Source organism: Elgaria multicarinata, chromosome 3 (assembly GCF_023053635.1).
Source record: "Elgaria multicarinata webbii isolate HBS135686 ecotype San Diego chromosome 3, rElgMul1.1.pri, whole genome shotgun sequence".
In the NCBI taxonomy this organism is placed as follows: domain Eukaryota; kingdom Metazoa; phylum Chordata; class Lepidosauria; order Squamata; family Anguidae; genus Elgaria; species Elgaria multicarinata.
In genome coordinates, this window is record NC_086173.1 from 123,785,798 (window position 1) to 123,857,886 (window position 72,089).

The 72,089-nt window shown below is 41.9% G+C and overlaps 1 protein-coding gene across 1 annotated transcript; it reads left to right on the plus strand.

Annotated features, from left to right (window-relative positions):
* Positions 1-21,893: 21,893 nt before the first annotated feature.
* On the plus strand, positions 21,894-39,172 carry OXTR (oxytocin receptor). Its single transcript, XM_063123406.1, has 2 exons — positions 21,894-23,100; positions 38,755-39,172. The coding sequence occupies exons 1-2, from the start codon at positions 22,191-22,193 to the stop codon at positions 39,000-39,002; spliced, it is 1,158 nt and encodes a 385-aa protein (XP_062979476.1). The 5' UTR covers positions 21,894-22,190; the 3' UTR covers positions 39,003-39,172.
* Positions 39,173-72,089: the final 32,917 nt, after the last annotated feature.

The window sequence follows — 72,089 nt, forward strand, 5'->3', positions numbered from 1 at the left end:
AGTCATGCAAGCAGTATATGAACCATCTTTACTTTTTGCATTATCCTTTAAGAGCACATTTGAACAAGAAATCCAGAGAAATTCTTATTCTTCCCCCTCTCTTACATTCTTTGCTAAAAGGCAGAAGAATTGGCCATTAGAATAAGATACTCCGCACATCATTTTTGTGTGACTATCTGCTCTCTGTTCTTAATTTGAGAACACAGTGCACTCAGGGAATGAAAAAATCAAAATACATTTTCCTCTTTCAAGTTAAAAATAAGGGATGAGTGAAACTCCAATGTGTAGAATTCTATTTAAAAAAAGTCCTACAAAACTATCAACACTTTGACACTCTGAACAGCGAAACTCTGAACAGTGGAGTGTTCACACACACTGCTGGTGAGTTAGATACAATGTGGGCAAACTTTTCTCATAATACCCCAGTATTTTCGCTTCTAATGCTTGAATCCAAAAACACAGAGGGTGCTTCCAGAGACCTGCTAATGCTATCAGTCAAAAGGCATTGTGCAGCTTTTCCATCTTTTGCTCCTTAATGATTTTTTTTCTAGTGACAATAATGGGAAGAAATGGTGGGAAAACCTGGATGGTTTCAAATGGAAAGCAACAGTGTTTGGAGCTCACACAACACTCCCTGCTGTAAAATTTGGTGTTTATGGTAGGATGAATGATGGACAAAAACCTACATGAAAGCACCTCAATACTTTGTTGCAAAGTTCATCATGCAATGTGTATTAGCTAATGGGTGTTCTTCCACACTAAAGATGCTTTAATGCTATTTTACCTTGTGGAAAACCAGTGGTGTAGCTTTTATTTATTTATTTTAGAACATTCATATACCGATTCCCACTTTAAAACTCCCAGAGCAGTTCCCAACATATTACCAAACAAGACATCATTAAAAGCAGAACAGCATTTAGATAAGTTTATGGTTCGGGGAAATCCAAGGTAAACAAGTAAGTTTTTAACAATCGTTGAAAGCACATGATCATTGGTGCCTGATGCATCGTAGAGGAGAAGTCATTCCAGAGTGAGCCACCAGAGAGATGATCCTATATAGGGGTAGACAATCACTCAGGTAACCTGGTCCGAAATTGTTTTTCAGTGTAAGTGATCAGATATTCTTTAATCCGGTGACAAGACTATGGTGAGGATGTGTTTCATGTAAGACATGAAATGGTAAGTATAACAACATAAGAAGAATGATGCTGGATCAGGCCAAGGGTCCATCTAGTCCAGCACAGTGGCCAACCAGCTGTCGATGAGGGACCTGGAAGCAGGATATGGTTCAACAGTATCCTCCCATGCATGTTCCCCAACAACTGGTATATATAGCAAAGCATAGTGTTGCCAACTCCTGCAGTTCTTATGCTTGCATTGTAAACTGTTCATAGGTAGCCCAGGCTATACCAGTTTCTGAAATATCTCCAAGAATATGGATTTTTTGAGATTGGCGTCTTGCAAAATGGTGTGAGGTAAACATGTGAGAACACTTTGTTATAGGGCAGCATAAACGAACTAACCTAAATAAATAAGCATTATTGACCAAAGCTAACGTTTCAGGCTAATTTGGCAGCTGTGCAATCAAGTTTTCTGCACCTCTCCACAATACCTGGGAAAACAGCAAGGACTTTGGTAGTTCCTTAAAGACTATCAAATACATTATGCATTCACAGAAGTGGACTCTGGCCTATGAAAGCTGACGACATTATAAATGGGGAATAGTTGTGTTCTACTTCCAAGACCTCAGTAAATCTGATAAATACTTTTTATATATACCTTAATGTCAGGAAGACCATATTTTATTAGTTAACTATGTTTTAATGCTCTACACAGATTTGGAGAGAAGGAAGATGCCTTGAGTTCTCTACTCAGGGCACTCTGCCTGGGGGTGCTTGTGAAAACATGTTGTATATCCTCCTTGGGGTGCTGGAAATACAGAACATGTTGTCAACTCCAGCCACTTATGCTGTGGCGCCATCCAGTAGCTAATTAACTGAAAACCTTTTAGAAGTCTTAACGTTAATATCGCTTCACAGTTACCCACTTGCCTGGGCTGAATAAGAATACCTTCCCGAAGAGTAACTTGGCAGACCTACCATAGAACCCTCCCTCAAACATGTTCCTGGTCAGGCTGGCAGGCTAATATTCCTGTTCTTTCCTTCTTCTTTTAATGGGGCTGCTATTTTTTTGTACATATCTGCAAGGCAGGATTAATGATTAAGGGTGCAATGTGCTGGCTGGGGAGGCATGCAAGGAATTGTAGGACTATATTTTTGGTCTAAACATAGGATTGTGCCCTTAATGAATTAAATCACAGACAATAATGAATGAAAATGTTCAGTCCTGTTGATTTTACATCTGGTTGTAGGTTAAAGATATTGTTCTGGCTCTCAATGGCTTTTCCATTGGTCAAGTTTTGTTTTGGAGGTTTTGCACAACTGGCTGCATTGCAATAGAGATTGAACATGGGTATTGTGCTTTGAGTCCTTGAAGTGTTTGGCCTAGTTTTGAACAAGGCCTGTTAAAACAATTTGGGCTTCCTTCTGCCACTGGAGAACTTCCTTCACGTCATCGCTTGTACAACCGAGCGAGTTGTCAAAAAGAAATATTGTTGTCTTTTACATTTGAGAGCTGGCTCTTAAAAATGGCAAAAGAAAGAAAGAAAAACCAAACAACACTCAGAGACATGTCATGACAGAACAGCTAAGTGGAATAACAGTCTGAGCAGCACTAAAGTCTTGGCTTGGGATCCAGGAAATATGACACATTGGTTTTAGCTATACAAAATGAAGCTTCTCTGATACCTTGTGCTTGGGAAGGATCTTGCCATTTCAACATCTCAGCTCAAGGCAAACCTTAGAGAAATGTCACTGGCTCATCCTCTGAAGTCCAAACTCCTCTTCCTCCTTTCAATGTGAAGAATGTTCATGCCTAGGAAAATAGGTAATAATTTGGTCAGCATGTGGAACAGAAATGTTGGGGTGGTTTTGGTGGGAGTATCTATGTGCCTGCTTCTGCATAGTTTATCACAAAGATCACAAACCTCAAGATATGTGCCCCTGAATCTGCCCCTAGATTAAAATCTTTTACACCATTTAGAAGGCATCCAAAGGCTTCAATTTAATTGCATATTTGTTGTGGAGGATCCTCCTCTGTGAACTATGTTGTAGATGTTGATCAAGATATATGTTGCCATGTCATGTCTTTCCCTTTGGCTCAGTGGGAGACCACTAACAACAACATTATTCAGAGATGCCTTAAGGAGGCTGTAACTATGGCTGTGTCTGCTGCTCATACTGTAGTCCAAAGCAATGGGAAAGAAGACTTTAGAGGTACATTGTACATCTGAACCACCAGAATTGTGTTGCTTGTTTCTTAATGAAACAGAGCCTGTCAACAGCCAATTTGTAATAAATAAATTCAACTGGTGCATAGCTGACAATCTGGAGATACAGCCAACAAGAATTTCCAAGAACCTGGTCTTGAAAATCCCAATCAAAAATCTCTGTCTAAAAGAGATGAGTTTATAAAGATGCTTATGAATGATGCTAGTCAGGGATAGTGTCACGGGTAGGCATGGTTGGGCACCTGCTGAGGGACCACAACCTAACAGAGGTCCACTGAAAAGAACTCCTTGGACTTCTCCTCCTCTGCACCACTGCAACCTGCTTCTTCACCTACTTCTTGTCTTGGCTCAGATAATATTGGTGGTAGGAAGGAGGAGCTGCCTACTTGCACCCTGGCTCTCTGCCTGGCAAGTGAGCAGATGATAGCAATGATGAGAAACAGGAAGAGGAGCAATGGCAGCTGGTGACAATGGTGATGAGAAGGTAGACATACTGACGGAGGGGGGCTACTGAGGGTGTCTTGCCAAAGGGCCCTCCAAAACCTGGAGCCGGCACTGATGCTAATGATGGTCATCACCCAGTTAGGGATATCCAGTAGCAGCATGGGAAAAGACTTTGACCTGAGGTTTTGGACAGCTAAGTCCAAATAGAGCACAGACTTTGGATAAATAAGGTCCCGGGTTCAAAGCAAGTCTGTTTAGAGGACCTCAAACAGCAGGATAGTGGCAGATGCACTGCAGAGCTGCTGACAGTCAGAGGAGATAATACAGTATGCAGTATAAAGCAATTTCCTACGTTCAAGGATATATATTTTATTTTCTGTTAGGGCTGCAAACAGACTTCAGCTACCCCAGGGATGCCAGATGCTATCACAGCATGAAAGTCATATTGCAGCAGGAAGGCCAGGCAGGACTTTTGTTTTGATGGCATGATTGCAACAGAGTGATACAGAGAGATGTCATACTGCTCTTCCCCAGTGAGGAAAAGCATTTTTGTCTTCCCCCCATGGTGAAATGGTAGCGGGATACAGCGCAGACACGACCTAAATAGGCAAGCTGTGTGAGAGGTAAGTAAGGATAAGACTTACAGGGAAACCTAGATTTGCCTGGCACAATGGATTTGAGAAGATGTTAACTGTATAGTAGGACCCCACTGGCATTAATTTAAAAATAAAAAGACCATCACAAGTCTATGAAATTATGAGCATAGTTTCCAAACAATTGATTGGTTTTCCAGGGAGAATTGCTAGCACATATACATGTGTCAATCTGAATCCATTTCTCCATGGCATGGCTTGGGGATGGGACAGCCACCTCTCGATGCTCCGTTCAAAGCCAAGCTCTCCCTTGCCGCTTCACTTTCCTTTCATATCTCTCTGACTTTTCTTCTTAGAGCCAGTTCAGGTGCAAATTTAATTAATTCATTAATTCAATTAATTTCTGTCCTGCCTTTCTCCCCAAAATGGAGCTCAACTCAGTCAACAATAAAAATCAGCATTAAAACCAAAATCTTAATTAAAATATAGCATAAAAGCAAATACATTAAAAACCACAATGATAAACAAAATAAATAGCATCAACCAATTCAACCCCCCTACCTTTAAGCAATAGGTCAGCTTATATGCCAAAGACCAGACCGGATAAAACTGTCTTTGCCTGCCAGCAGCTGGAACTCCCTGATGAGGGGGCCAACCTAGCCTCCCTCAGCAGGGAGTTCCAGAGCCTGAGAGTGGCTTCCTTACATGCATGCCACTTTGTCTAAAGTTATGCTGGTCCCTGGTTATGTACAGAAAGATGAAAAGGAATGTAGGCCTTAGCTAGACCTAAGATTTATCCCAGGATCGTCCCGGGGTCGTCCCTGCCTGCTCCCGGGATCCCCTGTATGTCATTTACATGAACAGGGTTGACCCCAGGATGATCCCGGAATAAACCTTAGGTCTAACTAAGGTCATATGCCGTAGCTAGACCTAAGGTTTATCCCAGGATCATCCTGGGTTTGTCCCTGCCTGATCCCTGGAAGCCCTGTGTGGCACTTAGATGAACAGGGTTGACCCCAGGATGATCCCGGGATAAACCTTAGGTCTAGCTATGGCCTAAGTCTGCATCTAGGCAGCTCTCAAATCTCTGTTATTCCAGAATACTTTTTTATTTTGAAGGCACTTCTGTTGGGTTGGACCCACATTAAATTAGTCATGTTTAGGTCTCATTGAAATCATTGTAAAACGGTAGTCACATTTGGTTTTAACAGAAACTAAATGCAACCAAGTTAATCTGGATCCAACCCAGTAGCTTTTAAGTCTTGGCTGGCTTTATGTAAGGATCAAATAATTTTATGAAGGATAGGTCTATCAATGCCCATGGGACATATTAATAACTAAATGCAGACTCCATGTTCAGTGGCCATATACTTCTGAACATCAGATATTGCTTTCATATCCTCCTTGTATGTTTCCTGGAGGCATCTGGCAGGGCAGAACTGCAAACAGAATGCTGGATGGGACAAGTGTTTGGTCTGATCCCGCAAGGAACTCTTCTGTTTTTTAACTTGATTGAGTTTGCGTGCTCCTAGAAGCTTGTTGGATGCAGCCCAAAATGCCTGGCTTTTTTCTCCCCTTTTGCATTCACCTCTACCCTTTGTGGAATCCTCTGTAATGCATTTGTTGAGGACATTCACATCTGGTTCCCTTTATATGTTTCCTTGTTTTTTTAGTTTCATCAAATTCCACTTAGTCAACTATTTGTGGTTTAGGTTTATATAACGTGTTTTCATCGTTTGCATGTACTGTGAGGACTTGGCCCACTGTCATGGCACTTTTAGCTTTAAATCATCTGCAGGTAACTTCAGACATTCGTCCTATTAATGGCTTTTAAATATTCTTTTCACTTTTTGAGATTTTACTTTCATGATTTAAAAGCAACGTGTGTGTCTTTGCAGGAAAGTTGAGTGGATCCTAAATAGAACATTAGCATAAATCTTGAGCAAGCCAATTATTTATATTTTCGCAGGTGTACTGGCAATCAGATACGAGACGCAGTGTTGTTGAAATTTGAGACAACCTGAAATTTGGGTTGAATATTGTCATTCCAGGGCTTCTAAATTCTGATCCCAAAAGCTCTTGTGGCCAAAAATCACCATGCATATGACGCATTTATGTCATGCTTATGAGAACATGCTGCATTTGTACAAAATTTAACCCCTTTGTGCTCTGTCCTGGGGGTTTCATAGGAAAAGAACCATCTGCAAACTATTAGCATACACAAGGAAGTGGAACCGGAAAAGTCCTAAGTAATATAAAGCTTGTCTTAGGCCTTAGCTAGACCTAAGGATTATCCCAGGCAAATGGAGAGGTCGTCCTTGCCTGCTCCCGGGATCCCCTGTGTGTCATTTGGATGCACAGGGATGATCCTGGGACAATCCCGGGACATACGCCTGGTCTAGCCATGGCCTTACATTATTCTTAATTCCCTCTTCTTAGAATGATCTGGGATATTTCAAAATGCTCAAATAATGAAATGTCAGCATTACTGAAAGTGCATACACTCATATCACCATACTTACTTGGTGGTTGTTAGATAATGACATTAAATCCTGCCAGTGATGTGTTCTCCAAAACACTCGTCTTTTTCTTTTCCTTTGTTGCCCTTTCAGCATCATAGCCATTTATGAACCATCATGTTGGTAAAACTGGGAAATAAATAATTAGGGTGAAGTGCACTGCAGTTGCACCATAGTGCATTTCACTGGCATTACTAGTCAATTGAGGTATGGCACTGAGGCAGCTTACATTTTCATTGCCACACCAGCAATACTGCAGTTGATATTGCAGAAAGCTGGGATGGTGTCAGGATAGGGAATGACCTATTCATGTAAGTCCTATAGGTGTTTTAGCCATCACAGAGCCAGATAAGTCAGGGCAACCCTATACCCCTAATATCTGGTGGAAGGTTTTAAGTAATATAGCTATAATTCAGCATAGAAACAAATGATGCCATTTTGAAAAATACGTAACTGAACAATTTCTATAGGTTCTTCACATTAAGTGGGGAGGAATGGCATGGTAACACTTGGTACACTATGTTAATGGAATCTACCGGTGACTGATGGCCCACACAGGGCTGGTTCCCCAACACAGTAAGTGAACCAAGGAAATGGAAAAGGATTTTTTAAATCCGTTTTCAACCTACTCTATGTATCACAGTGATTTGTCGGATGCTGCGCTGTGATCTTTTCTATAATAAGAAACTCTGAATAGTTTCTTATTATGGAATAAAGGATCATGCGAGGGGTCACACTTTTGATAGGTATCTACAGTATTTCATTGCCATGTAAAGTAAGGTCATCTTTTATGTTCCCTGTGGTGAGAGGTCTAAACTGCTTACAGTGAAAATGGGTGAGACCCTCCACTTCAAATATGAATAATATGTGTAAATACTGGAAGCCCGACTCTCTTTCTCTTCCTGAATTTACATACAGTCGTATGTACAATTCCTCTTGGAATTGTATGATTTTATATATCAGGACATAATAACAATCATCTGTTCCTTAGCAGGTCTAGAAATTAGGTAAATACAACCTCAGATGAACAACAACACATGACATATTACACCGTGTCATGATTTATTTAACAGAAATAAAGCCAAAATGGAGAAACCATGTGTGAAAAAGTAAGTACACCTTATGATTCAATAGCTTGTAGAACCACCTTTAGCAGCAATTACTTGAAGTAATCATTTTCTGTATGACTTTATCAGTCTCACATCGTTGTGGAGGAATTTTGGCCCACTCTTCTTTACAACATTGCTTCAGTTCATTGAGGTTTGAGGGCATTTGTTTATGCACAGCTCTCTTAAGGTGCAGCCACAGCATTTCAATCAGGTTGAGGTCTGGACTTTGACTGGGCCATTGCAACACCTTGATTCTGTTCTTTTTCAGCCATTCTGTTGTAGATTTGCTGGTGTGCTTGGGATCATTGTCCTGTTGCATGACCCAATTTCGGCCAAGCTTTAGCTGTCGGACAGATGGCCTCACATTTGACTCTAGAATACTTTGGTATACAGAGGAGTTCATGGTTGACTCAATGACTGCAAGGTTCCCAGGTTCTGTGGCTGCAAAACAAGCCCAAATCACCATCCCTCCACCACCGTGCTTGACAGTTGGTATGAGGTGTTTGTGCTGATATGCTGTGTTTGGTTTTCACCAAACGTGGCGCTGTGCATTATGGCCAAACTTCTCCACTTTGGTCTTGTCTGTCCAAAGGACATCGTTCCAGAAGTCTTGTGGTTTGTTCCCAGATGCAACTTTGCAAACCTAAGCCGTGCTGCCACGTTCTTTTTAGAGAGAAGAGGCTTTCTCCTGGCAACCCTTCCAAACAAACCATACTTGTTCAGTCTTTTTCTAATTGTACTGTCATAAACTTTAACATTTAACATGCTCACTGAGGCCTGTAGAGTCAGATGTAACTCTTGGGTTTTTTGCAATTTCTCTGAGCATTGCACGGTCTGCCCTTGGGGTGATTTTGCTGGGACGTCCTCTCCTGGGAAGATTGGCAACAGTCTTGAATGTTTTCCACTTTTGAATCATTTTTCTCACTGTAGAATGATGGACTTTAAATTGTTTGGAAATGGTCTTATAACCCTTCCCAGATTGATGGGCAGCAGCAATTGCTTCTCTAAGATCTTTGCTGATGTCTTTCCTCCTTGACATTGTGTTAACACACACCTGGATGCTCCAGACCAGCAAACTGAAGAAACTTTGGGTTTTATAGAGGTGGTCATACTTGCTGATGATCAATTAATCACGGGCATTTGATTAGCAGCACCTTTCACACATGGCTCCTCCATTTTGGCTTTATTTCTGTTAAATAAATCATGACATGGTGTAATATGTCATGTGTTGTTGTTCATCTGAGGTTGTATTTACCTAATTTTTAGACTTGCTAAGGAACAGATGATTGTTATTATGTCCTGATATGTAAAATCATACAATTCCAAGAGGGTGTACTTTCTTTTTCACATGACTGTATATAATTATGAGTGGTGTAGTAGAAATTCTGAGTGCAGACCCTCATCATGAATTCCCATAGCCACACCTTCCCAGGAGAATAAAAAAATGCAGGCAGCTGTGTTTATCCCTCTTCCCCTCCCCTGCCTGTGTGTGTGTGTGTGTGTAAGAGAGAGAGAGAGAGAGAGAGAGAGAGAGAGAGAATAATGTTGATCATTTGTAGGTCTTTTGTAAATCTAATGGGTCTTAATTTAAGGCATAGAGTAGAATCCAACTAAAGTCTTATTAAAATGAATGAGACTTCAATTAGTCATGTGTGGTGTAGCTAGAATGTTGGACTGAGATCCAGGAGATCCGGGTTCTATTCCCCACGTGGCCATGGAAGATCACTGGGTAACTTTGGGCCAGTCATAGAATCATAGAGTAGCAGAGTTGGAAGGGGCGTACAAGGCCATCGAGTCCAACCCCCTGCTCAATGCAGGAATCCACCCTAAAGCATCCTTGATAGATGGTTGTCCAGCTGCCTCTTGAATGCCTCTAGTGTGGGAGAGCCCACAACCTCCCTAGGTAACTGATTCCATTGTCGTACTGCTCTAACAGTCAGGAAGTTTTTCCTGATGTCCAGCTGGAATCTGGCTTCCTTTAACTTGAGCCCATTATTCCGTGTCCTGCACTCTGGGAAGATCGAGAAGAGATTCTGGCCCTCCTCTGTGTGACAACCTTTCAAGTATTTGAAGAGTGTTATCATGTCTCCCCTCAATCGTCTCTTCTCCAGGCTAAACATGCCCAGTTCTTTCAGTCTCTCTTCATAGGGCTTTGTTTCCAGACCCCTGATCATCCTGGTTGCCCTCCTCTGAACACGCTCCAGCTTGTTTGCGTCCTTCTTGAATTGTGGAGCTGAGAACTGGATGCAATACTCTAGATGAGGCCTAACCAGGGCAGAATAGAGAGGAACCAGTACCTCACGTGATTTGGAAGCTATACTTCTATTAATGCAGCCCAAAATAGCATTTGCCTTTCTTGCCGCCATATCACACAGTTGGCTCATATTCAGCTTGTGATCTACAACAAAAGATCCTTCTCATTTGAAGTATTGCTGAGCCAAGTATCCCCCATCTTGTAACTGTGCCTTTGGTTTCTATTTCCTAAATGTAGAACTTGGCATTTATCCCTATGAAATTTCATTCTGTTGTTTTCAGCCCAGCACTCCAGCCTATCAAGATCACTTTGAAGTTTGTTTCTGTCTTCCAGGGTATTAGCTATCCCACCCAATTTTGTGTCATCTGCAAATTTGATAAGCGTTCCCGGCACCACCTCGTCCAAATCATTAATAAAAATGTTGAAGAGCACTGGGTCCAGGACTGAGCCCTGTGGTACCCCACTCGTTGCCTCTCCCCAGTTTGAGAAGGTTCCATTGATAAGTACTCTTTGAGTCTGGTTCTGTAGCCAACTGTGAATCCACCTAATAGCTGTTCCATCTAGCCCACTTTTAGCTAGTTTGTTAATCAGAATGTCATGTGGTACTTCATCAAAAGCTTTGCTGAAGTGAAGATATATGACGTCCACAGCATTCCCACAGTCCACAAGGGAGGTTACCCTATCAAAAAATGAGATCAAATTAGTCTGAAAGGATTTGTTCCGTGGGGAATAGAACCCGGATCTCCTGACAAATCCATGTTGGCTTCTAGTAATCACTGCATTGATTTCAAGGTGTTTATAGGTTGACTTCCTTATAATCTGCTCTAGAATTTTCCCAGGGATGGATGTCAGACTGACTGGTCTGTAGTTCCCAGGTTCCTCCTTTTTGCCCTTTTTGAAGATAGGGGCAACGCTAGCCCTCCTTCAGTCATCCGGCACCTCACCAGTCTTCCATGATTTTGCAAAGATAATAGACAAAGGTTCTGAGAGTTCTTCCGCTAGCTCCTTCATTACTCTTGGATGCAGTTCATCGGGCCCTGGAGATTTGAACTCATTCAAGGAAATTAGGTGTTCTTTGACCATTTGTTTATCAATCTCAAACTGCAATCCTGTCCCCTCAACTTCTGCTTCACTTTTTCCAGAGGGGGGGGGTCATAGACCCGCTTTTGGTAGAAGACTGAGGCAAAGTAGGAATTGAGCACTTCAGCCTTTTCTTTGTCATCTGTTATCAATTTGCCATCCTCATTAAGCAGTTGAACCACCATTTCTTTCCTCTGACTTTTACTACTCACATATCTGAAGAAAGCCTTTTTATTTATTTTAGTGTCCCTCGCCAATCTCAGCTCATTCTCAGCTTTAGCCTTCCTGACGCCATTTTGGCACTTCTGTGCCACCTGTCTGTACTCTTCTTTTGTAGCCTGGCCTTCCTTCCACTTCCTATATGTATCTTTTTTTGTTTTCAGGTCATCTCTAAGCTTTTTGTGGAGCCACATTGGTTTCCTCTGTTGTCTTCTATCTTTTCTCCTTGTTGGAATTGTTTGTAACTGTGCCCTAAAAATTTCCTTTTTAAAATACTCCCACCCATCCTGCACTGCTTTTCTCATTAGGCTCACTTGCCATGGGACCTTACTTATCATAGTTCTGACTTTATTAAAATCAGCTTTCCTAAAATCCAGGGTACGTGTATGGCTACACTCAGCTTTTGCCTCCTTTATAATCAAGAATTCAAGTATGACATGGTCACTTTCCCCCAGAGTTCCCGTAACTGCCACTTTATCCACTAAGTCATCCCTATTGGTCAATATCAAGTCAAGGATTGCCGATTCTCTAGTTCCTTCCTCCACTTTCTGTAGGAGGAAGTTATCACCCACACATGTCAGGAATTTCTTGGAAGGGCCGCTTTTGGCAGTATTTGTCTCCCAACAGATATCAGGGTAATTGAAGTCCCCCATCACTACTATATCACACTTCCTTGAAACACTGGCAATTTGTTTCTCAAAAGTTTTGTCCTCGTCTTTTCCTTGATTGGGTGGTTGGTAGTAGACTCCGATTATCATGTTCTTTTTATTCCTTGCCCCATTTATTTTAATCCAGATGCTCTTGATGGGGCTCCCAGTCTGATCCGCCTGTATTTCTGTGCAGGGACAGGTATTTTTAACATATAGTGCAACTCCACTTCCCTTTCTATTTCTTCTGTTCTTTATGAACAAGTTATATCCTTCAATTGCTGTATTTCAGTCATGGGAGTCATCCCACCAAGTTTCAGTTATACCTATCAGGTCATATTTGCCTTCATGTAATAAAAGTTCAAGTTCATTCTGTTTGTTTCCCATACTCTGGGCATTAGTATATAGACATTGAAGACCATGTGTTTTATAGTCTGGCTTTGTTCCTACATTGTTGTGGACACTATTTTGGGGCACTATTGGAGCTGTTCTCTGTACTGTGGTGCATGGGCCTTCATCCATTGTTGCCTCAAAGTTTACGTCTCCCGCCCCCGTAAGATTCAGTTTAAAGCCCTCCTGATTAAGTTCTTCATGCTGTAGCCGAACACATTCTTTCCAGCCCATGTGAGGTGCAACCCATCCCTTGCCAGCAGTCCATGTTCCAAGTAGCGTAGGCCGTGGTCGCAGAATCCAAAACTCTCACGTCGGCACCATCTTTGTAGCCAGTCGTTCATCCAGAGTATTTTTCTTTTCCTTTCTAATCCTCTTCCAAGAACCTGGAGGATGGATGAGAAAACTACCTGGGCCCCAAAGTTCTTCAGTTTCCTTCCCAGAGCTTCATAGTCTGAAATGATTTTTTTGTAGCTCCGTTTGGCAACATCATTTGTTCCCACATGGATGAGAAGAAAGGGGTATGTGTCCGTGGGCTTTATGAGCTTCGGTAACCCTTCAGTCACATCTCTAATCTGTGCTCCAGGGAGACAGCACACCGGGCGAGTCCATGGGTCTTCACGACATACTTGGGTTTCAATCCCACGCAGCAGGGAGTCTCCCACAACGACTATTCTTCTCTTCTTCTTGGTTGACCTACCTTCTGCCTCTTGTTCACTGTTGCACGGTGTCTCCTGTACTTTTTCCTCTGCTAACTGTCCTTCAGTTTCATCATCCAGTAGCTGAAAGTGGTTGCTCAACTCTAATGGTTCCACCGGTGCAGAATGCCTTCTAGTTCTTCTGCTCCTAACTGTCACTCTTTTCCAAGGAGTTTCCTCTTCATTGGCTTTCCTCCCCTCAGCGTACTCCACTTCTGCTTCAGCTGGCTGTTGCTTCAATCTCATAAACTCTCAGCCCAACCTACCTCACAGGGTTGTTGTTGTGAGGATAAAATGGAGAGAAGGAGGATTACATATACCACCTTGGGTTCCTTAAGGAGGAAAAAAGGCAGGATATAAATAGAATAAAATAAATATAATAAAAATAAACAAAACCCATTAATTTAAATGGGTCTACTCTAAGTAGGACTTGAGTTGTATTCTACCCCAAGCTAGGCCCGAATTTGTTGCATTATAACAGGGTTAGCGCACAATAACCTATTATTGTTGGGAAAGTCAATTTGCCCCCAGCTACAGTGAGGATTTCAGCTAAGCTCAGATGGAACAGGGAAACCTGAGGGGAGCGGCTGGTGATGTCATAATTCCTACTAACCAATAAGGTCTGGGGCTTCGACCCTGTGAGTTCTGGCTCCATTGTACCACTGATAATTAGGAGCATAGGAAGCTCCTTTTACTGAGTCAGAACATTGGTCCATCTATCCTAGTATTGTCAACACCTCTCCAGGGTTTCAGGCAGGATTCCTTTCCTAGCCCTACTTGGAGCAGCCGGGGATCGAACCTGGGACCTTCTGCATGCCAAGCATGTGCTCTATCACACTGAGCTATGGCCCCTCCCCTTATATCAATGGAACATAATCTCTGGATTCAACCAAGTTCAGCATTCTGACTACTCACAGTCTAATAACGGGCCACAAGGAAGATGGCAAGGAGGAGCAGACCAGCAATATCCATTCCCATTGTGAATCCCTGGCTTGAATCTGGGGTAAACTCTTTATGAATTTGTCCTTAAAACTGAATGCTTCTTATTTCATCCCCTTATCCACAACTGAAACAGAGCACAAATACTTGCTCAGATATATATTTCATTACACTCCCCTTTCTTCATTTATTATTCCCCCACTGCTGATGTTTTGATTGCTCACTGATTTATTCAAAAAAGTGGGGTGAAGGACAGGTAGAAAGGAAAGGAACCTCTCGTGCAAGCATTGAGTCATTACTGACTCTTGGAGGGACGCCCTGGCCTGAAAGTAGATGATGCAGCAATTATGCTAAAACTAAGCAGGTTAGGTCTGGTCAGTGCCTGGAAGGGAAGCCACCTAGTAGAAACCATTGAACCCTTGACTTCAAGGCCTGAATACTGGGATATGTGCAATAAATGCTAAAATTAAAGATGCATGCTGTTCTTTCCCACCTTTCTTTTTCTTATCTTACTCTGTACAGCACCATGGGCATGGATGGTGCTTATAAAGAATTGATACTGTTGTAAAAACGGGTCACACGTTTTCCTGTTCTAGTTAGAGGCCATTGATGCACCTACCACTTAATCCATTATAATGTCTTTAGCTCTGCTGTTTATGTCTAATGTGAGCCCTTCCAAAAGGGCAGGCTATATTGGATTTTTTTAAATCCCCCCCCCCCCACCGCTCCGGTGCATACGGCCAAAGAAATTAAGCAAGCGTGTTGTGATGGAGGAGCGAAAGGCTTTCTGTTTGGGAAGCAGAGCACTCGCTGCAGATCTCCTGCAAAAAGCTATGCTGTGCCCTGCATGGGTAATTGAGCTGGACTCTGCTGACTTCATCTTGTGGGTGGCGTGTTATAAAGCTGGCAATGTTACGACTCCCGCTCCCTCAAGTGGAGGGAGGGGACAGGGTTGATTGGGGGGGGGGAGAGAAAGCCTTTTTTCTTTCGGTAGAAACCCATTTAAAATGAAGGAGGGGGGATCCAGCAAAGCCATCTAAGGGGAAAACAGAGCCAGCTCTTTGTCTTTGAACTGAGTGTGTTCTACCTCCATGAATGACAACCTAATGAGAGGCAGGTGAATCGCTTCACAAGAAAAAAAATGTGTTGGAATAAACTGGAGCGTTGCAAATCATAGAGTCACAGGGCTGGAGGCGATTTCTAGAGCCATCACCATCCAGTCTCTTGCTCTGAGTGTGCACTGCAGTATAATGTACTTGGAGGCTGAAGGAAGTAATGGCACATCCGTAGCAGAGGGCAGTCAGGCAAGGTCAAAGAGTCTTGTCGGCTTTGAACTCTTACACAATCCAGCATTTGGAACCAAGGGATTATGGGCTCATTTGCAGTTGGCATGTGCAAGCAATGAAGCATGTGATAATTGTGCTAAGAAATGCAAATGACATGTAAATAATGCTATGCGCATGCACCCCACCTCCGAGCAGTTACAGGGGGTCCAGTTACTCGAGGTTTAGTTCCCTTGGAAGGAAGTCACTGAAGATTTATGGCACTTCTGAGATATCAAGTTCATTTAAGCATATATACAAGCTAAGCATAAAATGGGAGTTCTCAGCATTAACACTTCAACAGATTCCTGCTCCCTCATCAGATTTCTAGGGGAATCCATGGTGCCACAGGATTTCCCACAGAGAGCAAAGACAGCCCTGTGGCTCCTTTCTGGGCTTCTCTAAATGAGCAATTTATAGCACATTGGTGCCTGGCCGTTCATGGAAGTGTGCATTTGGGAACAAAGAACTCGCAGGGCAGAAGATAACCAAGGAACTGCAGGGAAGGAATAGTTGTTTGCTCCTCCCAGCCTTTTTGTAAGTGGGAAGTTATGTTTGCAGAACAGTAACAGACACTTGCAGGGGGTCACTGCATTTCTTGGGCCCTGACAGCGCTGTGCATCTGGGGAATCCAGATTATTTCTGTAATAATCAGACCAAAAGACCAACAGAAGAAAGCTTCCCATGTTGATGGCTGAACCAGAAGTACAATCTGCCATTTATATTAAAGGGGTTTAGTAGATGATGGGATTATTTAGTAATGATGCTTCCTATTAGAAAGGTGACTAGCAGAGAAAAAGCAAGAAGGCCAAAGAGAATGAGCATTTACCAGTCCCGCAGGCACACAGGCTATTTTAGCACAATAAAGGAGACCACGTCCTTCTTCAGCGAAGGGAAGAAAACAGTTTTGCTCACAAGTATACTTGCCAAGTATACTGTATGCAGGTATAGCGTAGAGTTTCAAAAGAGTTTGTTCGGTTAATTTTGGGTGCCTTTAAACCCACAGGACCAAGAGAGCAAATACATGTGCTCCTAGCAATGGTGGAGGTCAGAGAGAGGGCCAGGGTGAAGAAAGAGAGGAGTAAAAGAAAGAAATCACAGGACATCTTATTGTAGGCTACAGAGAACCTAAGGTTAGTGCGGTCAAAACGCCCATGAACTAACTGCAACACTGCCCCCTTCCATCACTTGCAGATGAGGTTGCAATATTCCCAAGTGTAGGAGCTCCAGACCCAATGGCTGTGTGGCATGCAGAGGTGGAATGTTCACTCAGTATATTTGAGCCATTACAAAAATTAAAATAAAAGGCTTGGGTGCAGGATCTTCCTTCTGTGGATGGAAGGTCTTGGCTTATGGAAAGTGCCTCCACCCAATTTTTAGGGATCCCCCTCCCACCCACAGTTCAGCCCATTCAGCAGGGTCTCCCAAACCCCTGTGCAGTATTTTCAGGGAGCTGGATGGGCTGCCATGGTTGAGTCCTCTTCCTTCTGCCCTGTCGTACGCACCTAAATCTGGAACCAACCAAAATAAAATAAAACAAACATCCTGTGTGGACAAGATTTAATGTATCGGAATGTTTGCAAAGCAGGCCAGTGAAAAAGGCAATGTCCCTAAGGTGTAATCATATCTCATTCTCAATAATAACGTTAATAATAACCCTGACTTCATGACTTCGTATGGGAAAGGGGGAAGTAATAGGGGGAAGTATATTGTGTAACTAGGGATGAGAGGAAGTTCTCATTTGAGAATGCTTGCCTCCAAATAGTGCAGTGGGGCGGGGGGCAGAGGTGACACAGGCTGATCTCTCCACCAGTTTTCAAAGATGGGTGCAACTGAGGGCGCCAGTGCTCCTCCTAATCCCAGCTTCCCCTTTTAAAAAAGAACACCCAGAGATCACCTAGACTGATGCTGTGTGACGATTTCAGCAGCGCTCAAGGTCGCTCCTGGGTGACAAAACATACTGCCACTGCCAATAAGACTTTCCCCCTCCATTCAATTTCATCTATCCCCAAAAATCTCTGCTTAGCAATGTGGTGATGTGTGTGTGTGGGGGGAGCATTTTGGCTTAGCCATAATTGTAACAAAATGTGAGATCTACTCTGTAGCCCATACTTCCCCAACTGGAAGCCTCCCAGATGTGTTGAACTACAACTCCCATCATCCCCTGCTAGTGGCCATGCCTGATGTGGATTATGGGAGTTGTAACACAACACATCAGGAGAATGCTAGGTTGGTGAAGGCTGAACTAGCCTTTTATTTTGCTGATAACTGGGGATATGTCCTTAATGGTTGCGCTACCACCAGGTAGAGGGGGGAGATTATTAAATAAAGAGCCTTCATCATGAAAGACAAATCTTGCTGGACTCTAAATCCTCCCCAATCTTTCAGATTGTTTGTTTAAGGCCCACAGGACCAAATGCATTTGCTGTGTGTTTAATTAGAGCAGGCAGTCTGTGGAATGTGTGCTAGGTGTGAGGAACAATGCTTGGAACAGAAATAATAAATAAATCCAGTGACGACTTGCATCTAACTTATTTGTTTAAATCCAGAAAATGAGTACTACTTGATTTTTCTCAGTGTTTCATTATGGTGATCTAAGACACTAATATGCTGGGAAAGGAATTCTCTTTTCTGAGAAAAAATGCATATGTTGCTGCTGTCCAAATGTGGAAGCAACAGTATCAGCAGAAATGTGTTTTGACTGGGTTTGTGCTGGAGGCCATTTGTGACCCCCAAATGCCTTGTCAATATTATTATGAATCAGCAAATCTGGCTGCTCACAAGATAAGCTTTTATACTTTAAAAACAGGGGAATTTGTTCAACATTTTTATTAATAATAACATTTTTATTAGCGACAACATTTTTATTATTCAACATTTTATTAATGAACTGGATGATGGGATTGATGGGATTCTTATCAAATTTGCAGATGACACAAAACTTGGAGGCCTGGCCAACATCTGTGATGACCCATGATGACAGAATGAGACTGCAATCTGATTTGGACAGGTTGGAATACTGGGCTGAGATCTCCTTTAACAGGGAGAAATGTAAGGTATTACACTTAGGGAGGAAAAGTGTAGGGTACACATACAAGATGGGGGATTCATGGCTTGGAAGCACTATATCGGAGAAGGATTTGGATGTGGTTGTCAACAGCAAGCTGAACATGAGACAGCAACGCAAGATAGCTGCTAGAAGAGCTAACATAGTTCTGGACTGCATTAGAAGTAGTATTGTATCAAAGACACATGAAATCCTTATTCCTCTCTACTCAGCACTAGTGAGATCACAGCAGGAGTATTGTGTATGATTCTGGGCACCATATTTCCAGAAGAACATTGACAGGTTAGAACAGGTTCAGAGGAGGACAACAAAGATGATACTGGGACTTGAGGACATGCCTTATGAGGACAGGCTGAAAAAACTTGGGATGATCAGTCTGGAGAAAAGAAGACTGAGGGGAGAAATTATAGCAGTGTTCAGGTACATAAAAGGATGCCATGGGGAAGATGGTCAAGAACTATTTTTCTTTGCCACAGAAATTAGTGCCTGAAATAAAGGGTATATCTACCTAGATTTTAATTAAATATAAGGAAAAACTTCCTCATGGTCAGATCTGTACAACAGTGGAACAGTGGCCCTATGGAGGTTGTGGGTTCTCCATTTCTGGAGGTTTTTAAGAAGAGGCTGGACAGACACCTCTCATGGATGGTTTAACTGGTTTTCCTGCATATTGCAGAGTGTTGGACTAGATTATCCTTGCTGTCCCTTCCAACTCAACAATCCTATGATTCTGTGATTCTGTTCCTTATGATTCTCCTAAACTGCTTGGTCCAACATAGGTGGACTTTGGTCAGCTTACATGTCAGTAAAAAATAAATAAATGGATGTAAATAAAAGCATAGAGTTGGATCCAGGATCTGGCTTACAAAAGTGGAAGAGTTCCACTCCCAGAAGTTTCCTCCACCCGATTTTTGGGGATCCCTCTCCCCTACACCACAGCTCACCCCATTCATCAGGGTCTGCTGACTCTGTGTAGCCTTTTAGGGGGCTGGATGGGGTGCCATGGGAAGGATGGGATGGGGAAGGGGGTCTAGAATTCCCATTGAAAGTGCCCTCTCTCCCTGAAGATAAGGAAGAGAAGCCCACAGCTAGGATGTGAACTCTTCTAACAGCAAACCACTCCCCATGGCCTGAAACCTGCCCCTTGTCTCCCCCTCCTCAGTAAATACTGCAGATAGGAAAGCCGCTTTTCATTAGCGCCTGACATTATTTTATGTAGTCTGATTGTCAACACAAAAGGAGAGTAATTAAACTGCAGCTCCAATCCAGGCTACCAGATGGGTCTCTCCCTCGAAGCTTTTACCACACAACAAAATTGTTACTTCAAGAAATCAACATCTAATCTATTCACTTCAAAGAACACCCATATGCCTCCCACTTTTTAAGCTCTGCTGGGGATGTTTGGGGGATGAAACTATCCCCTCATTAACAAAGAAATCAGGAAAGGGCAGGCAATGCAACTGAACCAAGAGATTTGTGTGTTTTTATTTGAATGCTGGCGGGGGGGGTAGCTAAATTAAACAATTAAGAAGAAAAATTAGAGCAAATCAGATGCTAAACTGGGAAGAAGCAGAGGTAAATTGGAAAAAGTTGTAAACACTCTGATTTTTTTATTTTCTTTTTGAGATTTGGTATGAAATTGTTTAAACAAAGATTGTCACAGGGAATTGTTGGGAATAAAGGATTTGAAGTTGATAAAACAAGTTTCATGATCTCTGTGCAAGTCCAGAAAAGTGCCACTCAAAACATTCAGCCATTTGAGATGTCCACTGAAAAGCAGGCCTTTCCCCCACCTTACACAATATTCTATGTGTAAAGGACCTCATAAAAACACTCCCAGGCCTCTTGGCGTCCTTGAACATGTGAAGTATAGCTTCTATTTCTGTGAGAATATTAACTCAAAATAATTCGGAAGGGGCAGTTGCTTATCTTATCCTCTGATCTTCATTCACTGTTTCCACACAGTTGTCCAAACAGCTGCTTAGGCTGCTCCAAGGGGCTAGGCCTAGGACAATGGGGTTTTAAAATAGAAGGCCCAAGGTCGAGAACCCAAGGCTGGCCAATTTATTTTGGCACCTGAGGCAGAAAACCCCAGAAGCACCTCTCCTTGGGAGTAAAAATACCGTAATACTAAAAAGTAACAATTTGCTGACTAACATAACATGGCCGGAGACAGCCACCTCACTCGTCCTAATGATAGGGCCGGCCATTATGTCACATCACTTTTGTTTCCTTCACTTTTAAAAGCAGTTTGTCATGAAGGAATGGCATGGGGGAGAAGCAGGGTGCATTCTTGTTTGTTTGATAAAAACATGCCAAAACTCAATGCTGGGCATGTAGGACAAATGTTGCTGTTCTTTGGGTGCTGGACTATATCCTTTTCACACATCTTATGATACAGCTGTTTGTAAAACTAAAACTAAAGTGGAAAGCAGTGAGATCTCAATCCAGTCTCCTGATCTTTTTACTAGGAACGGGAGTGAAGGGACGGCCTGTTGTGCCACCTAATGGATAAAATAAACTCTGCCATACAGAGACAGTAGCGGTATATTTTCTCCATGAATGACTCTGAAGAGCTGACTGCAGCCTCCGCTCCTCCTACTCCCCCCTCCTTTCCCTCCTCTCTATCCTCCTGGATTCATTTCAGAGCAAACTTGTGGAGCAGCTAGATGTAACACAGGGGCAAAAAAACACCCTCCCAAAACCTTCACCTGGAATTCTTTGAAAAGATTCATACTTGGAGGTTACTCTTCAATCTTCTATTTCAAAAAGAGGAAAGCAGCCTTGAGCCAAGGAATTGGGATTCTTTTTAAAGAAAGAAATGAGTTAAAGGTAAGAAAAGGAATTTCTTTTCAACTGAGAAAGACATGTAGGAAAGGTGTTGGTGTGCATATATGTATCTGGTGTTTACGTTTAGTTTTGTTTTAGCCTTTGTCTATATGCATTGCTTGTTAATCTTTCTCTATTTATCTCTATTTATTTATACTTATATCTATCTGTTTATCTATGAAGAAGCTGGAATAAACACTGTAAGCTCAAAGGGACTCAGACAGTTAATAACCAACGTTCATTGTTGCTTTAAAGTAAAGTGGAACAACCCATTGAAATGACTGAAACGCTCCTGAGATTGAAAGAGTGCCCTGTGTGAGAGCTCAGTATGCTGAGGATGACAGGGTTCTCAATGTGGTATTGAATTCTGGTAAAACTCCTTGCCTTGTTTTTTCTTTCTTTCTTTCTTGCTGCGATTGCTGTAGGAGCCCAGGAGGAACGTGTGGGGTGATTTTGAAGGCATCAGCAATAAGGCTGCAGAGGAAAAAGAGAGCACTCTCAACTCTACAGCCGCTCCACGTGCAAATCCAAGTGAAGGATCCAAACCCAAAGGGAGCAAACAAGAAAGAAGGAGAGGCAAAAAAACCCAAATGGAAGTAAAGGGGCGTAAAGAAGAACGGAAAGGCCTGGTCCCAAGAAGGGGGAGGCTCTAAAGGGAACTGCAGTGGCCAGGAGGAAGCTCTCATCTCAGATCAAACTAGCTGAAGGCGCTGGATGGAAAGGAGCCTGCCATGGATCTTCTGTGCATATTGGGGAATGATCCGCAGGCTTACAACTGCTCCTTGAACACCACCACGGAGAACTGGACCAATGGAACCCTCCGCAGGACCAGGAATGAGAACATTGCCAAGGTGGAGGTAGCAGTCCTCTGCTTCATCTTCTTCCTCGCCCTGACGGGGAACCTGTGTGTGCTGTTGGCCATCTACACTACTCGTCACAAGCATTCCCGCATGTACTTCTTCATGAAGCACCTAAGCATTGCTGACCTGGTTGTGGCCATCTTCCAGGTCTTGCCTCAGCTCATTTGGGACATCACCTTCAGGTTTTATGGGCCAGATTACCTCTGCAGGCTGGTCAAATACTTTCAGGTGGTGGGCATGTTTGCTTCCACGTACATGCTCTTGTTGATGTCCCTGGATCGGTGCCTGGCTATCTGTCAACCCTTGAGGTCTTTACACAGGAGGTCTGACCGGCTGTCTGTCCTCCTCACTTGGATGGTATGCCTTCTGTTCAGCATCCCACAGCTCCAGATATTTTCCATGAAGGATGTGGATCATGGGGGCATTGATTGCTGGGCAACATTCATTGAGCCCTGGGGACCTAAAGCCTACATCACCTGGATAACCTTGACTATCTACATCATCCCCATGTTTGTGCTGAGTGTCTGCTATGGCCTCATCAGCTTCAAAATTTGGCAGAACGTGAGGCTGAAAACAATCCATGACACCAGCCTGAGTTTGACTTCCAGCAATTGCCATGGAGGAACACTCTCTAGGGTCAGCAGTATCAAACTCATTTCCAAAGCCAAGATCCGGACAGTCAAGATGACCTTCATCATTGTCTTAGCTTTCATTATGTGTTGGACTCCTTTTTTCATTGTACAGATGTGGATTGCATGGGACGAAAATGCTCCAAAGGAAGGTACAGTTTGCTCTCCTACTTTTCAAGCATCGTGCAATAATTGCAGGGAGTTAACACACAATAATTTCTATAAAATAAATTTCAGTTGAGCTTATTATCAGTATAATTGATCTGCAATGTAGCATCAAGTAAAGATTTAGCAGGTACTCTAGCTATTTCTTCTAATTAAAATGAAGCATTTTTAAGGTGGGGAGAGAACTAGAATGATAGGATAGGGAAAGGATGAGATGCGATACTTGAGCATTATTTATGTGACCTTGGAAAAGTTACCTTGTATTATCTCTGTCCTTAACTGTCCTGTCTGAAAATGGTTGTTGGATGCTTTGGAAATGGGGGAAGTAAGCAGAAATATGGTAGGAAGGGAAGTAAGGAGGTATAAGAAGAATGCAATATTATGGACTTAGCCACATCACTTCAGCAAAGTCAGTTTGGGTTAATGCTGAAATGAGCTCAAATGATAAGGAGATGTCATTGAGAAATTTCTGAATGTTAGGTCCACAGGAGTCTTGTGAATGGGTGTCCAGGTAGTCAGTGACTAAGATTGCTGGTAGGTCTTGAGCAAAGTATAAAAAAGCTTGTAAAAGCTTGTTTCCCATTTCCTCACAATGGGGATTTAACTAATCTTTTAGCAAATGGACCATATAAATAAGGTGTCACTTGTGGAGTGCCAGTGACCCTTCCACTTGGAGGAAGTGGACTCTAGTCCGTGAAAGCTTCTGTTGTAATAAATGCTAATCTTTCAAGTGCCACAAAACTTTCTGCTCTTGTTTGTTTGTCCGAAGACTGGAGGTTCAACTTGTCCCTCTGAAAACTAGTGCCAATGGCTAATGGACACATTATTAAAGGCTTTGGCTGATCTCATCCCTGTGATATCTGCTGTGCTCAGTTCACTATAAGGGCTATGAGGAGAGACAGTTTTTGTAGTATGAAGCAGTCTCCTTTATCTAAATGGGCTGAGGTCACCTTTCAGATCTCTTCTTAACCACAGAGCATTTATCCATCAACAGCCCCTCCCCCTTTCAACTGTGCAAAGAAGCTACTCAGGTCTGTCTGCTGATGCACATATGTTTATTCATCATTTGAAGACTGTGGCATCAAGTGGTGACTTAGATGTGTGAATGAACCATCCAAGAGGTTTTTCATATTGCCTCCCATTATCTCAAACACATACACACATATACCACATGGGTCTGGGGGGCTGCAAGTGTATTTTGCTGCAGAATCTGAAGGATCTGTCGTAAAATCAATGCGACTTAAGAACGAGGGCTTCAGAGTTATCTATGGCATAAAATCTGCTATCCCCAGGGCTCCGGCTATTGGGTGGTATAGAAATGTAATAAATAAATAAATAACAAGCAAACCCGAAAGACAAATGATATCAACATGTAGAAAATGTCTTTCTGACATGACTCTGGAAAATAATTAAATCTGCCTTACAAGTGAAATTTGGCAAGAATGCTGAAAGTAGATAAGAACTGGACACTAGTTAGCTTGCCTTCTCTGTATTGGGTACCATGAACAACAAAAGATACTTGCGGCACCTTAAAAACTAACACATGTATTATGGCATAATAATTTCATGGGGACAATGTTAGATGATGAAGTGGATAGTGCCCATGAATAATAAATGTATTAGTTTTTAAGGTGCCTCACATGCCTACCCCTCAGGAATGTGTGCCAGTTGAATTATTCGAAGGTTTAGTAACTGATGTCACTTTCCTAGCTGCAATTTTAAGAGGCACAAGCCAGGACCCCCGGAATACTCAGCTACTAAAATGCAACCTTGGTGTGATTTGCCCATTCAAAATCACCCTTCCCCAACTGGAAGACACTTATGTTCTCTTTCTGTGTTGGAACTTGTTGGAGCCAAGCTGCTGCAGTGGCTAGAACGTTGGGCATGGGGGAAAGAAATTCCTGTTTAGCCATGAAGCTCACTGAGCAGGGACACCTTTGTCGAGTGACTTTCTCTCCGTTTAACCTGGCTCAGTGCTGCTATGACCATAAAATCAGATATGCCTCTGACATCTATAGAGGAAGAGCGTGATACAAATGCAAAGAAAGAACGACCGATTCAGCCGCGCCCTCGGCTTTCTTTCCTGCTCTAGACTTCCATATATATACATATTTTGTTTGGTGTCCTGGGCTAGACCTTCATTAGTGCTTTTTATTGGTCATGAAGTGCACTATTGGGGCACATTACACTGTTAACTGATAACTGTTGGGGCATATTATTTATCCCATCTACTGTTTTTCTAGCATTATTTACTGCTTTTTATTCTGTATTATTCAAAATACAGATGTCATTGTGATTGCTACGATGTATAAACACACAAAAGGAATATAGCACCACCATGATGGGATTCTATCAATATGACATGAGGTATAGATCTGGCCCTACTGGCTTAAGCCAATGGCCACCCAGCCATAGGAAGCCCAGTAGCAGCAGCTGTTGCTCCAACCAAGCAACTGCATGAGGTGGGCTGAGTTTGCTGGGTGGGGTTGCCCTAATTGACAATGACAGCCCTTTCATTAGCAAACTCTGTTGCTGTGGTATGGCATACCATGGCCATTCAGACCTATGGCCCGACAGCTATAATTGCTACCTTAGTGCAAATTCTCAAGCATATAGCTAGTCCATATATGTCTTACACCAATTCAGACCATTGGTTCATCTAGCTCACTAGAGTCAACTTGTCTTGTTGGTCCAACTAGCCTTCCCAGCTTCCGCCCCATTTCCAGGCAGTGCTGAAAATCACTCCTGACTAAAATCCAAAATGGATTCACCCCTCCCCACCCCCGGCCACTGACATCAGAGCATAAGAACATAAGGAGAGCCATGCTGGCTCAGACCAATGGTCCATCTACTCTAGCATTCTGTTTACACAGTAGTCAACCAGCTATCAACGAGGAACCCACAAACAGGAGACTCCCGCCCATGTTGTCTGGTGTATATAGGCTTACTGTCTCTGATACTAGAGGTAACATATAACCATCAGGACTAGTAGCTATTGATAGCCTTCTCCTCCGGGAATTTATCCAACCCCCTTTTAAAGCCATTCAAATTGATGGCCGTCACCACATCTTCGTGAAGTGAATTCCTAAATTTAATTAGGTGTGGTGTGAAGAAATCCTTCCCTTTATCTGACCTGAATCTCCCACCAATCAGCTTCATGAGATGACACCAGGTTCTTGTATTATGAGAGAGGGAGAAAAATGTCTCCCTATCCACATTCTGCACCAGCCTCCACTGACTGATAAAGACTTCTGCCCGAAATCCTGGAGAGCTGTCAGTGCAGACAATACTGAACTATATGGACCAATGATCTGACTTAGGCCTTAGCTAGACCTAAGGTTTATCCCGGGGTCATCCCTGCCTGCTCCCGGGATATCCTGTGTGTCATTTACATGAACAGGGATGACCCCGGGACGATACCAGGATAAACCTTGGGTCTAGCTAAGGCCTGAGTATAAGGCAACCTTTATGCTATCGTATTTCTTCGATTGTAAGATGCCAACGATTGTAAGATGCACACTAATTTCAGTACCACCAACTGAAAAAAAAACCCTAAGTCACGCCTGCGATTCTAAGACGCACTCCATTTTTAGAGATGTTTATATGGGGAAAAAGTGTGTCTTAGAATCGAAGAAATAGGGTAACTTACCACATGTTTGATGAACACACATTTCATCAACTACAACCTACTAATTGCTTGAAACCTGCTAACTGCCTGTTTTCAGATGGTGAAATGCTTCAGGTTACTTGAAAATAGCAAGAAATATCTCCAATATCTAGACCTCTCCAAATTTTTTATCAAAAGTGCTAGGCTGTCTGAAATAACTATGTGCCTACATTGCTAAATTGACCAGAGAGACCTTTATCGTATTTACAAAGAATGTTGCAAAATTTGAAAACTATCACATGCCCTCTAACAAAAATAGATTTGACAATAGCGACTTTGCCTTGTCTGCAAAAGGTGATAGAAAATGAAAAGCACAGAGGACAGAAAACAGTAGGAGGAAAAGAAACATGAGATTGGGGAAGTGCAAAGAAGCTATCATATCTCTCAGCAGAGATAACAGCAGAATGAAAGGTGAGGAAGAAATTCAGTTTGGGAATAGGACTGATAAAAGGTATTAAGTGCTTCCTGGTATTATACGTCACAGCTTGAACAATGTGTTGTTTTGCTCTCAGCTCCTCAGGACACATTACCTCTGAAATGGGACTTTATTGGCCAAAAATTATAAGAGAGTTTCCAACCCAAATATTTCTTCGAAATGTTTGGCCTGCCAAGAGTTGACAAGGGTGGAAGGCAAGGAAAATGGATGGTTTTGAATGTGTGGCTGTACTTGAACTGGAAAAGGGGACATATTGAGGGCAAGGAACCCCTGATGATTGTCATCTTTAAGGAGAATGTTGGACCAAGATCCCTTTCAGAAGAGCTGTTCCCAAAACAAGTCTAAGAGCGTCATCATGTGCTTGCACAACGACATCCTAGATACTGAAATTGGCTCTGAGTTACAATCTGCTCCCTCAGTAGACTTGAAATTCAGGTTTACACATGTATTGACAACACTTTATTCACCACTGGATGGCTCACAGCTGTAGGTCAAGGCAAGAGTGTGCTCCCATGACTGTTCTATGAAAGATGCTAGTGTCCTAGCCTGGGAATAATCTGGTAACCACTGTTGTCTCTTAACAAAGTTTAGCAAAATCCTGAGGAACACGTGTGACCTAGGCCCTTTCTACACCTAAGGATTATCCCAGGAAAATGGAGGGATCGTCCCTGCCTGCTCCCAGGATCCCCTGTGTGTCATTTGGATGCACAGGGATGATCCCGAGACAATCCCGGGGGAAAAGGCAGGTGTAGAAATGGCCATAGAGGAAAGCCTAAAGGATGGATATGCAATTGGGAGACTTTATGCTTTGTGAATTGTCAATCCAGCTGTGATACAAGGGGAATAGTTATCAATGCTGCTCTCAGGGGCTTTTGAACTTCCATTAAACTTAATTGTGCTTTAAGCATTTCTGATGAGTGCTTCAGTTGACAACTGCTATCTATAAAGATATGTGAATAAAACTCACATTTGTGGTTCATCAACCTCAAAAATCATGAGTGGCCACATTGGTGCATTAGCATACCAACTCAAATTACCTGTGATTTGTCTGTGTTTCAAAGAATACTGAATTTAGCCATCCAGAAAATGTGTCCTGGAATTGGAGGATTATTTTCTACCACCTAAATATTGGACTTTGCTTTTAGAGGTGACATGCCTTGGCTGTAGCGCTAGATAATACAACCCAATTTGTATTTAATCTTTATCCAGAGAACCACCTAAAATTAGCTTTGCAAAATTGTTGTCTGGTGTTTGTTTGTTTTTTACTCTTCTGCTTTCTGCCTTACAAAAGGTCAGTGTGTTTTGGTTAACGCTGAAGGCAGATCTAAGTAACCTCTGACATTTATATTTTCAATCAGAAGTAGTAGAAGGAACAGTCATTGCCATTTCTTTGTACCAGTCACTTTGAGTGCAACTTGTAATCTATTTTTGCACCCATCTTGATCTAATAGTGCAATCCTATGCCTGTTTACTCAGAAGTCAGTCCTACTATGTTTGGTGAAACTACCCCCAGGTTTGTGTGAACAGAATTGCAGCCTAACCCTTGCAGTTAAAAGCTGCAAATGCTTGCGTCATGCCCAACTTTCCCCCTGCCTCTCACCCCCAAGAAGAGTTCAGGAAAACTCAATAACTTGCTCACGAATTTGTGATATTTTAGTTGTCCCTTAGCAAGCGAATACCCTATAGCTTTTGAATTTTTTTTCTTGTCCGAGGCCCTTTCTACACCTAAGGATTATCCCAGGCAAATGAAGGGATCGTCCCTGCCTGCTCCCGGGATCTCCTGTGTTAGGCTGACCATATGAAAAGGAGGACAGGGCTCCTGTATCTTTAACAGTTGTACTGAAAGGGAAATTTCAGCAGGTGTCATTTGTATATATGGGGAACCTGATGAAATTCCCTGTTCATCACAGCAGTTAAAGCTGCAGGTGCCCTGCCCTCTGGTCTCTCTAGTATAGCTCCTGCACCTTTAACTGTTGTGATGAAGAGGGAATTTCACCAGGTTCCCCATATATACAAATGACACCTGCTGAAATTTCCCTTTCAGTACAACTGTTAAAAATACAGGAGCCCTGTCCTCCTTTTCATATGGTTACCCCACCCTGTGTGTCATTTGGATGCACAGGGATGATCTTGGGACGATCCCGGGGAAAAAGGCAGGTGTAGAAACAGCCCAAGACAGCTCAGGAACTGTAGCCTAGCTTTCTGGTTTTTTTTTGGTTTGTGGTGTAGTGTGATATGATGTGGTGGCGGGAATTCTTTTTCAGTATATCAGTAAGAAAACCCAAAGGATCCAAATGACCTACATTGCGTGCAGGAATAGCTGAGGAAACATCATGGTGTTACTACCTCTTGCTAGTCCTTGTATGTATCTTTCTAACTGTTGGCTCTAATTAAAAGTTCACATTTCTATTTTTGGCAGGAGGAAGGATATTTCAGCAGTCACATTTCTGAGAATCTGGGGTTTTTTTTAACGTAGCCTTGTTTTTATTTGTTTTCTACTGGCCTTGTTTTGTTTTCTTTTGCAAAAAAAGTAAACGGATCCATAATAAATTACCTGTACTAAAGCCATGATGCAATAATATGAAAGAATGATTCAAGAAATTATTCCAGAGAGATGAAACAGTCAAGAAAAGAGATCCCTAAAAATGCAATCCTAACCATGGTGTAAGTCCCACATATAATGCAGAAAGTCCCGCAGACTTACAATGGAGTAAGCCCCATGACATATAGGCTGACATATTTACTTAACTGGAGGTAAGTCCTATTGAAAATGATGGAGCATACCTATGAGTAGATATGCATGGCATTTTAATTTTATTATTTATTATTGCATTTATATCCTGCCTTTTTTCCACCAAGGAACCCAAGGCAGCGTACATAATCCTCCTCCTCTCCATGTTATCCTCACCACAACAAATCTGTGAGGTAGGTTGGGCTGAGAGTCTGTGACTGTCCCAAAGTCACCCAGTGGGTTTCCATGGCTGAGTGGGGACTAGAACCCAGATCTCCCGACTCCCAGTCCAACACTTTAGCCACTATACCACACTGACATTTGAGTGCTCATGGAAGGGTACTATGCAACCAACTGGAAAGGTGCATATAAATTGCACATGCTAGCAACCCAGCAGGCAAAGCACTCTGATGACCAGCAGCATAGCTGAGCCAGATGTCTGGAATACAAAAACACATTTGAGAGAGCAGCCCACTGAAAAGTTTCCTAATGATCAAAATGTTTATCTTCTTTCACATGTGGAGCTGTAAAGAGCCTTTCTGGAAAGGGTTGTTGTGTTCCTATATGAATGAATGTGCGTCAGAAATGTTGAAACCTTTTCTCCTGCACTCTTCAAATATAAATTCTCTGCTTTAACATTTTTGTTAATGGAGTCTTGTTGGATTTGTTTTTGTCACCGTTTTGTTTTTTACTGTGACTAAGCTTTGTGAGCCAAAGGAAGCTGTAAGTAGACAGTAATATCTTTTTGACCCAACTACATAAATACATTTAGACATTAAAATCTATGGCTTGGATCCAAAGTTCCTGTAAGTGAACTCTGCTCAGGGAATGCTCCTTCCGGAGGAAGGGGAGTAGTTATTTCTGCTGCTTCCGACTTCCCCCTGTGGTTCCAGAAAAGCTGCTCCAGAGGATTGTGGGATGTTCTAGAACAGTGTGGGAGTTGGCGGGGAAGGCTGCCCCACCTCCCTTTATCTAGTAGGAATCTTTGGTGGATCTCAGTCCCATTCCCTTCTCGGAACAGAAAGAACCCTTCCTTTCATGGAAGGGAACCTTTGGATCCAACCCTATGTCTTAACATTGATTGCTTGATTTATGAGCGTTCCTATTAGCAGAAGTGCCAAATCTATTAGTTTCTATTATTAATGCCAATAAACGGGAAATTATCATCATAGTCATGGCAATCATGTTGCCCTTTTCATAATACTTAGCTTTCTTTACTAGTGGAAATTGTGAACAAGCCTGAGGTAAAAGTTCTACAAGCAGGAATCCAAGGGCAGTATCCAGCTGTGTCATTTCATTAGCGCAAATGACACTGCGCTGGTGAACACTAGGTTCCAAACTATGCACAAGACGAGAATTCAGCTAAAGTTATGTTCGTGCAAGTGTGGTTGTGCAAGCATTTGCACAGGCAGTTGTGCACACAACCCCATTGTACAACCAATTGCACAACTGCTTGCAGAACTGGTAATGCAATCATAATGGAAACTGCTTGCACAATGGGAAGATTCGGCAGAGCTCTGCTGCTGCTATTTGAGTTTGCAGAATGACACCATTAGATACTGCCTCAAGGAACACAACCACCAAGTGATTGTATGAGGGGGAAGATGGCCAAAATCATACTGTTATGCCACAATTCACTCAGGCTATTGGTTTAACTTAAGTGGTTATCCAGTTCAGTCTCACAACAAACTACGGGTTGGACCAATCAGTCGTATGAGCAGAGGTCTGCTTATGAAACAGGGCCTCTCTGACCAATCTCTCCATGTGTCCTCAGATCTGCTCCAGAGGGTTCCCCAATCCTCCAGAGCTGTTTGGATGATGTGGGGAAACTGCAGGGGGAGGGAAAATCCATTTAGCCAGCAGTTGGTTTTTCCCCTCCCTCCCCTGTCTGTTACTGTGATTTTAGATTGTAAGCCAAATTGATTGATTGATTGATTGATTGATTGCATTGCATTTTTATACCACCCAATAGCTGAAGCTCCCTGGCAAATGGCAGATTGTCTTCTTTTGTTTTATTCTGTACAGTGCCATGAACATTGATGGTGTTTTATAAATAAATAAATAAATAATAATAATAACAACAACAATAACAACAATAACAACAACAACGGTGGAATAACACCATGGGATATATCTCTTTGTGATCTGGGCTCTGTTTTCCTACCCTATGGATGCAGCATTTGGCACCAGATCACCACAAAATTCTGTGAGTTGACATGTATCCTAGCTTTCTACATCCAACTCCAGCTCTCTCACCAAAAGACCTCACTGGCTCTTTAGGATGGGTTGAAGGAAGTGACATTTGGCCAATAAAGGTCTTCCATTACGTGTCCAGCTTCTGAATTCCCTTTGGTCTTTTACCACCCACAAATTAGTGCACATTTTTGCTTTGTTTAGCAGCTTGGAAAGATATACCTATTGAATGGCAGGAATAGTCTTGTGTACTATTTAAAATGAGACCTAAATGGAATCTGAAATTGAAGAGAGACCACATTCTTAAATCCTTTCGAACTCCAAAGTGGAGATGAATTAATATTTTTCTTTTGCTGCAGGGCTTCTTCCCCCCCAGCAGAAACCCCACAAATTTAGACTTCTTGATGTCTTTTAAAGTACATTCTATTAATAAATGTTGGTATGTGTGGCAAGTTCATGGCCTTCCTTAAAACTTCAAAGGAAACAGCCAATTCTGCATTCATAGTCCCAGGTCTCTTTCATATATGAACTGCATCTATTGTAAGCTGCAAATGATGGATTACAACCAACCTATCACACCGCCCCCAAACACCTTAATAGATTTTCCTTCAGTCTTTTTGTTCTTGAGCTAATAATACATATGTGTACTATTAATCCAATTTGACAAAACATGTATGCAATGCCATTCACCTTAAAGAAATTTAAGAAGTGAAGAAATCCTCGGAATTAGCTCATGATGACAATTCCCCCAATCCAGTCCTCCAAATGTGTTCCTGTACAACAGGGCTCCCTTTTTCATGGTGATGGACTGACCAGCTCTGTGTGTAGATCCAGTTTGGTGTATTTAATATACCTGAAGTGAATGGGAAAGGTCTTGACTGTATGGCTACATTAGAGTTCTCTGCCACATCTAGTTTGTGCCACTTTTATTGGGATGAATTCAATTTTTGAAATTGTCCTTGAAGCTTGTATTAGGTCTTGGGGGTATATGATAATTTAGTGCAGGGGTGCGGAACCTCAGGCCCAGGTGCCAAATCCATCTCTCCTGGACTTCCGCAGATGGCCCTGCCCCCTGGTACCCAACCAGTGAGCATTTCATGGTTTCCCATCTATTGTGCAATTCCCCCCCCTCCATTCTAAAAGATTGAAATACCTCTCCTGAGGCTTAATGACTTGGAATAAGAGCTGTAAAGAACTCTTCAAGTACTTGAAAGGTTGTCACACAGAGGAGGGCCAGGATCTCTTTTCAAATCATCCTAGAGTGCAGGACACGAAATAATAGGCTCAAGTTACAGGAAGACAGATTCCAGCTGAACATCAGGAAAAACATCCTGACTGTTAGAGCAGTACGACAATGGAACCAATGACCTAGGGAGGTAGTGGGCTCTCCCACACTAGAGGCCTTCAAGAGGCAGCTGGACAATAATCTGTCAGGGATGCTTTAAGGTAGATTCCTGCATGGGGTTGGACTCGATGGCCTTATAGGCCCCTTCCAACTCTATTATTCTATGATATTCTTTTTTCTTTCTTTTTTGTATTTTTGCCTCCACCCCTTTTCCTTTCATCCCTGTCTACTCTGGAATGTGGCCCCTGAGAGCTTCTTTGGCCCTCCGGCTGAAAGATCATCCTTACTCCCAATTTAGAACAACAGTTTTGCTCTAAAACTCAGAAGGATAGCTGTGTTAATCTGCTGCAGGGAAAACAACAAAGAGTCTTGTGGCTCCTTAGAGAATAACATTTATATGGTATAAACATGCCAGACATGTGCTATCAAGATCCAGTGGAATGGCTGAGGATTTGCAGGCAAAAGTTATCCTATGGATTTTGCCCTCATTTTTCCCAAGTTCAGAATTCTGGATAGGGGCCTAACCTCTTCAAATTAGGAGGGACCCATATATAGATTCAGTTTTTTCTTGTGAATTTTTTTCAATGAGGGATGAAAATTAGAATTCAAATAAGTGATATTACATGACATGCCAGCCCTAAGCAGTAACTATTAGCATTTATTGTTAATAAATAGGGATTTATTTATTTACTGGTAATGGACATGTTTCATAGTAAAAAGTAGATTTCAGAAGAATTCCTCATGCCATTAGTACTTGGCAGGGGAAGAACAGGCAAACTTACCAAGAAAGCTTAACAGCTTAGTCTTAACTGTGGTTACTGAGAAAAGCAGAAATTATTTATTTCACAATTGGCATGTCTAGGGTATTTCATATGAAAAGTTTTCAGGGATTTTCCCGTTTATTCATGCTGGGAAAGTTATATTTGTTTGTATCTACTGAATTAATTTTTCTTTCCAAAATACCCAGTTGTGTCATGATACTTACATCAGTGTGTGTTTGTGTGTGTTTAAGATGAACGCAGCAGGCAATATACAGTAAATACAACCTATTACAATTACTATAAAACCCTGGTAAACTTTTTAAAGAGAGGTAACCGGATATGAATATGGCTCAGCCCCATAACATTGTATTTGTCAGGATATTGTGCTATTTTTCTTAGTTACATAATTTACTTATATTGAAAATGTTAGCTACTATTGCCAAGTCTGATAAAAATGCATGAGCAGTCTATACCCATTTCTAATGGGTCAAACACCAATGGGAATGAAAACTCATCCTCTTATAGGTCACTGTAACATTAATATCTCTATTCATCTCTCTATCTGTGTGAATTCCAGAGCCTTGACACTCTAAACCAGACTTCTTCAACCTACCCTCCAGATTTCCATAAGAACATAAAAAGAGCTGGATCAGACCAGGGTCAATCTAGTCCAACATTCTGTTCACACAATGGCCAACCAGCTGCCCACAGGAAGCCCAGAAGCAGGACATGAGTGCAACAGCACTCTCCCATCAATGTTCCCTTGCAACTGATGTACATTGGCTCTCTGCCTCTGATACTGAGGCAACATAGAGGCTAACAAGAGGCAGCATAGAGGTATTAGCTGGGATTAGTAGCCACTGATAGCCTTCTCCTCCAGGAATTTGTCTAACCCCCTTTTAAAGAATCCAGATTGGTGGCCACCACTACGTCTTGTAGTAGTGAATTCCATAGTTTGGCTATGTCCTATGTGTTGGACTACAACTTCCATTGCCTGTTCTGGATAGGGTTGCACTCCCTCTGAAAGATCAGGTTTGTAGTCTGGGGATACTCCTAGATCCGTCATTGCCACTGGAGGCTCAAGTGGCCATGGCGGCTTGGAGTGCCTTTTACCAGCTCTGGCTGGGTCATAAGCTACAGCTCCTCCTGGACAGGGATAGCTTGGACATGGTGGCACAGACATTAGAAACCTCAGGACTGGATTACTGCAATGCACTCTATATGGGCCTGCCCTTAAAGCTTCTCCAGAGGCTGGAGCAAGTGCAGAATGCAGCAGCTAGGATGTTGTTGGGAGCTGCCCCTTTTCAGCATGTAACTCCTCTGCTGAGGGAACTGCATTGGCTGCCTATTCTCTACCAGGCCAGATTTAAGATTCTAGTACTAGTGTACAAAGGCTGAAACAACTTGGGACCAGGATACCGAAGACGGCATTGGTGCACACCCCTACTAATTTCCCTCTTATCAACTTGCCTGATCATTGAGGTCATCTGAGGGCATGTTCCTGATGGTTCCACATGGACCTATTGTCCGATTGGAGTCCATCAAAAGAAGAGCCTTCAGTGTGATGGCCCCTTCCTATGGAATTCCCTGTCTTTGAAAGCCAGGCAGGTGCCAATGTTGTGAGGCTTCCAGCGCCTCCTGAAAACATTGTTTCAGGAAGCTTTCCTTGAGTGACTGCCCATGGTTTTACCAGAACTCGGGTTTCTATCAGAACTCGGGCTTCTTTTCAAAATTGTGATTTTTTTAATAGGGTGTTTTTACCACTCTTAAATCTTTGACATGAAGCGGTATATAAATATTGTAAATAAATAAATACTCCCCAGCCAGCATGGGACCAGGCTGAGGAAGCCTGCCATATATTGCGAAGAGCCACGGCTCTGTATGTTTCTTAATGGATGGGGTCACCAAGGACAGAAACTGGTGTTACCAAATGTCCTCATATGCATATGTGAAATCACATGCATATATGTGCACCCGATGAACTAGGAATATAGGGGCCTTTTGAAAATATAAAGTGCACGCACAGTACATTTTTCACTGTATTTAGACAAAGAGGGAAATTAGTAGGGGTGTGCACCAATGACAAGATTGAGTTTGGACCCTGATTCACAGCAATCTGAGCCTCTTTTTACACCTAAGGGTGTAGAGGGAGGGGGGCGATCCAGGACTTACCTGCTTTTGGGATCATCCCAGGGCGTCCAGACAGCAGTGTGATGTCCCTGAAGGGGAGAGGGGCATCGTGCCTGATGTATTTTTTTTAAAGGAGTGCAGCTGGAGCACACTTGCGCTCCAGTGAAAACTAAGGTAAAAAAAAGAAGCCCCGACCCCACTCCCCACCCCACCCCCGATGTTTCTGCATTCCTCCCAGCCCAGCTCCTTCCCTCTGCTGACCCCCACTACTCAAGGGGAGGAGGGAAGAAGCTGGGACAGTCACCCACACCTCCCGCAGTCCCAGGACAATTCCAAGACTATGGGAAGAATCTGGTTTGTCCAGGTTTCTTTTTATCCCTGGGAAAACCCATGCTTGTCCCCCACTACCCCAGGGAGTCCCTGTGCATCATTTGGACTCACAGGGACTTGGGTGGGCTGGTGTAGAACCTGCCTGAAAAACAAATCAATTTCCCTCAGACTGATTTGGAGGCTGCCCGATTCACCTTTGGGCCCAAATCCAAATCTTGCCTCCTACTGACTTTTTGTGCCACCTATTGACTATTTGTGCCTCATATTAACTATCATTAGAAATCATCATGAGGCAATAACATTTTGGGATGATGTCTGTAGGCATAGTAGCCACTTCTAAGGGGATGTGCCTGCCAAATCTAAGACAAATTGGTGAAGGTTTTTTTGTGCCTGGCGCCATTATTATTATTATTATTATTATTATTATTATTATTATTAGGAACTGCCAAAACATTTTATTGCTAGCCAAAGCTGAATGAAATGTGCAGGCACTGTTGCCTCTTCTGAGCTCTGGTAATGGTGAGTCAGCACCATGGGCACCCTCCAAGTTTCAATGGCAAGGGGTGGACTGCATAAGGTGCAGAATGGCAGAATTTCTTTCTTGTTGATATACGTATCTTTATTAAGTTTTCTTTTTCTGAGTATGAGTGGACATGCTTGGAAAATTAGACCTGATGGAAAACGCAAAATGGCTGGCAATTTTCAAGAGTTGCTAATGAACAGGAAAGTATCTTCTGCTTTTTCCATCCCCCCCCCCCCACATCTGGCATGCAGATAAAGTGATTCCAATAGGCCTTATTACGTTGAACATTAAATAATGGTAAGCACTCATCTTGTAATTGGTTTTTAACAATTTTATATATTTTCTGTAGCACAAACAAAGTAACAGGCCACAAATTCTATGGAACACTACAAACACAATTTTGGCCCCACAGTAAAAGTTTATTATAGTGTCTCTATAAAATGCAAGAAAAGTTTAACTCACTTTATTACTGAAGGTGTGTTGTTTGCAGTAGCCTGCTTGCTTAAGACTTCATAAAGGGGCTAGATTGACATTTTGGGAGTCCCTGATCTAACCTGAAGTTGCTTATATAATCCAAATGTTAATATTTGAAAAGAGTTGAGGCTTCTGTTAAGTGGAGCATCTGAAATGCATATCTAAAAATGACATAGTGTCCTGTTAATTTTCTCTCAGTATTAAGTAACAGTGGATGCCAAATATTTTCATGTTTGGAATCAGTAAACAAGCTGACAAATTTGGAAAACGTAATAAAAATTTGGAAGGGCCTTCAGCTAATATTGCTCCTTGACACTTGAACATGCATTTTTTTCAATCATCTCTCTAATGTTTTCCAAGCTCGTCATCACAAAACAAAGCATGGAGTTTAGCTCCTTTATTATTATTATTATTATTATTATTATTATTATTATTATTAATTTATATAGCACCATCAATGTACACAGAGTAAAACAGTAAATAGCAAGACTCTGCCGCATAGGCTTACAATCTAATAATATCATAGTAAAACAATAAGGAGGGGAAGATAATGCAAACAGGCACAGGGTAGGGTAAGCAGGCACAGGAACACTGCCACCCAAAGAAAACAAAACATTAATACTAATAATAGAATTGGGACCTCAAGGGACCAATCCTACCCATTTGGGGTAAAGCTATAATCATTAAGTGATGGACAAATTTCTGCCCCTTAAAAATATGTTTTTAAAAACTGCTACCTCAAACAGATGGACCTCATCCTACCAAATGCTACATAATCACCGTATTCTGGCCTCCTATCCATGAATTGGTTATATTTTGTGTCTTCCACTTCTATTGTTGCTAAAAGTGCAGTAAGACATGTGGTGTATGAAAGTGAAAAACAGGCATATCCAGTATCCTTATGTGTAAAACCAGGCATATTCTGTTTGTCTCTGACTTTCATTTTAATGGATGTGTGTATCGGGTTCTTTTTTCTGGCAAATCCTGCTATTTCTAAAATTCACAGACCTGCATGCTGTTTATTTCCTTCTTGTGCATTTCCCCTCTACAGATTGGGCGTTCATAATCACCATGCTCCTAGCAAGTCTGAACAGCTGTTGCAACCCCTGGATCTACATGCTTTTCACAGGCCATCTTTTCCATGACCTCTTGCACCGGTTCCTCTGCTGCTCTTCTCGGTATTTAAAATCTCGGCAAGGATGTGACCTGAGTGTCAGCAAGAAAAGCAACTCCTCCACCTTTGTCCTGAGTCTCAAAAGCTCTAGTCAGAGGAGCTTCACACAGCCATCAACTGCATGAAGAGGAAGAACCCAGCTCTACACGAACTGCACTGCAACAGGCCGGTTCGCATGATCACAGCAAGGGAAACAAGCCATGGTGGCTTATTCTCCCCACTGCACATGCCAGTTGCGTACCACCTGGATTTCCTTACTGGCTGCGTCATCCAAACCTGGGCGGCATAGCTTGCTTGCGGGGGGTGGTGGTGGTGGAGGTGATCAGCAACCCTCAAATAACCCAACAAGAAATAATCCATGGGTTATTTGAGGCTTGCTGTCCCCGCAATAAGGAATTCCACCCAGGTTTAGATGACATGGCAAGTTACGCAAGCAGGGGTAATTACGGAAATCTGTCCAGCATGTGTGGTGGAGTTAACAAGCTACCATGGTTTATTAACTGTGCCATGATTGTGTGAACTAAGCCAATGAGTTGAGTAGAGTGACTTGAGTGTGTACATATTGAAAAATGTAAGGTAGAGATATACTGGGGGTATTTGGATGTAAATACATATATACAGAATATAATATTTAAAATGTGTGTATGTATATGTATAGGGTAATTGTTATTTAATTGAGAAGCAGGATAATAGAAAGTTGAATACAATCTAAATAATAGTTCACATAACGGATCATTCAGTGCTTTAATGCTGTGTTTTTCAGACACATTATGGGTTCTACGAGTCTGTGAAGCCACAGGTGTTGCATGTGCCTCTATTTACAAAGAGCATGAACAAGAGGAGAAAAGCTTCTCCTATTTGAGGGATGGTAGAGAATGGATCAGAAGGAGATGGTGGAGTTTGTCGAGCCCCAAGTACACAGGCAGCAAAATGACAACTGTCAGTTTTTCCTGGACTGAATCATTTGGTGAGCTCAAATGTCTGAATATCCCACCACAAAATGAGTTTTCAGAATATAAATAGCTTCGGCTATGGGGCAGTATATAAATTTAATAAATAAATAAATAAATAAATAAATAAATAAATATCTCCTAGTCATGGGCTAGCCAACATACTAGTTTTTAAAGCTCAGAAACCACATTTTAGGAGAAAACGTTAAAAAATGAGACTGAAATGAACATGCACAAATATTCAAAATTCAAAAAAATGTTTTCAAGTTGCACCATTCACATTGTTCAATGAGAAATTTAGAAGCAAAATTTCATCTTGGTTGCTATTAACGCTTCAATGTTAAATATTATCACACAACATCCACCCAACTTTGTCAAAAATGATACAATAGTGTTTTTCAAATTTGGAGGGTGGGGGGTGGACTCAGAAATGTACCAAGAATTCTTCAGTGAAGAGAAGAATAACTTCTCTATTATTCTGAACTACTGAATTTCCCCTGCAATGCATGAGGATGGTGGGGCAGTTAGGGTATACTTTTAGTTCACAATGAGCAACGAGGCCCAACACTTCCCATGTCAACTGAGTGTACACACTAGAACATATTCCAGAATTCTCTTCAATACTTAAGACACACAGAAATAATACATGGCAGACACACAGAGGTAACAACTGTCAGATATTAATTGTTTAGCCTTGAGAAGAGAAGATTAAAGGGAGACATGATAGCATGGAGTAAGGAGTTCCAAAACTCTATGAAAGACTGAAAACAAATATCACTGCATGTGAAATGTAGAAGTTCAGCATTCAGAGAATACTATATATTGAGAATATTTCAGCATCCACCGAAGTCTGCCAAGGAGAATTTTGAGGGGAACGTTTGGATGCAAATATGTTTCAGCTGTAGAGAATCTCCACCTGACTGCAGCCTGATGAGGTATAGCCCTGGTGAATCTTTATCATGCGATTCCTCTGCATGGATCAATCGGCTCTGTCACTTTAAAGCAAACACCTGCTAGTGGCTGGGAATAAGCTTGAGGATATTTTCATTGTTTATTTTTAACTGCATTCCAGCAGATTTCCATTTTTTGCATTGTAAATGAGCATACAAGATAGAGTAGGGTAGAAATTTAAAAAATAAACAATCATGCTACTAGTATTGAAATAAAGCACTTGTCTGAAAGGACAACTGTTCAAAACAGGTGCGAACTCTGCTCGGCTGACTCCAAACTACTACAATTTAGATAATCAAATCAGTAGGATTTGTTTCAGAAATGAAATCTATCTTTTATATTCATAAGGACATTTGTATTTAATATTGTCTGTGGTTCTAAAAGCCAGTTCACTTGAGGAAATGCATTCGACAAGTTGGATCCACTGCCTTTTTCAGAGCTGCATCAGTCCCACCATGTGTATTCAGGAAAAATCATCTGTGACTTACATGAGTAATTCCATTGACTACCCCTAATAGCAGTAACAGTTTGCAGGCCTCTCCTTACACTTCCATGCAATTTTGTAAAAACAAAAACAAATCCGGATATATATATATATATTTATGGAAGTCGGAAGTTGGTTTGCTGATTAGAAGTTGATTCATTGGAAGTTGTAAGCAGTTCCAATTTAAAATTAAAGCTGTGGATTAGATCCTGACAAAAAGAGAGGAAGGAATCTAACATAAAGGAACACTCAGTCCCTCCTGTGATTCACCCTCAGCCCCTTGTAGCCCTGGAAATCCTCTCCTGAGTGTTGGGGACCCTCCTGAATACCATGGGATGGGTAAAAGGAGGCTGCAGAAAAGGAGATTGACCAAAATCGGGCAGAGTGGATAAAAATTGGGCAAATTGCATGAGTGAAGCTCCATCCCATCTTATGCTGTACAGGAAGGACCCCCTACTCTTCAGGGAGCCTTTTTAGGGGACTTGGGGTGCATGAGGAAGAGGAATCCCCTTCTGTGAACCTCTTTTTGTTCAGTGATTTTCAGGATCCAATTCTGTGTGTTCACAAATTGTTAACTACATTTTAAAAGCTTTATTTAAGACATAATTATTTTATTGTAAGTAAATATTTGATAAATATTATGAGGATATAACTTCCTTGCTGCGTAACTCATGCAATTACTTTAAAAAGGTGGCCGGGGGGTGGGGGGGAGAAAGCGTTTATGTAAATAGATTGTTATTGTTCTTTAAGAGGAAAAAACAGCAAATGAAAGAAATGGATGGAAAACCCAAGGAAACCAACCAACCAAATCATACACAAAATGTAAAGTAAATGTAAAATGTAAAGTAAATGTAAAACCACAATGTGTCAAGCAGACTTTAAGGCATGCTTTATTACAGAAATACTCATTTCATATTTATTGAAGGATTCATACTGTTGCCGTCTCTCTTCTCCTCTTGCTCATTTTTCCAGAAAGGTTTCTATGACAATAGCTTCAGTTATTGGGCGGTATAAAAATGTAATAAATAAATAAATAAATAGGCATGCTGGGTTGTAAAACTGTAGTCCTTCTGGACACTGTAAGTCAGGGTAGGGGGTGAGGAGGTCACCAGAGAAGAAATGGCCAAAGGCAAAATTGTTGCACCCTATCTCATTTGACTTTGAAAGGTATAGGAGTTCTCTGGGCAAACTAATATGGCAGCCAAATCACAACCACTCTTGTGATTTTCTCATGCGAGCCACTGTAGTGTTGGACTGGGACTCAGGAGATCTGGATTCTAGTCCCCACTCAGCCATGGAAGCTCTCTGGGGCCTTAGGTAGACCTAAGGTTTATCCCAGGATCGTCCCAAGGTCATCCCTGTTCATATAAATGACACACAGGGGATCCTGGGAGCAGGCAGGGATGACCCCGGGACGATCCTGGGATAAACCTTAGGTCCAGCTAAGGCCTGGGTGACTTTGGGCCAGTCACTGACTATCAGACTAACCTATCTCACAGGGTTCTTGTGAGGATAAAAAGGGAGAGGGGGAGGAGCATCTATGCTGCCTTGTGTTCCTTCAAGAGGAAAAAAGGTGGAATATAAATGTAATAACAACAACAACTATTAATAGTGACCCAAGTAACAAAACTGAAATAACAAGAACAATAAATCATCTAAACCTGTGGATTAACAGTTATAGGAGGCTTCCCCAATCTGGTGTCTTCCAAATGATTTGGACTACAACATCCAGTATTCCTGACCATTGGCCATGGTGGCTGGGTCTGATGGGAGTTGAAGTCCAAAACATCTGGAAGGCACCATTTTAGGAAAGGATGGGTTCTAGGGCTTAAAGGGTTTGTGTTCTTTATATTCTAAATGTAGCTGTCACAGTAGAATCATAGAATAGTAGAGTTGGAAGGGGCCTATAAGGCCATCGAGTCCAACCCCCTGCTTGTTTCTCTTAAAGCTGGAAGAGAAACAGCCAATATGCACCACAGTGGCTGAAAAATATGGCTACTTACTGGTCAGGTCAGAGGGTTAATGTACAGATGAACAGCTTGAAAAGCGATGGGAAACCAATCCAGCATTACTATAAGAGAGGGGTGGGCAACTTACGGCCAATGGTATGATGCATGTAGAGCTTGCAGGAATGCAGAGGAGGTATTCTTTGATTAGCAGGGGCACTATTATCATCTGCCACCCCTGTCAGATTTCCCTGTTCCCTCTAAGCTTAGCTGCAGTTCTTGCAGTAGCTGGGGGCAGGGAGAGATATTAATTTTCCCAGCAACAATGTATTGTTCCTTGTTGAATTGTATAATATTTGGGGTAGTTTGGTCTTGAATGGGCAATTAAAAACCCATCACCATCACAAAAGACCAGATATACACCGAGCAAGACATAACACTTTGAAAATGGTTTGGAAATAGTACATGGAATGTGTTCTGGGGTGGGCACCAACAGTTGTCAATAGCCATTATAAAGCAGTAGTGTAGATCCTGCTCCAAGCAGATGAACACTCCTAAAACTGGTTTGTTGATATAGGTCAACACAACTGCTGGCAATTTTGGACTGTCGGTGGGGTGTGGCCAGGGGGACTGTGATGATGAGTGCTTACACTGCACCACTGCTTGCGGCCCTCCAGCTGGCTAGGGCTGATGGCTGTTGTAGACAACAGCCATCAGCCCTAGCCAGCATAGCCAATTGTTAGGAAACTGTAGGCCAAAGCATTCTAGAGGGCCACAAGTGGCCCATGCCTGCTATAGAATGAAAACAGATTGAGGTCACTAGGAAGGATGTTAGCCGCTCCTTCTCCTTGCTCCTGTCACTATTTTCTTAGAGTGGGCTGGTGAACAAGAGCAGCAGCAGGGCCAGGGGCCTCCAGGAGTTAGCAGTGAGCCCCTTGCAAGGCACAAGCCTTGGCAGCTGCCCAAACACACTGCCCCCTGCTGGGCTGGACTCTTTCTCCCTGGCAACTGTGCCAGGAATAGGCAACCTGCTGCCCACCAGATGTTTTGGATTACAACACCTTGAACCTCCTGGTAGTCCAAAACATCTGGCTAGTGCCAGGTTGCCCACTCCTGATCTATGTAGAGGGATTGGGGGGTATCGGTGTGTGTGTGTGCGTGTGCCAGGAATAGGCCACCTGGTGTCCTCCAGATGTTTTGGAGTACAACTCCTGAAATCTCCTGGTTAGTCACAAACTTCTGGATAGTGCCAGGTTGCCTCCTCCTATTATATATAGAGGGATATTTAGAGGGGGGTATCAATTTGTGTGTGGGGAATGGGCAACCTGGTGCCCTGCAGATGTTTTGGATTACAACTCCTGGAAGCTCCTGGTTAGTCCCAAACATCTGGATAGTGCCAGGTTGCCCACCCCTGTTACATATAGAGGGATATTGGGGGGTATCAGTGTGTGTGTGTGTGAGAGAGAGAGAGAGAGAGGGGGGAGGGGAAATAGGCAACCTGGTGCCCTCCAGATGTTTTGGACAACAATTTCTGGAGGCTCCTGGTTAGTTCCAAACATCTGGATAGTGCCAGGTTTCCCACCCCTGTTACATATAGAGGGATATTGGGGGGTATCAGTGTGTGTGTGTGTGTGTGTGTGTGTGTGGCAACCTGGTGTCCTCCAGATGTTTTGGACATCAATTTCTGGAAGCTCCTGGTTAGCTCCAAACATCTGGATAGTGTCAGGTCACTTACTCCTAGTATATATAAGGTGTTTTTGGCAGGGTGGTGGTTGTATTGCTGTGTGTGTGTGAGTGTGTGTGTGTAGAATCATTCAGTCTGTGATCCCTAACCTGGAAACACAAAAACCTGGACACTACAGTAAATGCTAGGAGGATAGTGTTAACCATTCCTGGATGTTTACAAACACGTATCAAGCAATCCAGGTCACAACGAGCTTGTGACAAATTTCCTTTGGATTTATTTCTTGGATTTTAATTTTTCTTTTAACTGTCTAGGGGCCAGGTTGAATGAAAATTAAAACTCAAGCATGATGAGTCTCAATATTTTTATCAGTTGGCATCCCACAGCAACAGGTGTCTCCTGGAGGGACTGTGTCAGCATCAAGCATACCCCAAAATAGTAAATAGTCCCTGTGAAATTCAAAGCATGTTTTGTTTCCTGCTTATTTGAAGATGGAGTCCCAGGTGTAATATATGCTCATTTTCAGGCTTCTGATTAATTAGCATGAAAGCAGCATATGCATTTCCTTGCCAGTTGGTCAAAGCAGAATGATCATGGAGTAATCAACATTTAGTATGCCACAACCATGGATTATTCAGCATTCAGTTACATTCTTAATATCTTTGTTCCCAAGGCAGTTCTGCCACTGGAGGCTCCCTTCTGGGTGAAGTGAAGGTGAGCCAGAAAAGTTGATAATAATAATAATAATAAATAACCTCCATAGCTCTCATCTGGCAAGCATGCTCCTCACATCATTTCTCAAAGACTTTAAGGCCTTAGCTAGACCTAAGGTTTATCCCGGGATTGTCCCTGCCTGCTCCCGGGATATCCTGTGTGTCATTTACATGAACAGGGATGATCCCGGGACAATCCCGGGATAAACCTTAGGTCTAGCTAAGGCCTGAGTCTTTGTTGCATGGTTAATAAGGAATTCAAGAGAGCTAGTTACACCCTGGAGAGGTAGCACAGGCAAGAAAGGGAGTTACACAGATTCTTACATATGCTCTGCAAACAGTCTTTGCATTCGGAGACCTAAAATGGCCACATCTAGATCAATTCATCTCTTACCCAATGTGTTATGTAAAATCCTAGTTTGGTGGGCCAGGCAACATCTCACATTTCACATAAGTCTACTGTGCAGCAGAAAGCTGCAGTGTTTTGCTAAAAGAGGGAGCAAAAGGCAAGCAGGATACTGGGTCAGGATCAGAACTGGTCTCCCTGGTGTGTATCCTGAATCAGACTTGGAGTCTGGAAAAAAGAAGGAGGAGGAGGAGGAGGAGGAGGAGGAGGCGGCGGCTACCAGACAGGAAGCTGGGGAAGGAAATTCTTTAAGGCGTCCCAGGAGTCAAGGATGAATCTTCCCAGGAGCTTATCGGACAGGAGGCCCAGGCTCAGAGATCATCCTCCCCACCCCTAGTAACTCAGTCTTTGTTAGAGGGAGGGAGCATCGGGAGGGAGCATCGGAATTGACAGATCCCAGAGTCCCCCTCAGGATCAAGCAAGCGGAGTTGAGAGGAGGTGGGAGGAGGTCCGCTAGGTTAGCCATTCACTAAAGGGTACAACTCAAAGAACCTCCCTGAAGGATGGGTTCACTAAAAGCCTGTCAGGCACTATGGGAAACTGTTCATTTAATTCATAAGCAACTGCCTTGCTCTGTTAAGCTAATTAATCTTAAAAGATGGCTCTTATCATTCACACTCCCTTCAAGTGTGAAGAGATGTTGGTTTAATGAATAAAGCTTTACAGATTGCACAGCAGATCTCTTTATTGTCTCACATCTTGGTGGGAGGGCTTAAAGTCACAACAAAACACTATAGCTGAGCCTTTCCCAACCTGGTGCCCTCCAGATGTTTTGGGCTCCCCATCAGCCCCAGCCAGTATGGCCAATGGTTAGGAATGCTGGGAACTGTAGTCAGAAACATCTGGAAGGCACCATGCTGGGGAAGGCTAACCACTCACAGGTTTCCAAAATAAATGTTGAGAGGGCATAAGAGGATTTGGGTGGAATTCTAAGTATGCTTTCCTCTGGGACAGCCTTTCCATAATGCAGTCAGTAGGGGGTACAAATCAATGTAGGCTCTAGGCCAAGTCAAGAGTGTGTTGGTGGCAATGTTCACCCACTGAGTACAACACACATGCACGTACAAGTCTATGAGAGCTTACAATAACTCAGTGACCGTCTTCACCTCAATCCTATGATAGTATGTTTGGAACCTATATGTCTCTCCCATGCAGTTGACATCCAAAAGAAATATTTATGCTATTTCCTAGACCTATTCTCCAGCTGTAAGCCTGCAATGCCTATGTCAGAATGACAATTTTATTTGCTTTCTGCCCTCTCAATCTATTCATGATCATGGGCAAAGAAATATACACCACAAAACGAGGGTGGCCATAAAGCCTCACAACCTTAATCTTCAGAGGAACTCAAAGGTTTGTACCAAAGTCTTTCACCTTCTTTTCTCACAGAGCTATGTAATCTTAGGACCTGGCTGTCCACAAATTACCATTTTCTAAGAAAAGTTTGACTAGGACCCATGTAACAACTGCTGTCTAAACTGCAAATGGTCACAGTGAATCCTGAGGGCAATCTCACACATTATTCATGAGAATGGATTTCTATAATGACCTCTATGTAGAATTGCCCTTGATGACATTGTTTCTCACATGATTAGGTAACTGTCATGAATGAAAGCTGCAGCATATAGTAATGTGCGCAACTAAATCGATGGGATGGTTCACACATGCATGTACATCACTTGACATCTCATCGGAAGGACTCACAAGTGAACGTTCATTGCACGAACTTACTCTGCTGAGAAGAATTTATGCTATGGTCTGATAGTAACACTGCTTTAGGAATGGCTAATGCCAGGGCATGGTTTGAAGGCATATGAGGCAGCCAGCTTGCTGAAGCTAAGGAGATCTGGATCTGGTCAGTGCTTGGAGGAAGACCACCTGGGAATCCCACAGAGCCACCTTGAGTTCCATGATAGAAGAAGGGTGTGGATATAAATATAATAAGAAAATAATAATAAGCCTTGGAGACATAAACTTTGATATCCACCTGCTCAGGGGTTCATGAAATTGTTAAGCTTGGAATATTTTTAATTGGCTAAGAACAGCTTACTGTAGGGATGCTCTGGAATAAAATATCTCCCAAACACATTTTAATTAATGTAATCAAAAATAATACTCTCCAGGGATTCATAGAACTGCTTTCTCAGTTGGCTGGTTGAGAAGATATTCATTATTTATGGAAGATAAGACTATCAATCGCTACTGGTCATGGTGGCTATATGCCACCTCTAATAGCAGAGGCAGTAAGTCTATGAACACCAGTTGTTGGGGAACATGGGTGGGAGGTGCTGTTGCACTCAGGTCCTGCTCATGGGTTTCCCACGGGCAGCTGGCTGGCCACTGGGTGTACAGAATGCTGGACTAGATGGACCCTTGGTCTGATGCAGCAGTTCTTATGAGAGCTATACATCACAAATGTTCCTGTTCTTAAACAGTAAAGATTAGAAAACTGAGGGGAAGAAAAGCAGAAGAAAAATATACTCACTGCACAGGAGAAAATGATCAAAACCACTTTCCGTAACACACTTTTACAAAAGCACACATACTCAGATAAGGTACATTGAGCAACTGAAATGGCAATTTTCACATGGAAATAGTTCAAGAATACTTCAGTATAAACTAGTGCTTAGCTTGTTCATTTGCATCAAAATCCTCATATCACCTTCCATTACATTTTTCTGTTAAGCTGGAGAAACCAAATAAAATGCTCATCATAATGAAAGCATTTTGACGAAACAAGTACTTGGAATGCAGCTCATGAAGAACTCTTCTAAAATGCATCAAGATCTCAACATATTCGGTGACTAACCTGCTGATGGCAGAGCTACAATTTGTGCTGAGCACAAGCTGCCTCCCATTTTAATTACCCACAGTGCCCCTGACGTAGAATAATTCCAGTTCCATTTGGGTAATTAAAATGGTGGGCAAACCCCAGACTAATTTTTTTTTAAATAATTTTTATTCATTTTCAACACTATATAAACATAGATAAACATTACCAAAATATAACTGAAACAAAACACAATAAGAAAAAAAAACATCAAATATCTGCTGCATACATATTGAATAATTGTTGAGTACAAATATCAAAAACTATTACATATACCTTATCATACTACAACATCTTCGTTCTTAACATAAAAGTGCACCCCCCACCTCGGGATCATTCTTGAGTCCAAAATCTAATCGTTTCTTCTGCTGGTGGTTTCCCACTTCCCTTAGTAAACACAAACACTAGGAACTGTTTCCAGATTCCTTCGAACTCATTTATTTTAGTTACGCCTTTTCTCCACTTAATATTACATGTCAGTTTATCATTAATGGCTATGTCCCATACTTCTTTATACCATTCCTCAATAGAATATTCCCCTTGGATCTTCCAGTTCCTAGCTACCATCAGTCGTGCTGCAACCAACAAACTCGATATCAGCTCTATAGTTCCTTTTCCACACTTTATATCTTCAAATAGTGACAGCAATGCTATTTTTGGTGTTTGTTCTATTTTCATTCCCACTATTTCTTCAATTTCTGAAAACACCATCTTCCATAATCTTTGTACATATTTGCATTGCCACCACATATGTAAATACGTTCCTTTTTCCCCACAACCTCTCCAACAATTTGCTGAATGTTGATCACTTATCTTATTCAATCTAACCGGGGTTAGGTACCACCTCCATAAAATTTTAAAATAATTCTCCTTTATTCTTACTGATAAACTTCTCAACACTCTTTGTTTCCATAGTCCCTCCCAGCTCTGTCGCCCTATTTGTATCTTCAAATCTGATTCCCAAACCATTTTCTCTGTATTCTCTCTAAACTCCTTCTCTAACAATATTTTATATATTTCACTCATTAATCCTTTTGAAACTATACTACCTCCTTTTCCTTTCTCCTTACTTACTACTAATTCTTCAAACCTCGTCATCTTTCTGCACATTCTATTATCTTTAATCCACTTTTTATTCCATTGTTCTAATTGACCATATTCTAGCCAAGATAGCTTCTTCTCCTTTAGCAAATTTTCCATATCCTCTCTTGTTTTAATATCTCTTACCCAATCCTTTAATTTTATTTTATTTTTCTCTTTTAATATTTTACATAATCTACCCTTTAGATCCTCTGGGAAATTCTTTAACATTATTATCGGTGCTAAGGGAGAGTTGCTCGGAAGCAGCTTCCCTTTAAATTTACTCCAAATTTCCCATTGAGTCCTCAGGAGTGGATTATCTATACTTCCAACCCACTTTCTTCCTCCATCTTTAAAAAAAACATTCTCCAAATTCATCTCTACCTTACTTATGGTTTTTTCTTCCATCCAATATAAATCTCCTACTCCCATAATTGCTTCTACAACATGTCTTAATGTATTTGCTACATAGTATAATTTTATGTTTGGGAGACCCATTCCCCCCTTTTTTTGGCTTAGGTACCAATTATTTTTATTCACTCTTGCTCTCTTTTCTCCATTACAATATTTATTAATAATATTTTGCCAACTTTTTATCTCGGTTTCTGATATTTTTATAGGTAACATCCTAAATACAAAATTAATTTTAGCTAATATCTTCATTTTTATCAAAGCTATTCTCCCAAACCAAGATAAATTTAATCTTTTATATTTCTCCAATTTCTCTAGTACCTCCTTCTTTAACCTCGTTAAATTTTCCCTTTCTAAATTCTCTAATTTTTTTGTAATTTTAATTCCCAAATATTTAATCTCGTTCTTAACTTTCAATTCCATTCCCTTAAATTCCCAATCCTTTTCTTCCTTCTTGGTATAGTTAAACAACATCATCTCTGATTTAGACCAATTTATTTTTAACCCTGTAATTTCCTCAAATTCCCTCAACTGATATTTAATTCTTTCTAATTTTCTTAATGGATTCTTAATGGTCAATAAAGTATCATCCGCAAACATGTTTAACTTTATTTCCCTTACCTCTCCAATTCCTTCTAACTCTTCATCCTCCCTTAATGCCTTCGCCAAAACTTCCATAACCATTACAAACAGGACCGGCGAGAGCGGACATCCTTGTCTTGTTCCTCTGGCTAGTCGTATCTTTTCAGTAAGTCCGTCATTTACCACCACTACCGCCGTATTTTGGGAATATAGCTGTTCTATTACATTTTTAAATTTATTTCCAAATCCCAATTTATCTATAATACTCTTTAGTGCCTGCCAGCTCACACAATCAAAAGCTTTAAAAATATCCAATGCCATAATACCTGCCTTAATATTTGCTTTTTTTATTACATTTATTACATTTAAAACTCTACCCACTAAATTATGCATATGCCTTCCTACCACAAACCCACATTGATCTGCTCCTATGTATTCTGCCAAAAATTTATTTAGTCGTTTGGCCATAATAGATGTAAAAATTTTAGCATCCTGATTTATTAAAGAAATAGGTCTATAAGAATCGGGATTAGTCAAATCTTTATCTGGTTTTGGGATCAGAATTATCACTGAATGTTCCCATGATTCAGGTATCTTCTCTCCTGATAATATCCTATTATAAAGTTCCATTAATTTTGGAACTAAACAATCTTTGAAGACCTTATAATATTCTGGACCCAAACCATCTGCTCCTGGTGATTTACCAACTTTTAACTTATCAATAACCTCTTCAACTTCTCTTTGAGTTATTACTGACTCCATTAACTCCTTATATTCTAATTTTATTCCCTTCTTTATAAACCTTCCAATATACTCCTCCACCTTTTCTTGTTGAATTTCTTTACCCTTGTACAATTCCTGATAAAATTCCTGAAAATTTTTTATTTTAGCTTTCATTGCATGACAATAATTCCCTCGGCTATCTTTCAACGTTTCTATCCCATTCCTCCCTTTTTCTTTTTGTGTGAGCTTGGCAAGCAACCTCGAGTTCTTATCACTGTTTTCAAAATATTCCCTTTTCATATACATTAAATTCTTTTGAATCTCTTCTATATTTAAATTTTCTAATTGTTTCTTCTTAGCTTGTATTTCCACTAATTTATATTTATCTTTAACTCGCCAATATCTTTCCTCCAAGTTTTTAATTTCTATCTCTAACTTTTCCTGTTCCGCACGTTGTTGTCTTTTTAAACTACATGTTTCTCTAATACAGATTCCTCTTGCTACAGCCTTCATGGTGTCCCAAATGACTGACCCAGCTGTTCCTCCTTTTTCATTAATTTCCCATGACTCCGACAGTTCCTTCCGAATTTTATCTACTATTTTATTATATTTCAATATCTTTGTATTCAGCTTCCATCTATATGCCTCTTTATAATCTTTCTTAACTGTAAATCCTAAACTTAACAAGGCATGATCAGTTACTTTTATTACCCCCATTTCCATTTTACAAATCCTCGTTGCAAAATCTTTTGAAACAAATATATAATCTATCCTGGAGTATGTATGATGAACTGGGGAAAAGTATGAAAATCCAGGCCTATTCCCATTAAGTAAACGCCACGAATCTAAATAATCATTTTCTTTTACTAATTTATTCAATATAGTCATATTGTTCCTCTTTTCAGCATTAGTGGGATTTGACCTGTCCCTTTTATTATCCATAACCATATTAAAATCCCCAGCTAATATAGCATACCCCTCCTTAAATTCTTCTATTTCTTTAAACAACTTTATAAAAAACTCTCTATGCCTCTCATTTGGGGCATAAACATTAATCAAAGTATAGACCTTTCCCTCAATTTTACCTTTTAACATAAGATATCTACCCTTATCATCCTTTTTTACTTCTTCTAATATAAACCCACTTTTTTTTGAAATCAAAGTGGCCACTCCATTTTTTTTCGATGTCCCTAATGACTTTTCATAATAGGCTAACCACTTTAATTTTATCATATTCGAATTCTCGGAGCCTTGGTGTGTCTCTTTCACCATTATAATATCTGATCCCTCTTTATTAAGCATTTGTTCTATTCTCTTCCTTTTCACGACTGCCCCCAAACCTTTAACATTGAGTGTTGATACCTTTATCTTTTTATCCATAATCACCCTTTTGAAATCTCTTCCGATCCCTTGTGCTCAGCAATTCAACTTGCTTACATAAAAACACAAACTCCATACATAAAACCCCCACCCTCCTACCCCAATCCCTCCTCTCCTACCTTCCCCCTCCCCACCCCCCCACTCTAATCCCCCCATATCCCCGTGAGTCTAGTACTCCAGCCATCTACTTTAAAGGGGGGGGGGAGGCAGTGCTGCGCCTGGCCGGCAGGTTTCTATATTAGCATTTCTATTTGCAATTATCTCCAAACATAATTAACAATTCTCTTACTCTCCAGATGTCCCAGCCTCATTCCCTCCCCCACCCACTCCAGCCCCATTTGCTTCCCCATCCAGACCCAGCCTCTTCAGCAATTCTTTACCTTGATCCAATGAGGTTACTCTGTGTTCCCTCCTCCCATATGTAAATCTTAAAAAAACCGGGTAACCCCATGCATAAGGAATTTTATTCTTCATTAATGTTTCCGTTATTGGTTTAAGACTACGTCTCCAATTTAATGTGTGTTGAGAAAGATCATTGTAAATTTGCACTGCTTTGCCTTTATACTGTATCTGAACCTTAGATCTCAATTCTTTCATAATTTGCTCTTTTTTGTAATAGTTACCAAATTTCACCAATATGTCTCTAGTCCCTTTGTAGTTTTGCCCCCCCACACGGTGGACTCGGTCCAGATCCGATCCATCTATTGGTATGTCAGGCATCAGCTCCTTGAACCAGTTCACGATAATTTCTCTAAGATCTTCTCCTTGCGTCTCCTTCAGCTGCTTTATTCGAAGCGAAGATCTACGAGATTGATCTTCCAAGGCAATCAAACGCAATTCCCATTCTTTAAATTGTATATTAGTTGATTTTTCAAAAGCCTCTTGTTTCTCCTGGTCCAGATCCGCTTTAGCCTCTATCTCTTTGATCTTATCCGAATTTTCCGCCGTTTTATCCGCAATAACACGCATTTGTTGTCTGAATTCACTCATATGCTGATCCATTTTTTAAAAAATAATAATGTTATTTTCTGCTATAATGGCCTTAATTTCCATTAAAGAGGGAGGGTTACTACCACTTTCTTTTCCCCCTTCAGCCATGTTTTTTTCTTTATTTGGTATTGTGTCCAAAGAGAATGGGTCTATATCTTCCTCTTCCTGCTCAACTCCAGGGGCTGTACTTTCCAGGAAGGAGAGGTGAGCCAAATTATGATTTGAAGGTTTCTTTTTTTGTATATTAAGCTTTTCCCAACTTTTGATCTTCCTTTTAACGTTTGGCATGGGACCCTTCTGAGTAGGGCATAAATCTTAGAGTAGCTCACTTCCTTAACAACTCATGCTGGCTTCTCTATTATGTAGCAAACACACTTCCTTCTTCACGAGGGGGGGGGAATATCCAGTTCACAACAGCATTCACTAGAGGGGATCAGATTTAATCATTCATAGTCACTCAGCTTCCCACATCTCCCTCACCGAATGCCGAATACAGTTTCTTCACCTCTTCACCCCCCTTCTCGCCACGCCAATAAATCCAACCAACCACTTCCACCTTACAAAGCCAGCATTTCAATCTTTCCCATGTGAGATAAGGATGAAAGGTTATAACACAAATCAATGTCCGGCAAGCGTAAATTCCTTCTTTTTAAACTGCGTCAGAGTCAGCGTTTTACTTTACTTTCGCTTTTGATACTGCTGCCGTTTACACAGACATTGCATTAAACATCGTTCATCTCACCTCCTTCCTTCAAATCTCTCCACTTTTCCAGCTCCTGTAGCTTTTATAATCATTTTCTGTCATTTGCTCAAAGATTTATGTCCATTAGAAGAGAGATAATTGCTTTTTCCGGCAAACGCCGCTCAGAGCCTCAGAAGAAACCCGCCATCGCTCAGGCTGCCAAGCTCTGCCCCCCCAAACCCCAGACTAATGTGGGAAGCCCAGGCCTGGTATAAGTGCTGGAAGGCTTAGAGGAGACATGGTAGCACTCTTCAAATACGTGAAAGGTTTTCACACAGAGTGGGCCAGGATGCCTTCTCGATCATCCCAGAGTGCAGGACACGGAATAATGGGCTCAAGTTACAGGAAGCCAGATTCCAGTTGGACATCAGAAAAAACATCCTGACTGTTAGAGCAGTACGACAATGGAACCAATTACCTAGGGAGGTTGTGGGCTCTCCCACACTAGAGGCATTCAAGAGGCAGCAGGACAGCCATCTGACAGGGATGCTTTAGGGTGGATTCCTGCATTGAGCAGGGGGTTGGACTTGATGGCCTTATAGGCCCCTTCCAACTCTACTATTCTATGATTCTACAACCCACCGCAGGTGTCTGGAGATGCTGTGTGCTCAAACTGGAGCCCATATAACACAGTGGATGGATGGGAGAGTTAAGATCAACTCCTTCTGGATGAATAGCTCAATATACTGTAGAATGTAGCTCAAATAAACAGGATCACAAATGTCATATAAATGAGACAGCTATTGGGTGGTATAGAAATGTAATAGATAAATAAATAAATAAATAAATAAATAAATAAATAAATAAATAAAATGGGAACTAATACATTTTATTTACTATGGAACCCCTTTATCATATTCAGGTTGGCAGGACATAATTAAAATAATTTTTAATTTATATTTATTGTGAAATATGCATTTTTTGATCTGTTATCTTCCCTACTGCAGTTTTTGTAAATTTTGCATCTTTTGTGTACTGTGTATATGTATGAAAATGGAGAAAGGATGGGGGAAATCATTAGCACTGGTTGTGCATAATGAGTACTAATCTGGCTCTACTGAAGTCTTGTGCAAAGTTTGGATGCATTTCCATGCAGTTGGAATATTTTACAACCAAACAAAAATGCATTAGCAAGTCAAGAGCTTCAAGTTACCGCTTTGGATGACACACAAAGTCACCTTATTTTTGTTTTTGCTTTACTGATGCAGTGAGATTGAATATTTTCAGAGGGTGGATGGCATAGATAGGGGAAAATACAGTGTGTGTGTGTGTGTGTGTGGTGGGGAGGGGGAGATCAAACATATATTGATGATTCTCAGTGGACACAAAAACCACTGAAAGCAAAATTAATTTTGTTTCTTTTGTGAAGTAAATGCATTTAGGAAGCAGCTTCAAAGCTAGGCAATTACGGTGAAACGTAATTGTGAGAGAGTCCTACTAAAGGGATGCTTCTTATAGTTCTGCAGGGACTGATACATTTGGAGATTATACTTGAAAGGCAGGGTGGCCAGAAGAAAAACTTGGCATACTCCATTTGTGGGTTTTTTTTTTGGGGGGGGGGGTTGTTGTTGTTAAAGGAAACTATCCTTGAAGCCCTAAGAAGAAATAAAGATAGGGTCAGCTGAGATGGCACTACTTTTGGAGAACTTACCTGTTCAGAACTATCCCAAGATATTTTGCTGTCTGAGGCCAAGGACAAGATGGCACCTTCCCATTCCATGTACAGAAGCTACCAGGTTTGGTAGTTGATTCTTACTTCAACACTGGCAACAGGGCATCTTCCACTGCACTTGATGGCATCAGGCTAGCTTAGGAAACACAGGGCAGACAGCATGGCACACACAGCTCTATCCTCCAATGTTTTGCCCACTATTTCCACAGCCCCCCCTCCACAATAGCAACTAGGTATGTTGGAGAATTCCGCAATGAAGCCAAATAAAGTTCTGTTTTTATTAATCTTACCTGAGGATTCCACAGCAGACTGGTTTTCCCCCTGTTGGCTGGTATCAGCGGACTTGCAGACTGCTTTCCTAACCATTAGGAATTTTGCACAAATTTTGTCACAGGGGGCATGTCTAGACCTAGGGAGGGGAGGAGATGGATCTCGCGATATGGTGATCGCAAGATCCTCCCCCTCAATCCACATGTGGCACACAACGTCCCAGGAGGAAGAGGATGTTGCGCCCGCCATTTTGTTTTGGTTTTTTTTAATCGAAAAAGAGTGCATGAGTACGCCAGTGATAAAGGTACGTTGTTGGGTTGTTGTTTTTAAAAAATCCCGCTCCCCCTCCCACCCCTGATGGGCACAGAACTCCTGAGGAGCTACATGCCCCATGCCTGGCTCCTTGTGTTTACTCGTGAGGAGCCAGGTTGACGTCGGATGGCTGACGTCGGATGGGATGATTCCAAGACTGCTGGAAAAGTCGGGATTAAAGCCATCCTGGTTATCCCGGGGAAAGGGAGGGATCATCCCTCCCTGCCCCTGGGATCTGCTGTGCATCATGTAGATGCATAGGGATGATCCCGGAGCAATCCCTGGGATAAGCCCTCATCTAGACATGTCCAGAAAAATATGCAAAATCAAATCAAAACAAAAGAACCAGCTCCAAATGTGCATTTCCCCGTAGGATAAAGATCGAAAATGTGTGTTTTATGGGAATTCTTACATTTGGGAGGAAGTTGTGCATTTGTGCACTTACAAATTTGCACGATTTCAGAAATGGTAAAGAAATCTGATAATCCTCAAAACACAGATGGAATGGATTTTGCACAATCCATACAACTTTAATAGCAACTGCTGCCTTGGGTGGCCCATTCATCCTACCTAATAGTGGAGCTGTCCCTCGATCTGTTCTCAATCTTCTAAGAACTACCCATGTTGTATCCTACACTCAATCTTCTAAGAACTACCCATGTTGTATCCTACACTCCCTGCTATATACTGGGCCCACCATTTCAGGACTGAGTGGTGGCAGGATTCACAGCAAGTTTCAACAGCCTAGCCTTGGATATATTTCAAGGTTAATTTAAAACACACATAAGAACATATAACACATGCATTTTAAGAACATTCATTGCGGTTACTTTTTACATGTCTCAAACAAAATCCATTGTGGAAAACCTGTTATACTATTAATTATATTGAATTTATTTGTTGTTTCAATCATCATGGTCATATTAACTGTAAATGCACACACCAAAAATACTAGTACACATACGCAAAGTCTACAATACAAAGGATTTAAAAGAATAAAAATGCCATTAAGAAAACTTTAAATTCAGGCTTCATCTACACCAAGCAGGATATTGCACTATGAAAGCAGTATATAAAAGGCAGAAGCCACACCAAGCAGGATATAGTGGTATGAAAGCGGTATATGGTATGTGTCAAGGGGCCCCAACAGTTGTCAGTGCACTTCAATACTGCTATAAAACAGTAGCGTGGCTCCTGTATATACCGCTTTTATAGTGCAATACCCTACAAAGGATTTATAATAATAAAAAGCCATTAATAAAACTTTACATTAAGAGATACCATAGACTATAACACATAGTACTTGTACATAGAGTACACAGAGAAGTTGTAGCTAATGACGTCTTCAGAGGTACAACTAGATGTGACGGGGGAGGGGGAAGTCTGTGGTTGAATCTCATGCTGCTTTTTAAAGGTTTAATAACTACTGGAAGAGGCAAATCTGGTCAAGAACATAGCAGTGGTGGTGGTGGTGGTGGTAGTTTAATCCAGGGCTGTCGAAGATATTTTCCTGCCTGAGAGGAAGAACAGGATAACTTGCTCCCCATTTCATCTACACAATCCATCTGAACTGAATGCGTATCTTAATTCAGCAGTGGCAGTGGGACAGCGTCTCCTAGCACTGCCCCCTAGCACATATGAGGACAGCAGACTAGCTTAAGGGGGCCAAGGCAGGCCATGTAGTACACATAGTTCTGTAGCACAACAGGCAACAGCTAGGGAGCTCCAGAAGAACAGCCTGGGAGCCTGCCACTCCTCCCTGCCCTCATCCCCAGCAGCTACCACCGGACGCAGCTGCCTCACTTTGTTTAATGGTAGGGCCTGACGTAGCATTTTGTTGCTTTTCCTCATGCCTTGTTCTCAATGAAAAATCATCCCTCCATAAAAGCTGCCCCTTGCCCCACTGGGCAAAATACACCATGAGGGAAATTTCAACTAGAGGTGGCTTTATTTGGGGGGCAAATGAGGCTGTGACCCCCCCCTGCCTGTCCCCCACCCACCTGTGGCAGAGAGATCCCTCCTCAACCAGGTACATTTACTCCAAGTGCCACACACAGTCTTCTCCTGTACTCCTCCAGCAATCTCTGCATCCCCCCTGACTAGCTTCAATGGGCACCAGCTGCCCCTGATTTTCCACAGGAATAGCAGTGCAGGAGGAAAGGGTTAAGCCCCCCTCTCCCAGCAACAGAAACCCAAGCAGATTCAAGCTACCCTGGAACCACTATTAAACTTTCATGGACCTTCCATGCTCATGTATAGTTTGGCCTGTTGGGCCGAATCCAGTGAGGCACTTACACCTCTACTGATTCCTTTATGCCCCAGACCCACCAACTCCTGTCCATGCAGGACTCATTGCTTGGGGAAGGAAGATTTGGGACTTCTGGGGCAACCAGAAATGGGCAAAAACACTCATTTCTGGAATAGGGCAGATCAGCAGAGCTCACATAAGGAAGCTCCACCAAGTTGTCCCAATCAAGAAGTGAGTACCGTTCATTTCATAGCTTACTCTGGGAAGTGCTAAATCTCTGTTGCATACGTGATGGATCCTGCTTGTGCAATGGAATCACCAGGACTCACTACTTGTGTAATGGACCAAGTGGGGTGAAAGAGAATCAGCAGAGACATAACCACCTCATTGAATTTGCCCTTAGTGTAAGTACTTAGAAGAAAAAAAATAAGTGTATGCTCATAATATGTTATGTTCTATATACTGAAATACGCAATTGGATCAGACCAAGGGTCCATCTTGTCCAGCATTCTGTTCACACAGTGGCTGAACAGCTGTCAATGGGAAACCCACAAAAAAGACATGTGCAACACCACCCTCCAACTAAAGTCACATGTTCCCCAGCTACTCGTATACATAGGTTTACTACCTCTGATAATGGAAGTCGCACGTAGCCTAGGGTGACCAAATGAAAAGGAGGACAGGGCTCCTGTATCTTTAACAGTTACATAGAAAAGGGATTTTCAGCAGGTGTCATTTTGTATATATGGAGAAACAGGTGAAATCCTCCTTTCCATATGGTCACCCTATCTAAATGGGTTATCCAAGTTATGGAAGCTCAATGTTTAAATAATTCCTGCTCTCAAAAAACTTGCTTGCTCAGGAAGAGGCTAGCCTAGAACTCTTTTCTCAGATGTGCTGTTTTTTTTCACCTGCAGAGAGATTCTGATTTGGAAAATTATTCAATCATGCAACCCGCCAACTGCATTTTGAAGTTTTAGGAGAAGGTGTATATTCAATCCAAACTCTTTTTGTTGTAGCTTTTGTGGAAGAGAAGAAATAATTGCTGTTCCATTTCCCAAGGTTAAGAAAAACTGCATTAAGTCAATGTTCTTCTCACAGGTTGTGGCCATCAAATGAATCACTTAATCTGGAAATGGTCCTGGACTCGAACAGCTCTGTTGATTTTTATTGGCACTTTATGGAGAATACTGTGGTGTGTGTCAATAGTTTGAGTGCTGACTTACAGCTTGATTACAGCCCAGGTAATTGAAAGTATTTAGATTAAAGCCAATTGCCTTCTATTTAATCAAGATTGAATTGGTTTTAATTTCAATTTAGTAGGGTAGGATTTTCAGCCTTGTTCTTGTCATGTTTGGAGGCCTCTGCATTTAATTCACCCTACCACCTTCTTTGATTCCTGGTGGGGGTTTTTTTATGGGATTTGGAGACTCCTCCCTCTCTCAGTTTATATTCAAAGAGCTGGTCTATACGTAATTTACCTAATAGGGATTAACTTGGACAATCTGTAAAAAGAAAAAAAATTCAATATTTAGGTTTTTTTGGTTTTTTTTGTAAATTACAACCCATATTCTTGTTGCAAAATATTGGAAGGAACTGAACTTACTGTGGTCAACTGTATTTGAAGTGCTTTGCCAATTTTGGTGATGATAACCATTTATTATAAAAGACTTTGGGAAAATAAATAATGCCTACTCAAGGACAATTGTAAACCCAGAAATATTAAATTTCTGCTGTAACATTCTTTCTGGAGTAATACTATGAGGATTTTCTTTTCTTTTCCTCCCTCCCTTTCCCTCTCTTTATGAAATTAAAATTGCTAAATAAAATATAACAGGGACCAAAATCTTCATAGTGAGGCTCTCATCACCATAAGCAGAACATACTGTGTGACCATATGCAGTGAGCTTCTCTGCTAGCCCTTGTGTCCATTATTGATAAGGGTTAGCAAACTCATTACATGACAGCCATGACTCACATACTGAGTCTTGCTGATACGGCTGGGCTATCATTTATTTATTTATTTATGCATGCATGCATGCATTTCTATCCTGCCTTTTTTCCTCCAAGGAACCCAAGGTGGTGTACACAATCCCCCTCCTCTCCATTTTATCCTCACAACAACAACAACCCTGTGAGGTAGGTTAGGCTGAGTGTGTGTGACTGGCCCAAAGTCACCCAGTGGGTTTCCATGGCTGAGTGGGGACTAGAACCTCAATCTTCCAACTTCCAGTCCAACACTTTTGCCACTACACCACACTGGCCAGAAACGGGGACAGCAATTGCCCTCACAGGCCCATTTGTAACTTTTGCCATGAGGATGTGAATCTCAATGGCAAAAATGATATATAAATCAAAGGTGTAATCAAGTGGCCTCTCAAAATTCTCTGCCCTATTTGTGGATAGAGAAATTGGGAGGACGATTTCACTGAATTTCTCCATGGGAGAGAAGAAATCCTCCCACAGTTTCTCATGGGTAGGCATTAGGCATGTGCTCCGCTCCGATTAGAAGCGCAGAAGCAGGAGCGAATTGGCCTACTCCGCCTTGCCCAGAGGCGGAGTAGAAGCGGACCGCGGACCCCTAGAAGCAAGGCGAAGAGAAGCGCCCATTTTCGGAGCGCTCCGGTTTCCGCGTTCCGCTTCTATCACCATCTTGAAACATTTTGCCCATAGGATTGCATTGCGGAAAAGAATCGGGGATAACTGTGTTGTTTTTGAAGCTATCTTTCTGAAAATTCTTGTGCTTAGAGACTCGTGGATGGGGGTCATTTTGAGACCACTCTCACCTCTCTGCGTGGTGCGGGTCGCCGCTAGAATTTTAAAAAAAAACGGCGGGAAAAATACCTTTTCCGAAGGGCTGAGGGGCAGAGTCAACTCCCGGTCATGATCACATGATCCCAAAGTTGGAGGAGGGGATAGGCAAAACGGGTAACTTGGGATTCTGGGAACTTCTCTTTCTTAGTCTGAACGGACTTTTCCCAGTGTTTTTTAAAACAGTAGCCCCACCAAATGCACAAACACAACCTGTGAAATCATATACTAAGCCAATAATAAGAGATTTATTATTTATTTATTTATTTATTACATTTTTATACCACCCAATAGCCGAAGCTCTCTGGGCGGTTCACAAAAATTAAAACCACAGTAAAACACCCAACAGTTTAAAACACAATTACGAAATACAGTATAAAAAGCGCAACCAGGATAAAACCACACAGCAAAGTTGATATAAGATTAAAATACAGAGTTAAAACAGTATAATTTAAATTTAAGTTAAAATTAAGTGTTAAAATACTGAGTGACTAAAAAGGTCTTCAGCTGGCGACGAAAGCAGTACAGTGTAGGTGCCAGGCGGACCTCTCTGGGGAGCTCGTTCCACAACCGGGGTGCCACAGCGGAGAAAGCCCTCCTCCTAAGAGATAGAAACACAGCACTGCTACCTACCCTAACTTTGGGGAACAACTGAAAAGATGTGGTGCAAGGGGATGAGCTCCCCTAGGGCATCCCATGTGGACGTACCCCCACTCTCTCCTGTACTTGGAGGGCCATTAGAGCCTTCCAAAGAGAGTAACCCGGTGGAGCAATGCCTATCATGAGTTGAAGTGAGCGGTCTACTTCTCTTAGTGGTGGAGCAATGCCTATCATGAGTTGAAGTGACAGTTCCACTTTTCTGTTGTGGTGAAGCAATGGCTTTCATGAGTTGAACTGACAGCCTTGCTTCTTAAAAGACTGGTTGACCACCAGTCAAATTGGCAGCTGCTGCTTCCCCCTCCCCTGGGCACGTCCCCCTATTGCTGGTAAAAGACAGATATAGCCTTTTTAAAAAAGTTCTTCTTGTTGTTTATTCAGCAACACTGCTGCTTTTAATTCCACCCCTCCTTTGTTTATTTATTTATTTATTTATTTATTCCATTTTATATGCATTACTGGCTTATCCTTGGCTCACTTCCTTATGCCCCCAGAAATGTCTGCTGCCTGCCTGCCTGCCTTCCCTCTCTCCTCCCCTGCCCGCCTTGCAGGAATGTTGTGTGTGTCTGGCTTTGACTCAGGGGAGAAGTCCTTCCTGCGCTCACTTGGAGTTTTGGAAGTTCCAAATCCATTTTTCAAGTGTGGAAGAAGATTCATAGGTTTATCTCTACTCCCCAATTCATGGCATGTTGGGATTTCCTTTGAAATGGCCCCATTGAGATGTCTGCAGGTTTAAGCCCCGCCAAAAAACAGGGGATGATGGGACTGCCTTGAGTCTGGAAAGGGGTGTGAATGGGGTGTTGGATTTTCCTAAATTCCCCCAAAAACAGGGGATGATGGGACTGCCTTGAGTCTTGGCGTGCATGTGTATCCCTGGATAAGCTGTCATGGTGGTGAGTTTGAGGTTTCTAACATGCAAATTGACGGAGCTATGGAAAGGGGTGTGAATGGGGTGTTGGATTTTCATAAATTCCCCAAAAATCAGGGGATGATGGGACTGTCTTGAGTCTTGGCGTGCATGTGTATCCCTGGATAAGCTGTCATGGTGGCGAGTTTGAGGTTTCTAATGTGCAAATTGACGGAGCTATGGAAAGGGGTGTGAATGGGCTGTTGGATTTTCATAAATTCCCCAAAAATCAGGGGATGATGGGACTGCCTTGAGTCTTGGCGTGCATGTGTATCCCTGGATAAGCTATCACGGTGGCAGTTTTGAGGTTTCTAACATGCAAATTGATGGAGCTATGGAAAGGGGTGTGAATGGGGTGTTGGATTTTCATAAATTCCCCAAAAATCAGGGGATGATGGGACTGTCTTGAGTCATGGCGTGCATGTGTATCCCTGGATAAGCTGTCATGGTGGCGAGTTTGAGGTTTCTAACGTGCAAATTGACGGAGCTATGGAAAGGGATGTGAATGGGGTGCCCGATTTTCCTGAATTCCCCAAAAATCAGGGGATGATGGGACTGCCTTGAGTCTTGGTGTGCATGTGTATCCCTGGATAAGCTGTCATGGTGGTGAGTTTGAGGTTTCTAACGTGCAAATTGACGAAGCTATGGAAAGGGGTGTGAATGGGGTGCCCGATTTTCATAAATTCCCCAAAAATCAGGGGATGATGGGATTGCCTTGAGTCTTGGCGTGCATGTATATACCTCCATGAGGTGTCATGGTGCCAAACTTGAGGTTTCTAACTTTCACAGAAAAAAAGTTGTATACTTTTTTAGCTTAATGCAAGCCTATGGGGGGGGAAACGGAGCTCTGATCCGGATCCGGAGCTCTGAGCGGAGCGGAGCGGACATGGGTGGAGCGGGGGCGGAGCGAAGCAGCCCGATCCACAAATCGTGGATCTGAAAGTGAAGCGGAGCGGGGGGTCCGTGCACACCCCTAGTAGGCATCACCATTGGCCAGGTGTGTAGAACAGCTTCTTCCTATCCTAACAGTGTTTGGGTTTTTTGCACTGCCACTGCAAGTAGGGAATGAAGAACTCAGGGGTGCCCACCATTAGCATGCCAGGGGAATTGTGCATTTTCTGAAAGCCCCAGATAGCATGTTTTGCCTTCCCCCGCCACACCAATCATAGCCTTTAAGGCCCTCTTAATCCAAGAGGGCCTTTAAGGCTACGATCAACAGTGGGGGGAGGTGATTTCCCCAAGGCTGGGGAAATTGTGTATTTCCCCCTCCACTCTAATGGCGTCCGCCTCCATTAGAGTGGAGGGGAAAATACGCGATTTCCCCTGCCTTGGGGAAACTGCATTTCTCGACCCTTGCCCTGTTAATAGGATCTTTAAGGCCCCCATCAGCAGCAGGTGGGAGAGAAACACAATTTCCCCAAGGAGGAGAATTATGTACTTCCTCTGCTGCATTAATGGCTGCCACTAACGCAGCAGGGGGAAAGACAAAGGGCATGTGCAAGTCCAGGTGGAACTGAGTTGCACCTGGACCTGCACCCCTTTTGCCCTGCAGTCAGTGATGGGGTGAAAATCTGCCAGGTGCATTCGTCGAGGCCCAGGAAGACCAGACGCAGGGACAGTCATTGCCTTAACAGGCCCAGGTGGGTTTTTGTCCTGTTACTAACTGCAAGTGACAACAGCATCAACTGTGTTAGCAGCCTGGCCCCTATTTTGCATCCTCCACAATGCCCCATATACTTAGCATCACTCCACGTCATTGAGGGGAGGGAATGCAGCCACCACAAAAAAATAATGGTGAAGAAAATATGGAGAAAATTCTGAAAAGTGTCCTTTTCTTTCTAGGAACAAGAAAACAAAAATATCAGGAATTTCCTGGAAGTTTTCTTTCCCCATGAAACAGGTTTACATTTTTTCTGCCTCATTCTCAGGGCATTTTATAATTTATTTTGCATGTGTGTTGGTGATATTTTTGACTTTAACTAATCACAGTGAGGTGGCTGAGGGGACTCAATAAAAGCCTTGTCTAGAAGTACCCAAAGTGTCTAAGTGTTCCAACCAAACGCTTCTACTCCAATACTATTTCCGTTCCTGCTGGAGATACTGCAGTACAACAAACACCCAGCTCAGGTTATGAGGTGCTGGACGAAAGTATAAAGCAGGGGTGGAGAACTTCATGCTTGTTATCTGATTCTGGTTCTTTGGGGCTCCCAATCAAAACTGTTCTTTAGCAAACAAAAATGAAATACTATTAGTGTTAAATTCCTATGGTCTTCAAACTCTTGTTCCCAAGTTTATGTCTAAGCCTTATTTCTCATTCCTTTCTTTCTCTTTTAAAAACTGCAAGCAGCATAACACAACAGAGGGAAACTAACATACCAGATAGACTAAATCGGGAGAGGGGGATGAGTATTTGGAAGAATACAAATCCAAGGTTGCACTTTCACTTAGCTAAGTACGAAATAAGACTTAAGTAAAAGAGCCCATCTGAAAGAATTTATGGCAAGCTAGAACTCTACATAGAACTCTATCACATCTCATGAAAAATAAGTACATCAATATTTCTCATTTGCCTAGCATTCTGTTGGCAGTACTAAATATATGTGTAATATGAGTACTAGTTGTAGGAAGCAGGACTAGCATTAAAGTAGGTATGTTGGAGCACCTGCCGAGGGCCCACACCACTGACAACTGCCCCCTCCCCAGTTGCTCCTTCTCTTCACCGTTTCTTTCTTTATTTGTACTCTGCCTTTCTACCAAAAATGACACTCAATGTGGCTTACTGATTGAAACAATACATACAATTTCAACAAAAACATTAGAATTAAAGAGCAAAATATTATTAAAAGCAGCACCCAACCCAACAGATGTATTGTAATTTGCCCCGCTTTCACTGCTGATCACCCTCCAAACCCGTAGCATTGAAGCTGTGAAGCAGTAATGACAGCGATACAAGGCAGGATTGAATATGGACTTTCTTGCCCAGAAAATTCACAGCAGCATTGTCACAGGGTGGTAATGTGCAGTGGAACTGCCTAAGTAATTTTTTAAAAAAACCCAACAACAACTCGGTGCAAAGTTGTAGAATTGAAAGCCTGTATCTGCACACCTACGCAGCTACAGGTCATTGAGTCTTCGCATTATGCACATTTACACAGTAAATGCTTTCATCCCACAATTATAAGAACACACAAAGAGCCATGCTAGATCAGACCAAGGGCCCATCTAGTCCAGCACTCCATTCACCCAGCAGCCTCCTGCCTATGTTCTTCAGCAACTGTTGCATATAGGCTTAATGCCTTTGGTACTGGAGGTAATACATAGTCATTAGGAAGGTGTAGAGCAGGTCTGCTCTGCTCCTAAAATTGGAGCGGCGCTCCAATGAGGCGATTCTCTGTGCTGATTTCCAGAGCGGCTCTGTCTCTCCACCCTGTTGGATTACCCATTGGAGAACCATTCAGTTTCAGATAACTGCCCTATTATAGCCTATGGATAACCAAAATACTTACAGTTCTGTTATTTTTAAAGGTAAAGAGATGAAACTTGGCATGATGAGAGCTCTTAAGTAGGGATTTAGCTATGCCAAGTTGGAAACAGATCCCTTCATCCCTTAATTTTTAGGATTTTTAAAAAAAATCCCCCTCCCCCAACACGCACATCCAAAACTGTGCAGGACCTTTTATCCTTTACTTTGCTAATGCAAAGTTGTCTGCGCCAGAGCAAGATGCAGGTGAACAAACAGGTTACAATGGAGAAGAGGAGGAGTTAACTCCAAGGGGCTCTTGTCAGTGGGCCCCTGCTAGGTTGTGGGCCCTCAGTAGGTACACCACCATACCTATTCTTGATGCTGACCCTGATGATATACCTATATGTTTTGCATTCCCTTATAATTGTAAAGAAATTCTGAACCCCCTGGCCCTTCAGGCTAGCCAAAAAAAGAAGCTGCACTAAGTATTTATTCTGTGAGATCTACTGGGAATTCTTTCCATCAGCTACAGTGACAGCACCAGCACACTGTTCTATTAATACACTGCGCACAGCCACTCCACAGAAAATCTAATTTTATAACATCTTCAATGATGGGCTTTGGCAGTTCTATTTCTTTGTGAAAAAATCTTTTATTGTCATCTTTTCAAATCCTGTTTGATCTTTTGACATGTTTTTCCAACCTATGGAATTTAGCAAATCGGTTCAAAGGACCCAGACCTTTCATAGCTTAAGGGATTTAAAAAAGAAAGGAAACTGAACAGTCGCACAGGCAGTAACTGGAGTGTTGTGTTCTTTTTCTTATTTCTTATTTATTTATTTATTTTATTTGCCATAATTATATACCGCTCCCCATTCAAAATTTTGGAGTGGTGTACAAGATAAAAGAAAATAAAAACAGAATAGAACACTTTTAAAATAGATTTTAAAAGAAGCAAAATGTACAGTGAACTGTGGCTGGTCATTAAGGAAAGGCTTCCTGGAATAACGACGTTTTCAGGAGGCGCCGAAAGGAATACGAAGTTGGCGCCTGCCGGAATTCTTAGCAAAAACTCACCTGTAGTGTGTTTGTACCTCGCCCAGAGAGCATCAGTTATTCGGCAGATTGGAAATGAAATAAATAAATAAATATAAGCGGCTGCCTCAAATAACCTTCTGACAAATTTTGCCAAATGCAGCATGTCTCCAACCTGAAATGAAGAGCGTTACAAACATGGTGGCCTGAAAAAAAAATCTTTTTAGATTTCATACCCTTATGTTAATAGGAATCTATTTCGCTCGGACTTTCTCCTGATTATATTTTACTCCCTTTATGTTTTACTGTGTTTTTGTTTACTCTCGTTATGTTTACTTTGGCCTTCCCCTGACTATGTTGCACTGCCCTGTTCTGGTTTGTAGCTACCATTGTGTTGTAGTTTTATAGTAATGTCTAAGCCAGATGTTTCATTGTTTGTGTTTTTATTACTGTATTAGATTTTATTATATGGGATTCTATTGTTGTAAGCTGCAGTGAATTTTTAAAATAAATACATCCATTAAATTTTATTATATTCTAATTTTGGTGGGGTTTTTTTGTCTATTATCCTGAACTCATCTGGCAGATATTCTGAATATATAAATAAAAGGTGCATTCTTTAGGATGCAGTTCTCTACTGAAGATTTATCAGCTGAACTGAGGGGTGACAGGATTTGGTGTCCTCTGCAGTTGTTGGGGATACTGCAACCTCATCTGCAAGTTGGGGATAGCTACTGGTGATGCTTGGGGACAGCTACTTCTCAAAGAAGGAGCTGTTGTATGGTGTACCACAAGGCGCCATCCTATACCCAATGCTGTTTAACATTTACATGAAACTGCTGGGAGAGATCATCTAGAGGCATGGGGTGGGATGCTATCAGTATGCCAATGACACCCAAATATACTTGTCTATGTCTTCAACAACAGTGTCAGTGTCTCCTCTAAATGAATGCTTGGAGGCGGTAATGGGCTGGATGAGGAAAAACAAACTGAAGCTGAATCCAGACAAGACGGAGGTGCTTGCTGTCAAAGGCACCAAACTGGGTTTGGAGGTGTGTCAACCAGTTCTGGATAGAGTTACACTCCCCCTGAAAGACTGCGTTTGCAGCTTGGGGGTGCTCCTGGATCTGTTTCTCCAAATGACAGCCCAGATAAATGCGACGGCCAGGAGTGGCTACTACCAGTTTCTGCTGATATGCCAGCTATGCCCCTTCCTAGATTTGGAAGACCTAAAGATAGTAGTGCAGGCACTGGTGACTTCGAGGCTCGACTTCTGCAATGTGCTCTACATAGGGCTAACTTTGTGCCTAGTCCGGAAACTTCAACTAGTTCAAAATATGGCAGCCAGGTTAGTCACCGGTACACCTAGGGGTGACAATATTACACCAATTTTAAAATCACTTCACTGCCTGCCAATTAGTTTCCGGGCAAAATATACAGTAACATATTGGTTATTACCTTTAAAGCCCTACATGGTTTGGGTCCAATTACCTGCAGGATCGGCTTCTCTTGTACAATTCGCCCCACACACTCAGGTCCTCTGGGAAGAATTTACTTCAACCAGCTAAAACTAGATTGACAATTGTTACCCAGAGGACCTTCTTTTCTGCCGCTCCCAGACTATAGAATGGCCTGCCGGGAGAGATTCACCAACTCAACAGTCTTTCTGAATATAAAGAAAAGTTATAAAGACTGATGTGTTCTGGCAACCCAGGCTACCCAGTTGAATTTTAAGAAGTCTGGCTGTTATTTTAAAAATGTATTAGTTTAATATGTTTTAATCGGTTTTATATTTTTTATATCATTTTTGTATTTTATGTTTTTCCCCACCCCGAAAGAAATAAGAATTATTTTTTTTATTATTATTACAGGAAGGGAGCATTGTTGCAGTTAATGCATGGGAATTTGGGCATAGCTAATTGCCTTAGGATCTATATAGCCTATAGTGTGGCTTCCTGTACAACTCCTCTTCCTTCTCCCCACCCTTCTCTGCCTTTTGAAAACCTTTCTTTTTGAATAGAGCGGGTCGGCTGGCTGTTCCTGAGGTAGAGCGTGCTGGTGGTTTTTGTGGTGGCCACGACACATTTTATTTGGGTTTTTAAGGTTTTATTGTTATATTCTTTTAATTTCAGCTAGGTCTTTTATTAAAATTATTGCATTTATTCCATTTTTGTAAACTCCCTGACCTATTTTATCTCATGTACTGCTATATAGATGATGATGATGATGATGATGATGATGTATGTTCTCATGGGTTCTCTAATGTGTGCATTGCCTTGGAGAGACTGGACCCATTCTTGGTCCTTTCCCTGAGGACCTGCCTCTGTGATTGCACTGAACCTTCCATGCCAATATCAAGGGTATGCGCTTGGAAGGATCAGTGTTGTTCATCCTCTGTCATTCAATGGTCTGAAGATCTCACTGCTCTTGCTGCATTTGAACCTATATACTGCAGTTGTCAATTTCATCTAGATGCTTATATTAATGTATATTTTTTGAAACAGAAGTTTGTCTAATCCATTTCTTCTTTTATTAATGGAGTTGTGAGGAATTGCTGGGACTACAGATGCTGTTCTTCCCTTTTCCTTTTTGTTTATTTTATATTTTCAAAAGGTATTTTTAGAAGAAGGAGAAGGAGAAGGAGAAAGGGATGTGTATAAAAGGCTTTCTCCTTGTGGTTATTTGGGCCATTGACCCTGGGAGCACATGGGCCATTCATGTGTTCCTCCAACTGTTCTGGACATTCTTGGGTCTGATCACATTCTTGCCACCTTTTCAATGGAACAGTGTCTGATGAGGATAGAAAATAAAATACCCCTGTGTAGATTTGAATTGTCAGTTTTGTGAACACGTGTGTGCTTGCTTCTGTTGCCTGGCTTGTATGTGTTCCTTCCACTGTGGGAGGTATAGAAATCTAAAGGCTTGAGAAACCTGTACTTATGCTACATGTATACTGCTTGTGAGATGATGGCTGGGGATCCTTGGAGGGAGTGGACTTTGCCCCCTGTCCAGCCATCATCATCATCATCATCATCATCATCATCATCATCATCAGGCAAACATGCAAAGCGTCTGAAAAGTTACAAAAGAGAAACTTGGGTAAGTACAGAGAAAGGAGGTGTTCAGGCAAAAGTAACAAATGATGCAGAAGTTGGGTTTCTTGGTAGAATGTACTAGGGGACAAGAGGATGAGTAATTGATGTAGTGGCAGGCCGAAACACAACAGATAAAGGGACCAATCAGTGATTGAAATGGACAACATGACCAAGCTTGGGATTGAGGGTAAAAGTATAAGAAAACATGAAAGGGGAAGGGTGTGGTTACTCCCACCTGTTGCAGGGTGTGTACATTTGTCATGAGAATTGTGTTCTTGTAAGCTTATTTATACTATTTATTTACTCATTGCATTTCTATACCGCCCAATAGCTGAAGCACTCTGGCCAGTTCATAACAATCAAAACCATCAAATTCAACATGATAAAATACAATATAGAAGTTTAAAACTATAATAGAAAATGAAAATAAAAAACCAAATGAATCCTAGCATGAGTGTAAAGATCTGATATACAGTTAGAGATTTAAAATAACAGAATGGAAGAGGTTGTATGTCATGATTTCATCTCACATTCTAGGTGTTGCTAATACATTTCATTTGTTCCATATTCTCTTAACTAGAACCATGATACCTTTCCACTCTACAATTGTTTTGTATTTATTAGCTTTCTATCAGTAAAACCTATAAAATGACTGTGTTTCTGGCTCAGCAGCTGTGCTATTCACACCTTAAAATAAGCAACAAACCACAGAACAAAATTTGACTGTGAGGCTGGGTCATAGGACCATCTGAAACAGGCTCTGTATATGTTAAGTGTTTCTGATCCAGACCACAATGAAATGACTGAAATAGACATTAAAACCTTTTGCCCATGGGCAGTGGGGATTCAAACTGTCCACAGAGTATGAGT

What these genes read in the sequence shown, in the direction of transcription:
- OXTR (XM_063123406.1), top strand. Translation starts at nt 22,191, where the DNA reads ATGGATCTTCTGTGCATATTGGGGAATGATCCGCAGGCTTACAACTGC. An exon ending in CGAAAATGCTCCAAAGGAAG is followed by an intron (nt 23,101 to 38,754) that starts GTACAGTTTGCT and finishes TCCCCTCTACAG; the next exon opens with ATTGGGCGTTCATAATCACC.